At 47.2% G+C, this 72,089-nt stretch overlaps 1 pseudogene; it reads left to right on the top strand.

The window, feature by feature from the left end:
• The first annotated feature begins 37,640 nt into the window (after window positions 1-37,640).
• LOC140453859 (Ig heavy chain C region-like) lies at window positions 37,641-55,995 on the top strand (annotated as a pseudogene).
• Window positions 55,996-72,089: the final 16,094 nt, after the last annotated feature.

Genomic DNA, 72,089 nt, shown 5'->3' with positions numbered 1-72,089 from the left:
AAAAATTGAGAGATTGTCCAAAATGTGATTCAGCTTCTGAAGATATTCTACTCACACAAGCTGCGAGCAATGGGATTTCATCCTGGGACAGTTGGATTTGGCTGAATTCACTTTGCATTAGGCAGTGAGAAGATTCCAATGAATTCTGGTCAGTAATCACCGAAAGGGTAGCACAGTGGCTCAGTGGTTAGCACTGCTACCTCACAGCACTAGGAACAGAGGTTCTATTCCAGCCTCGGGCGACTATCTGTGTGGGGTTTGTACATTCTCCCTTTGACTGCGTGAGCTTCTAATAGGTGCTCCAGTTCCCTCCCACAGCTCAAACTGTGTACATTAGGTGGATTGGTCATGCTAAGTTGTCTGTCGTATTCAAGGATTTCTAGGTTAGGTGCATTAGTCAGAATTAAATCTCAGGGAACGGGACTGGCAAGGTTACTGTTTGGAAGTTTGGTATGGACATGTTTGGCCGAAGGGCCTGTTTCCACACTGCACGAATTCTTTAAAAATGAGAATGGTAATGACTGTGTAGGTGTTTTTTTTTTAGCTCACAAACATTGCTGTGATGAGGAATAATGAGGGAGAGAGAGCGTGTGATAGGCCATTCCTTCTCAGGAAGATTACATTGTCTCCCTCTCTGAGTTGAATCACACAATAATGTCATCCTCTCCCAAACTGGATCATGTGAGGTCTCCTTGTATAATGTCCAAACTATGTTTCCATCACATTCCCTTTTCCATGTCGATGCATCATTGTTGCCATCTCGTACATACCCTGAGCAGAAGATGGTCTTGGTCAATTTGAAAATATGTTTATATGCCCCTGCGTCATTACAAAAATAAAATATTTAATTTATTTGGAATACCTGTGTTTAAAAAATGCATTCATTTTAAGAAATACAGAAATTGCTGGAAAACCTCGGCAGGCCTGTCAGTACCCAGATGCCTTTTACATGCTGTAGTTGTACCAGCCTCCACCACTTCCTCTGGCAGCTTATTCCATATGCACACCACCCTCTGCGTGAAAAGGTTCCTCTTAGGCCTCTTCAAAACCTTTCCCCTCTCACTTTCATCCAATGCCCTCTAGTTTTGGACGCCCCTAACCTGGGGGAAAACCCTAGCTACTCACTCTATCCATGACCATTCTGATTTTATAAACCTCTACTGCTGCAAGATGTGACTCCAATCAACACGAATAGCTGTGATTTCAGTCATTCTGAGCCTAAATTCTGAAATTCAATTCTGACACTTCTTTCTCCATCAGATCACAATTCTACAACCAGTTTAATCAGTTTGTTCAGATATATCATGAAACACTTCTGTGGGATTTACACCGAGACCTTTGCGCTCGGAGGTAGGGACACTAGCATCACTGGGCAATACCCATAAAGCTGTAACAGTATTCTCCTGTGTGTTTGTTCATCAGCCTGTTCTGACATGCTGTGACATACCTCTGCAACAGGCAGGACTTGAATGCAGTCCTACTAGTCCAGAGCTAGGAACACTACCACACAAGTTCAGGAATTAAGATCAAATCCAGAGTTCTGGTTCAGAGCCAGGGACACTACCAACTACACTACCATACCCAGACTTGAGTCATATTTTAAGTGCCAGCTTTCTGCTCGGTGTGGATTTATTATAGAGGCAAAAACAATGACTGCAGATGCTGAAAATCAAACACTGGATTAGTGGTGCTGGAAGAGCACAGCAGTTCAGGCAGCATCCTGAACGTTGGATGCTGCCTGAACTGCTGTGCTCTTCCAGCACCACTAATCCAGTGGATTTATTATAATCAGTTTACCATTACTGAACTACACAAAACACTTTGTATTGTTAAATAAATGCAAGATATTTGTCTCAAATGTAGGATATTGAGTGTACGTGTTGTGCTACTGAAATTAACTATGAACGTCTTCAATCGCTATTATCTGTAATCTACAATATTAAGGAAAGAAATCCTGCAGTCACAGTCTGCCCAATGAAGGGTTTCGAATAGATGTTATCACTGAACACCACAGACAACGAAAAAGCATAATTTCTGGTGCCAAACATCGATCACTATTACCCACCTCTAACGTGCAACTGCCCTCTTCCTAAAACAATGAAATGACACGAGGCCGCTGATTACTGTCCAGCCTATCCTCCCCACTGACTGTGTCTGCAATCTGTCCCTCCTCCCCCAAACCACACAAGGCAACCCAAGCTCAGGGTCTTTGTGAAACTCAAGGCCGGAGTGTGCAGGTATCCTGGAGATGGGGAGGATATTTTAAAGGGGGAGAGTGAGGAGGTGGTATTATCACACACTGGGCTGTGGGCTGGCAGATGGAGTTTAGTTTGGATTAGTGTGAGGCATTAGATTTGGTAAATCAAACCAGAGCAGGACCTATACAATTTAAAGCAGGGCCTTTGTCAGTGTTGTAGTACAGAGACCAAAGCCATCAGGTATAATTCTTTAAAATGTGCATCTCAGATAGATAGAATGGTTAAGGAGATGTTTAACACACTTGTCTGCATTGGTCAGACCTTTGAGTATTGGAATTGCGACGTAATGTTGAGGTTGTACAGGACATTGGTCAGGCCTCTTCTGGAATACTGTGTCCAGTCTGGTCATCCTGCCGGCTCATTCCACAGGCACACCACCCTCTGGGTAAAAAAGCTGCCCCTTAGGTCACTTTTAAATGTTCCCCTATCACCTTAAACCTGTACCGTCTAGTTTTGATCTCCCCACCCATAGAAAATACCTTGATTATTCACTTTGATATTACTGACCTTGATATTATTAAGTTGGAGAGGATTGAGCAGACATTAACTTGGATGTTGTTGGAAATAGAGGGAGTGAGCGATAAGAAGAGGCTGGGTAGACTGGGACTCTGTTCAATGGAGAGTATGAGATTAAGGGGTAACTTTACAGAGGTTTTTAAAATAAAGATGGGTGCAGATAAGCTGAAGGGCTGGTGTCCTTTCCCGTGAGTTGGGGATTCAAAACTGAGGGATATTTTACGGTGTGAGGAAAAAGATTTACAGAAGTCCTGAGAGGTAATTATTTTGGTCAGAAACTGCCTTATGTGTGGAATGAACTCCCAGAGCAAGTGGTGAAAGCAGGGACAGTTACAATGTTTGAATGACATTTAGATCAGTCCATGGATAAGACATCAGTTTGGATGGTGCTGTGAGCAGCTGCCCTCTCCCGCCCCCTCTCTGAATGAATCTCTGTTCGTTTTCACACTCTACCAATGCCGGTGCAGTGGGGTGAGGAGGCCAGCAGAGGGTGGCATTGCATTACTTTAAGCACCACAGAGATTGCCACATCTGCCCCACACAGAGACACACAGATACACACACACACAGGAATTGTCAGAGCGCGGCGTGAAGCTCATCTGGTAAATTAAACTAAACATAAAGGAATGCTCAATTTGCCTCGTAAACTGTTAAAATACGAGTGACAGAGAACTCTCAAATTCCACTGTTTACATAATAACATCAATTTATTTTTTAACTCTGATAGTGAACATTTTACATCAAGCATTCTGAAATCTGAGATCCCCTTTCTCTTAACTGTTTATTACCCGACTCCAACTCTAAAATGATATACTGTTTCAATATGACACTTATTATAATTGCACTCATTTAATTTCAAAATCACACAGCAGCTGTTGTTTGTGTGCCTTCTTGTGGCCATGGATCTCCCTGGGTCACCTTCTTTCTTTTTACTGCGAATATGTTCCATGTGAAGAGGTACCTTTGATAGAGAGTGTTTCCTAATCTCTTGGATCTGTGTTGATGGCATTTACTCTGTCTGCAATTTTTTAAATGCCTGCATTTTTAATATGCACAACGTCGGATCATCTCATTGGTTCAACTTCTGAAAACCAATATATTCAAACTTAATTTGGTTTTAGTATCCTGTGGCATAATTTAAACTGATTGGTAAAATTCGAAATGTTGTCCAAGGTGCAACCACCTCAGGGATCTATTTCACAGCCAAATGTGACATATTTTCAGTTGTAATTCACACTATGGGTCTGCCATCCTCTCATATCACAGGTGCTTGGAAGCTCTCAGTTCAGAACAGCTTTCCCTCTCTCTTAAAAGTACATACACACTTTCGATTTCATGACATTAATATCCTGATGTCAATACAGAAATTTGGAGCCAATCTGGAATTCTCTTCTCTATGGTTTGTCAATATTTCATTTACTCCATCTGGTTTGTATCAGGAATTTTGTTGCTCCATTGACAGCATGTCATTATTCGACTCTGTCGGTGGGAATATAGCGGTATTACACTTGCTCATACTAGTGAGAGTCGCAGAATTTCAGTTGTTGCATGGGAACTGTGACGCTATAACAATCTCAATGTTTGTAGATGGCACCAAACCTGCAAGAACTCTGAAGTCTATGGAGGAGAGTGTGGAACTCTAACAGTACAATCACACGTTGATGTAGTGTTCAGGTGTATGGCATCTGGGGATCAATGCAGAGCAGTGTGAGGTGATGCACTTTGGTTGGAAAGACAACAAAAGACCATATAAAACAGGCCATTCCGTTAAATAGGGGGTGCAGGAGCAGAGGGCGCTGCGTGTATATGAGCACAGATAGTTGAAGATGTCAGGACAAGTGGGGAGAGCAGTTACTATCACAGATTAGTTTCAGTATCTCAGCTGTTTACAGGGGGAGGCGTAGGAGGGAAATTCGGTGCTCCCTTCCTGGGAGGTGGTGATGACGATGTGTTGTGAGCCCACCCTCCTGCCCACCGAGACTGTGGGGATTCCATTTGTACCAGCTCGACACAAAAGGAAGATGGCATCAGGGCCATGGCTTCTAAGTTGTGCCGGGGGGAGACGGAGCTGCCAGTGGGTTTAAAGTGAGAATTGCCCTTCACTGAACATGGCTCATTACTCGGTCGGTGGGACGTGGATGTTTCAGAATCTCCACACGAGGCGTCCCTGTCCTCTCCGGCTCCTACCAGGGTCCTCCCCACATGGCTGGGGGGGGAGGGGAGCGTGGTGAGGGAACGGATATTGGGCACCCCACAACCCGGCTTGGCCCTTTCTGTCCTATTCCAGGCTGTTTCTCCTGGAATGGGAGAAAGGGAGGAGGGAGGGTGGGATTGGGTGGCCCTGCTGTTAGTGCTGGTGTAGGTGTGGGACGGTGTCATGGTGAGGTGTCCGGAATGAGTCAGTCAACAGTGTTGTATACATGCAGCATTATTAGTGTCGCGGAATGGGGTAAAGTAGAGGGAAGGTGGGGGGGGGGGGCGAAGGTGCTGCATGCAGCAGTGAGAGCGGTGGAGCATTAGTCTTGTTCGGGGGTCGGTGTTATGATAGATATACAGTGAGTGTGAGGGAGCAGAGAGAATACGGTGACACTTATCTTGAAAGAAGGGGAAGGATACTGAAGCTTGTCCTGTATTGCTGGGCATTTCTTCAGACCGCAGATACTGCACTGAGCTGGGTGGTGAGCACAGACCATGCTTGGTGGGTCTGGTGGTGTGGCCTCCTCTGGAAAGAGAATGGTCTCATTCTGTACTGGCTCATCCACCAGGACCTCCGTGCCCCTGTCGACAAACCGCTGTGTAATTGCCCATGATCTGCCATGCTCGGGGTAAACTGTGCAGGGCAGCTCCGAACTGAGAAAGCTCAATCGTGTGCCCATTGGCCTTTTAATGGTGGCACCAGTGCCACGGATCACGGAATATCCCGGGGCATCCGGGCGATGGTGAGTACCACCCGTCATGATGGGTGGGAGAATCGGGCTGGTATTGAATGAGAGGAACAACTTGGGGTGGGCTGGGTAGTTAATGAGATGAGTCCGATCCGATAGCACCAGGAAATTAGCTCAGCCTCGTGCGGACGTACCCTCTGTCAAACTCAAGAAAAATGAATCAAAGATAAATTATTGTTAGAATCTGCCCAATGAGTCATAGATTCGGTTCAAAGCAATTGCACTAACAAAGATGGAGAACAAATGCTCATCTGGCCTCACACCTCTTTTCCCATCATTCCGGTCAAGACAGGTTCATGTTACAGGATGCGATCGAAGTGTCTACATTTCAGCATTCTGAAACCTGGGAACACATCCTTCCATGACACTGTCTCACAGTCTACCCCTCTCTGTCTATACCCCAAACCCCTCCCATGTGGCGGTATTTAAACTGACTCCCCTGCCATCTCTCTCTGGCAGTGATGTTCACACCCACAGCACCCCCTTGTCAGGGTAACAATGGAGAGATGGAGCTGTAAATTGGTGGGAGCTGTACATCCTATCATTTCCAGCATGGGCTGCAAGTTTCCCCATACTGCGCAGGGATCTAACACAGTGTTACTGAGGAATGCAATGGGTTGGTGTACAGAGCTCTACATGCCGGGAGGGTAACTGCTCCTGGTTTACAGATCAATGCACTGGGGTGTGGTGTACACAGTCCTACGTACTGGGAAGGTAACTGCTCCTGGTTTACAGATTAGTTCAGGTCGCTGTGCTGAACAGACTATCTGGTTGACGTTTATCGATTATGCAATGATGTGGTCAGTGTAGCTCCCAGTGCTGGACAGATATGCAGCCTGTGCACAGTACATCATGTTGGTGGAGTGGGTAGAGGGGAAAGGTGATGGACAGTTGAAAGAGATCCTGGAACGTTCTGCCCCCGATATTCTATAACTGACATTCCCCGGAACGATCTGCCCCCAACATTCCAAAACTGACATTTTTGTCAGTAATTCCGACCTTCCCATTTGTTATTCCAGCTCCAATTATTTTAATAAATCCCTGAATACAGGGACACATTTGAAAATCTCACTGGGTCCCCGATCAAACGGGTCCCTTTGCCTCCAGGCTGATGGATAATGGGTTTGTTTTCCTTCCTCACAGTTAACGTAGTGACCATCTACGTCCTGCTTTATAAAAATTGTGGATTGTCTCCATGTGTCAGACGTTACCTGGGGGCCATGGCAGCGGCGGATCTCCTGGTCATTATCCTCGACCTGATCCTGAGACACATTCCCATTGTTTATGAGGAACAGTTTTATTTCCTGATGTACTCCGTCCCCGTGTGTAATATCCACGCCGTCCTGCTTTATGCAGCCACTGACTGCTCTGTCTGGTTCACCGTCACTTTCACCTTTGATCGGTTTGTGGCCATTTGTTGCCAGAAGCTGAAAAGTAAATATTGCAGTGAGAAAACGGCGGCTGTGGTTCTGGGAGCAGTGACTGTGCTGAGCTGTTTAAAGAACATTTCCTGGTATTTTATGCTTACGGCTCGGTATCGGCTGTGGAACCAGCCCTGGTTTTGTTCTGTAACAGACGCTGCTTTATCCTCCAGTGTCTGGGTCACAATCGAGTTTCTCCACAACCTTCTAACCCCGTGTGTCCCTTTTCTCCTGATTCTGCTGCTCAATGTTCTCAACGTCAGACACATTTTAGTGACCAGCAGAGCCCGCAGGAGACTCCGCGCTCACACCAATGGGGACGTTCAGTCTGACACTGAAATGAGAAACCGAAAAAAATCCATCATTTTACTGTTTGTGATCTCGGCCAATTTCATCCTGTTATGGTCAACGTTAATGCTGTTTTCTATATGGAGACGGATGTGGTATTTTGGGTATCGGTCTGTGTATCTCGATGCCTTTGTGCAGGAATTGGGCTTCATGCTGCAGCTCCTCAGTTGCTGCACAAACACCGCGATTTATGCCGTGACCCAGACTAAGTTCAGGCAGCAGCTGAAGAATGTGCTGAAATATCCCTTCACCCGAATCCATCCATCCATCAAATTCCCTCATTAATCACACCATCCGGGATTTTCTCATTTCAGTTCAGTTTTTCAGCGATGGAGCAGCCTGTCGCTATGGTAACAGACTGAGGGTAGAGCTGGTTTGTCCATCCTTATCCCACAGTGGGGTTACAGGGAAACATTTCAATGTTTCTCACAACTCAGGGGCCAGTGACAAAAGGTACCATCCCACTGACTGTATCCATCACTTCCATTTGTAAACAATAAAAATATTGATTAAAGCGTGCCGAGCAGCAGAGTGACTGATGTTGTTGTATGTCTTTGTGTTGGAGAAGCTGAGCTGGAGAGAGACAGACCCAGCCTCAAGTCCTGGTCCTCAGGAAAGGGGAGGGCACCGCGCCCTTAGCTCAGGAGCTGGATTTAACTCCATCTGTCCCCCCACTCCAATCTGACCTCCACATTTCCTCTCCCCTACTCTTTCTCCTCATTTCTCTCACTGCACACTCTCTCTTTCTCACCACCTCTCCCTTTCACTCTCCCTCGTCCACCCTCTCTCTCACACACACCACTTACCCTGATTTCTCTACCTGCCTCCACTCTTTCCTCTCCCCCTCCCCTGCACTCACTCTCTCCTGCAATCTGCCTCCCTCCCGCAATTCCGTCTGTACTCCATTTTCCCCCTCCTCCCATCTCCCATATCTCTCTATCATATCAAAACCACCCATCCAACCACATGCAGCCAAAGCACCAACCTTCCCCATCCCCCACCCCCATCTGGATTAGTGGACGAGCGAGACGTCAGAGAGACAGAGTGTGTCAGAGAGAGAGGGAGGGGCAGAACGGAGAGAGATTTAGTCTGAGAGATACAGAGCAAGGTGGGGAGAAAGAGAGACCGACATAGGGGAATCGAGAGTGAGAGAAGGTGGAGAGAGAGTGAAGGAGCAGGGCAAGAGTGAGAGAGAGAGAGACGGAGAGAAAGAGAGAGAGAGAGAGTGAGAGACAGAGGCAAGGCAGAGATATGGTGAGGGAGGGAGAGTGAGGGAAATAGGGGAGAACATAATGAGAGAGGGGTCAGAAAGAGGGGGCCAGAGAGAGAGGAACAGAGAGCGGGGGACAGAGAAATGGGGGCAGAGAGTCGGGGACAGAGAGAGGGGGACAGAGAGAGGGGAACAGAGAGAGGAGCAACAGAGATAGAGGGGGAAAGAGAGAGGGGGACAGAGAGAGAGGGCCAGAGAGTGGAAGTCAGAGATAGGGGGAGAGATAGCGGGGGAGAGAAAGAGGAGGACAGAGAGATGGGGGTCAGAGAGAGGGCGGGACAGAGAGCGGAGGACAGATAGAGAGGGACAGCGAGAGTGGGGACAGAGAGAGGAGGACAGAAAGAGGGGGACAGAGGGAGGGAGACAGGGAGAGGGGGACAGAGAGATTGGGGACAGAGAGACGGAAACAAAGAGAGGAGGCACAGACAGAGGGCAACAGAGAGCGGGGGACAGAGAGAAGGGGACAGAGAAAGGGGGAAAGAGAAAGGGTGTAAGAGAGAGGGGGAAAAGAGAGAGGGGACAGAGAGTGGTGGAGATAGAAAGTGACAGAGAGAGGTGGTCAGAGAGAGGAGGACAAAGAGGGGGTGAGAGAGTGGGGGGACAGACAGTGGGAGGATATATAGTGGGGGGAGGAGAGAAAGGCTGACAGAGGTGGGGATGGGGGAGAGAGAGAGAGAGAGAGGAGAGAGATAGGAGAGACAGAGAGGGGGGAACAGATAGAACGTGGGCACAGAGAGAGGGTGGGGAGAGAGAGGGGAACGGGGGGAGAGAGAGCGGGGGAAAGAGAGAGTGGTACAGAGAGAGGGGAAATAGAAGAGGTCAGGGAGTGGAGGGACATAGAGAGAGGGATCAGAGAGAGGGGGCACAGAGAGAGAGGGAGAAAGAGAGTGGGGGACACTGAGAGGTGGGCAGACAGAGAGTGGACAGAGAGGGCGACAGAGGGGGTGACAGAGAGGGGGTCTGAGAGCGAGGGGTCAGATAGAGGCAGGACAGAGAGTGGGGCAGAGGGAGGGGGACGGGGGACAGAGAAGGAAGGGACAGAGAGGGGGTGACAGAGGTAGAGGGGGAAAAAGGGGGACAGAGAGTGGAGGACAGAGATAGGGGACAGAGAGAGGGAGACAGAGTGAGGTGGGACAGAGATTGGGGACAGAGAGAAGGGGCGAGGGGGAGAGAGAGAGGCGGGACAGAGAGGGGGACAGAGAGGTGTGGACAGAGACGGGGGCACAGAGAGAGGATGGGCAGAGAGAGAAGAACGGGGGAGAGAGAGTGGGGAAAAGAGAGAGTGGAACAGAGAGAGGGGGAGATAGAAGAGTTCAGGGAGTGGGGGGACAGAGAGAGGGGGATCAGAGAGAGGGGCAACATAGAGACGGGCGACAGAGAGAGGGGGACACAGTCAGAAGGGCGACAGAGACAGGTTAAAAGAGAGAGAGAGGAGAACAGAGAGAGGGGAGAGAGAGGCGGGAAAGAGAGATGGGGACAGAAAGGGGGGAGAGAGGGGACGACGGAGAGGAGGGCGGGCGCAGAGAGAGAGGGGCGACAGAAAGAGGCAGGGGACAGAGAGAGGGGGACAGAGAAAGGAATGACAGAGAAAGGGGTGGACAGAGAGAGTTAGGGAAACAAAGAGAGGGGGGCAGAGGAAGGCGAGAGAGAGAGAGTGAACAGAGAGAGGGGTACAGAGCGAGGGGACGGGGGATCAGAGAGAGAGGGAGTACAGGGAGGGGGACGGAGACAGGAGGAGAGAGAAAGACGGACAGACAGAGGGGACAGAGAGAGGTGGACAGATACAGGGGGAGAGAGAGGGGAAAGAGAGTGGGGGACAGAGAGAGGGGTACAGAGTGAGAGAGGGGAGGGGGATCAGAGAGAGAGGGAGTACAGGGAGGGGGACAGAGAGAGGGGGACAGACAGAGGGGGACATAAAGGGGGACAGAGAGAGGGAGGACAGATAGAGGGGAGAGAGTTGGGAAAGAGAGTGGGGGACAGAGAGAGGGGAAAAGAGAGAGGTGGGAGATAGAAGAGGTCAGGGAGTGTGGGGACAGAGGGGGGTCAGAGAGACGGGCGACATCGAGACGAGCGACACAGAGAGGGGGAAACAGCGAGAAGGGCGACAGAGAGAGGGGAACAGAGAGAGAGGGGAACCGGGAAAGGGGAGAGGGAGGGGGACAGAGAGATGGGGACAGAGAGGGGGGCAGAGGGGGCGACAGAGAGGGGGCGGGGGTACAGAGAGAGAGGGACGACAGAGAGACAGGGGACAGAGAGGGGGGACGGAGACGGGGGCAGAGAAAGGGATAGACAGAGAGAGGTGGAACAGAGGGAGGGGAACAGAGTGAGGGGAACAGAGAGAGAGTGAGCAGAGAGAGGGGTACAGAGAGAAAGGGGACGCTGGAGAACAGAGAGAGCGGGACAGAGAGGGGGACAGAGAAAGGCGGAGAGAGATAGGGGGACATTGAGATGGGGATGAGAACAGTGAGGGGAGAGAGAGAGTGGGCCAACGAGACGGGGAGAGAGAGGGGAGACAGAGAAGGGGGACAGAGATTGGGGACAGAGAGAACAGGAGAGAGAGGCGGGACAGAGAGGTGGACAGAGAGGTGTGGACAGAGAGGGTGGCACAGAGAGAAGGGGACAGAGAGAGGGAACAGAGGAGGAGGAAAGAGAGCGGGGACAGAGAGATGGGAACAGAGAGAGGGGAGTTAGAAGAGGTCAGGAAGTGGGGAAACTAAGAGAAGGGGCAAAGAGAGGGGCGACATAGAGATGGGCAACAGATAGGGGAACAGAGAGAGAGGGGATCAGAGAGATGGGGACAGAGAGGGGAGATAGAGGGCGCGATGGGGGAGTGGGGACATAAAGACGAGTGACAGAGAGAGACGGGGACAGAGAGCGGGGGGACAGAGAAAGGGATGGACAGAGGGGGGAACAGAAAGAGGGGGGACGGCGAGAGGGGACAGAGAGCGAGTGAACAGAGAGAGGGGTACAGAGGGGGGGGACGAGGGGAACACAGAGAGGGGAGGTACGGGGGGCAGAGAGAGTGGGACAGAGAGAGGGGCACAGAGACAGGCGGACAGAAAGGGAGGACGGGGGAAGAGAGAGGGGAAGAGAGGTGGGACAGAGAGGGGTCAGAATGGGTGGACAGTGAGGGGGGTAACAGGGAGAGGGGTGAGTGAGAGAGGGGAACAGACGGGGGAGAGAGCTCAGGACAGAGAGAGGGTAACAGAGAGCGGGGGGAGATAGAAGAGGTCATGGATTGGGGGGACAGATAGAGAGGCGTCAGAGAGAGGGGCGACATAGAGACAGGCGACAGAGAGAGGGGGTCACAGCGAGAAATGCGACAGAGAAAGGGGAACTGAGAGAGAGGGGAACAGAGAGAGCGGGGTAGAGAGATGGAGACAGAGAGTGGGGAACAGAGGGGGCGACAGAGAGGGGGCTTGTGGGGCAGAGAGAGAGGGGCGACAGAGAGAGACAGGGGACAGAGAGAAAGGGGACAGAGAAAGGAGGGACAGAGAAAGCGGGAGCAGAGAGAGGAGGTCAGAAAGACAGTGAACAGAGAGATGGGCACAGAGAGAGAGGGGGGATGGAGGGACAGAGAGAGGGGAGGACAGAGATGGGGACGGGGGCAGAGAGGGTAGACAGAGAGAGGGAGGCAGAGAGAGGGAGAGAGAGAGGGGGGACGGAGAGGGATACACAGAAGGGGACAGAGTGGGGATCAGAGAGAGGGGGCAGAGATCGAAGTGCAGAGGGGCGCGAACAAGAGTGGGGACAGAGAATGTGAGACAGAGAGGGGATAAAGAGTGTGGGGGGCAGAGAGAGGGGATGACAGAGCGAGCGGCGGACAGAAAGAGTGGTACAGAGAGAGGGGGACAGTTTTGAATGTCATCGGGGGAGCGTGTGGTGTTGGATGGAAATTGGGGAGGGGGGCGGTGTTGTAAGGGGTTGGGGAGGGGGTGGTGTTGGACGGGGATAGGGAGGGGGCGGTTGTTGGATGGGGTTGGGGAGGGGGTGGAGTTGGATGGGGTTGGGAGGGGCGGTGAAGGACTGGGTTGGGAAGGGGGCGGTGTTGAAGGGGGTTGGGGAGGCGGCGGTGTTGGGAGGGGTTGGGAAGTGGCGGTGTTGGACGGGGTTGGGGAAGGGGGCGGTGTTGGATGGGAATGGGGAAAGGGCGGTGTTGGATGGGGTTGGGGAGGGGATGTGTTGGATGAGGTTGGGGAGGGGGCGGTGTTCGCCGGGGTTGGGGAGGGGGCGATGTCGGATGGGTTTGGTGCAGGGGCGGTGTTGGACGGAGTTGGGAGGGGGCGGTGTTGGACGGGGTGAGGAGAGGGGGCGGTGTTGGACGGGGTTGGGAGGGGATGGTGGTGGACGGTGTTGGGGGAGGGGGTGATGTTGGAGGGAGTTGAGTTTGGGGGCGGTGTTGGACGGGGTTGGGGAGGGGGCGGTGTTTAACGGGGTTTGGGGGAGGGTGCCGTGTTGGACGGGGATGGGAGGGGCGGTGTTGGACGGGGTTGGGGGAGTAGATGGTGCTGGACAGGGATGGGGAGGGGGTGGTGTTGGACAGGATTGAGGGGAGGGGCGGTATTTGACGGAGTTGGTGGGGTGGAGGTGTTGGACGGGGATCGGGAAGGGGGCGGTGTTGGACGGGGTTGAGGGAGGTGGCGGTGTTGGACGGGGTTGGGGGAGGTGGCGGTGTTGGACGGGATTGGGGGGGCGGTGTTGGATGGTTTTGGGAGGGCGATGTTGGACGGGGTTGTGGTTGGGGGCAGTGTTGGATGGGGTTGGGGATACGGGCGGTATTGGGCTGGGTTGGGGAGGGGCCGGTGTTTAACGGGGTTTGGGGAGGGGGCAGTGTTGGACGGGGTTGTGAGGGGGCGGTGTTGGACGGGGTTGGGGAGCGGGCGGTATTGGATGGATTGGGGAGGGAGGCGTTGGACAGGGTTGAGGAGGGGGCGGGGTTGGACGGGGTTCGAGAAGGGGGCGGTGTTGGATGAGCATGGCGGAGGGGCGGTGTTGGGAGTGGTTGTGTGGGTGGCGGTGTTGGACAGTGTTGGGGAGGGGGCAGTATTGGACGGAGATGGGGAGGGGATGGTGTTGGACGGGGTTGTGGGAGTTGGCGGTGTTGGACGTAGTTGTCGAGGGGGTGGTGTTGTTTGGGTTTGGGGGAGGGGGAAGTGTTGGATGCTGTTGGGAAGGGGGCGGTGTTGGACAGTGTTGGGGAGGGGATGGTATTGGACAGGGATGGAGAAGGGGGCGGTGTTAGATGGGGTTGGCGGAGGTGCGGTGTTGGACGGGGTTAGGGGAGGTTGTGGTTTTGGACGGGTATGGGGGAGGGGGCGGTGTTGGACGGGTTGGGGAGGGGACGGTGTTGGCCGGGGAATGGGGAATGGGCGCTGTTGAATGGGGTTGGGGGAGGGACAGTGTTGGACGGGTTGAGGGAAGGGGATGTGTTGGACGGGGTTGGAGGGAGGGTGCAGTGAAGAAGGGCGTGAAGGGATGGGGCGGTGTTGAACGGGGTTGGGAGCAGGGGCAGTGTTGGATGGGGTTGGGGGAAGAGGCGGTGTCGGACGTGGTTGGGGAAGGGGCAGTATTGGACGGGGATGGAGGAGAGGGGCAGTGTTGGACGGGGTTGGGGAAGGAGCGGTGTTGGACAGGGTTGAGGGAGGGGCAGTGTTGTACAGAGTTGTGGAGGCTGCGGTGTTGCACGGGGTTGGGGAGGGGGCGGTGTTGGCCGGGGAATGGGGAATGGGCGTAGTTGAATGGGGTTGGGGGAGGGACAGTGTTGGACGGGTTTGGGGACGGAGTGGTGCTGGACGAGGTTGGGGGGGTGGTGTTGGATGGGGTTGGGGAGGGATCGGTGTTGAATGGGGTTGCGGAGGGGGCGATGTTGGACAATGTTGGGGTGGGGGCGGTATTGGACAGGGATGGGGAGGGGGCGGTGTTGGCCGGGGAATGGGGAGCGGGCGCTACTGGACGGGCTTGGTGGAGGGCAAGAGTTGGACAGGGTTGGGGAAGGTGGCGGTGTTTGACAGGGTTGGGGAGGGGGCGTTGCTGGACGAGTTTGGGTGAGGGGGCGGTGTTGGATGGGTTTGGGGAGGGGGCAGTGTTGGACAGGGTTGTGAGAGGGGTGGTTTTGGACAGGTTTGGGGAGGTGGTGGTATTGGACGGGGATGGGCGAGGGGGCGCTGTTAGACGGGATTGGGGAGGGGGCGGTGTTAGACGAGCTTGGGAGAGGTGGCAGTTTTGGATGTGGATGGGAGGGGGTGGTGTTGGACGAGTTTGGTAGAAGGGGCGGTGTTGGACGGGGTTGGGGAGGGGTGGTATTCGACAGTGTTGGGAATGGGGTGGTATTGGACAGGGATGGGGAGGGGGCGGTGTTAGACGGGATTGGGGGAGGGCGGTGCTGGACGGGATTGGGGGAGCTGGCGGTGTTGCATGGGGTTGGGTAGGGCGCGGTGTTTGATGCGGTTAGGGAGGAGGCGGAGATGGACAGGTTTGGGGCGGGGGCAGTGTTGGAAGGGGTTGGGGAAGGGGTGGTGTTGGACGGGGTCTTGGGGAAGGGGATGTGTTGGACGGGGTTGGAGGGAGGGTGCAGTGAAGAAGGGCGTGAAGGGAGGGGGCGGTGTTGGACGGGGTTGGGAGCAGGGGCAGTGTTGGATGGGGTTGGGGGAAGAGGCGGTGTCGGACGTGGTTGGGGAAGGGGCAGTATTGGACGGGGATGGAGGAGAGGGGCAGTGTTGGACGGGGTTGGGGAAGGAGCGGTGTTGGACAGGGTTGAGGGAGGGGCAGTGTTGGACAGGGTTGGGGAGGCTGCGGTGTTGGACGGGGTTGGGGAGGGGGCGGAGTTGGATGGGTTTGGGGAGGGAGCAGTTTTGGACGGGGTTGGGGATGGGGCGGTGTTGGACGGGGTTGGTGAGGGGGTGGTATTGGACGGTTTTGGGGAGTGGTCGGTGATGGATGGGGATGGGGAGGGAGTGATGTTGGGCAGGGTTGGTGATGGGGCGGTGTTGGATGGGGTTGGGCAGGGGGCGGTCCTGGATCAGGTGTGGAGGGACGGTTTTGGACAGGGCTGTGGAAAGGGGTGGTGCTGCACGAGTGGGGGGATGGGGTGGTGTTGGACGGGGTTGTTTGAAGGGGGCGGAGTTGCACAGATTTGGGGACGGGAGGTGTTGGACGGGTTTGGGGAAGGTAGCGGTGTTGGACGGGGTTGGGGAGAGGGTGGTGTTGGACGGGGTTGGGGTTAGGGGCAGTGATGGAGGGCGTTGCGGATAGATGGGCAGTGATGGAGGATATGGTGGTAGGGGCGTTCTTAGATGGGGTTGGGAGGGGGCAGTGTTGGATGGGGCTGGAGGGAGGGGGCGGTGATGGATGGAGCTGGGGGAGGCAGCATGTTGGACGGGGTTGTGTATTGGTCGGTGTTTGGCGGGGTTAGGGAAGGGTCGGTGTTTGACAGGGTTGTGGAGGGACCGTTGTTGGACAGGGTTGGCGAAGGGGTCGGTGTCAGACAGGGTTGGGGAGTGGGATGTGTTGGACGGGGCTGGGGAGGGGGCAGTGTTGGACGGGGGTGGGGGAGGGGCCCGTGTTTGACATGTTTGGTGAGGGGCCCGTGTTGGATGGGTTTGGGGAGGGGGCGGTGTTGGACGGGCTTGGGTGGGCGGTGTAGGACGGTGTTGGGCAGGGGGCGGTGTTGGACGGGGTTGTGGAGGGGCGTTGTTGGACGGGATTGGCGAGGGGGCGGTGTTGGACAGGGTTGGGGAGGAGGAGGTGTTTGACGGGGCTGGGGAGGGGGCAGTGTTGGTCGGGGCTGGAGGGAGGGGGCGGTGATGGATGCATCTAGGGGAGGGCGCATGTTGGACGGGGTTGGGTATTGATTGGTGTTTGACGGGGTTCGGGAGGGTTCGGTGTTTGATGGTGTTGGGGGAGGGGGCAGCGTTGGACGGGGTTGGGGGAGAGGGCGTGTTGGACGGGTTAGGGGAGGTGGCGTTGTTGGACGGGGTTGGCGAGGGGGCGGTGTTGGACAGGGTTGGGAAGGGGGAGGTGTTGGACGGGGCTGGGAAGGGGGCAGTGTTTGTCGGAGTTGGGGAGGGGTCGTTGTTGGACAGGTTTGGGGCATGGTGGGGTGTTGGACGGGTTTGGGGAGCGGCGGTGTTGGACAGGGTTAGGGGAAGGTGTGCTGTTAAATGGGGTTTGGGAGGGGTGGTGTTGGACAGGGTTAGGGGAAGGTGCACTGTTAAACGGGGTTTGGGAGGGGCGGTGTTGGACGGTGTTGGGGAGGGGGAGGTGTTGGACAGTGTTGGGAGAGTGTGTGGTGTCGGACGGTGGTGGGGAGGGGCCAGTGTTTGGTGGGGTTGGGGAGGCGTCGGTATTGGACGGTGTTGGGAGGGGGGCAGTGTTAGACGGGTTTGGTGAGGATGCGATGTTGGATGGAGTTGGCTGAGGGTGCCGTGTAGAACGGGGATGGGGAGGGGCGGTGTTGGACGGGGTTGGGGGAGTGGATGGTGTTGGACGGGTTTGGGGAGGGGGAGATTTTGGATGGGGTAGGGGGAAGGTGCGGTGTTGAACGGTATTACGGGAGGGGTTGGTGTGGAATGGGTTTGGGGAATGGGTGGTGTAGGACGGTGTTGGGGAGAGGGTGTTGTTGGACAGGGTTGGGGAAGGTCCGGTGTTGGACAGGGATGGGGAGTCGGCTGTGTGGTACCTGGTTTGGGGAGGGTGCCATGTTGGACGGGGTTGGGGAGTGGGCGGTGTTTGACAGTGTTGGGGAGGGCATAGTGTTGGACGGGGTTGGGGAGGGGAAGATGTTGGATGGGGTTGGCGGAGGTTGCGGTGTTGGATGGTGTTGGGGAGGGGCTGGTGTTTGACGCAGTTGCGGAGAGGGAGTGATGGACGGTGTTGGGGTGAGGGGGCGGTGTTGAACGTGGTTGAGCAAGGGTGCAGTGTTCGACGGGGTTGGGGAGGGTGTGGTGTTGGACGGGGTTGGAGGAGGCAGCAGTGTTGGAAGGAGTTGGGGGAGGGTGCGATGTTGGACGGGGTTGGGGAGGATGCAGTGTTGGACGGGTTTGGGGAGGGGATGGTTTTGGACGGGGGTGGGGAGGGGATGTTTTGGACGGGTTTGGGGGAGGGTGCGGTGTTGGACAGGGTTTGGGAGGGGGTGGTATTGGGGGAGGAGTTGGTGTGGGACGGTTTTGGCGGAGGGGGTGGTGTGGGACGGGTTTGGGGAGGGGGTGTTGTGTGACAGGGTGGGGGAGGGGGTAGTTTTGGACGGGGTTAGGGGTGGGGTGGTGTTGGACGGGGTTGAGGGAGGGGGCGGTGTTGGACGAAGTTGGGGAGGGGGCAGTGTTATATGGGTTTGGGGAGGGGGCAGTTTTGAACGGGGCTGGGGGAATGGGCGGTGTTGGATGGGGTTGGTGGAGGGTGCGATGTTGGAAGGAGTTGGGGGAGTGGGCGATGTTGGACGGGGTTGTGGGAGGGGGAGGTGTTGGACCGGGTTAGCGGAGGAGGCCGTGTTTGACGGGTTTGGGGGGCAGTGTTGGACGGGGTTGGGGAGGGCTCGGATTTGAACAGGACTGGGGGAGTGGGCAGTGTTGGATGGGGTTGGGGCAGGGGGGGTTGAGGGAGGGGGTGGTGTTGGACGGGGTCATGTTTGAAGGGGTGCGCGTGATGGGGCAATGTTGTACGGGATTGGGGCTGGAGCAGTGTTGGACGGGGTTGGGGAGGGGGCAGTGTTGAATGGGGTTGTGGAGGGGGCGGTGTTTGACGGGGTTGGGGAGGGGCGGTGTTGGACGGGGTTGGGGAGGGGGCAGTGTTGGACAGGTTTGGGGGAGGGGGAGGTGTGGGGCGGGTTTGGGGGGAGGGACGGTGTTGGACGGGGTTGGGGGAGGGGGCGATGTTGGGGGAGGATTTGGTGTGGGTCGGGTTTGGTGAGGGGGTGGTGTGGGACGGCTTTGGGGGCTGTTGTGGGACAGGGTGGGGGATGGGGCTGTTTTGGACGGGGTCCGGTGTGGGGCAGTGTTGGACGGGGTTGGGGAGGGGGTGGTGTTGAACGAGGTTGGGGAGGGGTCGTGTTTGAAGGGGTGTGCGTGATAGGGCATTGTTGGAAAGTGTTGGGGAGGGAGCAGTGTTGGACGTGGATGGGGAGGCGCCGTTGTTGGATGGGATTGGGGAGGGGGCGGTGTTGGACGGTGTTAAGAATGGGGGTGGTGTTTGATGGGGTTGGGGATTGGGTGGTGTTGGACGGTATTGGGGTGGGGTGCTGTTGGACAGGGTTGGGGTGAGGGAGCAGTGTTTGACAGGGTTGGGGTGGGGGCGGGTTGGACCGTGTTGGGGAGAGGTCCGCTTTGAACGGGGCTGGGTGAGTGTGCAGTGTTGGAAGGTGTTGGTGGAGGGGGCGGTTTTGAATGGGGTGGCGGAGTGGGAGGTGTTGGATGGTTTTGGTGGAGGGGGCAGAGTTGGCTGGTGTTGGGGAGGGGGCGGTTGTGAACGTGGCTGGGGGAGTGGGCGGTGTTGGATGATGTTGGTGGAGGGGGTGGTGTTGCACAGGGGTTGGGGATGGGGCAGTGTTTGATGGTGTTGGGGGGAGGGTGCAGTGTTGGACAGGGTTGGGGAAGGGGCAGTTTTGAACGGGGCTTGGGGAGTGGGCAGTGTTGGATGGTGTTGATGGAGTGAATGGAAATGTTTGCATTTCCGGTGGGGGCGTTTGTGAACGCGGCAGGGGGAATGGGCCGTGTTGGAAGTGGTTTGTTGAGGTGGCAGTGTTGGATGGGTTTGGGGAGGGGCGGTCTTGGACGGTGTTTTGGATGGGGCGGTGGTTGATCGGGTTGGGGGGAAGGGGCAGTGTTAGACGGGTTTGGGAGGGGGCGGTGTTGGACGGGGTTGGGGGGGCGGTGTTGGATGGGGTTGGGGAGGAGGAGGTGTTGGATGGGTTTGAGGGAGGGAGCAGTGTAGGACGGGGTTGGGGAGTGGGCGGTGTTGGATGGGCTTGGGGGAGGGGTCGATGTTGGACGGGGTTGGGGAGCGGGCAGTGTTGGACAAGGTTGGGGGAGGGGGCAGTGTTGGACAGGGTTCGGGAGGGGGCAGTGTTGTATGGGGCTGTAGAGGGACGGTGATGGACGGTGTTGGGATGGCGGTTTTGGACGAGATTGGTGAGCGGGCGGTATCGGACGAGGTTGGGGAGTGGGCAATGTTGGACCGTGTTGGGGAAGGGGCGGTGTTGGACAGTGTTGGGGGAGGGGGCTGTATTGGACAGCTTTAGGGGAGGGAGCGGTGTTGGACGGAATTGGAGAGACGGCGGTATCGGACGGGGTTGGCGGGGGGGCGGTGTTGGAACGTGTTGGGGGAGTGGGAGGTGTTGGACAAGGTTGAGAGAAGTGGCGGCTTTGGACGGTTTTAGGGAGGGGGTGGTGTTTGATGGGATTTCGGGGAGGGGGCAGTGATGGTGGGGATTGGGGAAGGGGGAGGTGTTGCACGGGGTTAGGAGACAGGGCTGTGTTTGACGGGTTTGGGGAGAGGGCAGTGATGGACGGGGTTTGGAAGATTCGGTTTTGAACGGGGCCAGGGGAGTGGGTGGTGTTGCATGGTGTTAAGGGAGGGGGCGGTGTTGGACGGAGTTGGGGCAAAGGGCGGTGTTGGATGGGATTGGTGTAGGGGGCGGGGTTGGACGGGGTTGGGGCAAAGGGCGGTGTTGGATCGGATTGGTGTAGGGGGCGGTGTTGGACCGAGTTGGGGCAAAGGGCGGTGTTGGATGGGATTGGTGTAGGGGGCGGGGTTGGACGGGGTTGGGGCAAAGGGCGGTGTTGGATCGGATTGGTGTAGGGGGCGGGGTTGGACGGAGTTGGGGCAAAGGGCGGTGTTGGATGGGATTGGTGTAGGGGGCGGGGTTGGACGGGGTTGGGGCAAAGGGCGGTGTTGGATCGGATTGGTGTAGGGGGCGGTGTTGGACCGAGTTGGGGCAAAGGGCGGTGTTGGATGGGATTGGTGTAGGGGGCGGGGTTGGACGGGGTTGGGGCAAAGGGCGGTGTTGGATCGGATTGGTGTAGGGGGCGGTGTTGGACCGAGTTGGGGCAAAGGGCGGTGTTGGATGGGATTGGTGTAGGGGGCGGGGTTGGACGGAGTTGGGGCAAAGGGCGGTGTTGGATCGGATTGGTGTAGGGGGCGGTGTTGGACCGAGTTGGGGCAAAGGGCGGTGTTGGATGGGATTGGTGTAGGGGGCGGGGTTGGACGGGGTTGGGGCAAAGGGCGGTGTTGGATCGGATTGGTGTAGGGGGCGGGGTTGGACGGAGTTGGGGCAAAGGGCGGTGTTGGATGGGATTGGTGTAGGGGGCGGGGTTGGACGGGGTTGGGGCAAAGGGCGGTGTTGGATCGGATTGGTGTAGGGGGCGGGGTTGGACCGAGTTGGGGCAAAGGGCGGTGTTGGATGGGATTGGTGTAGGGGGCGGGGTTGGACGGGGTTGGGGTGCGGGCGTTGTTGAACCGTGTTGGGGAGGGGGCCGTTTTAAAACAGGCTGGGGGAGTGGGCTGTGATGGATGGGGTTGGCGGAGGGGGAGGTGTTGGACGGGTTTGTGGGTTGGGAAGGGGTGGTGTTGGACGTGGTTTGAGAGGGGGCACGGTCGGACGCTGTTGGGCGAGGCGGCTGTGTTGGACGGGGTTGGGGGGTGTGGGGATTTGTTAGATCGGGTTTCGGAGGGTGCGGTGTTGGACGGGTTTGAGGGAGCGGGCAGTGTTGGACGGGGTTGGGGGAAAGGGCAGCTTTGGATGGGGTTGGGGTGGCAGCGGAGGTCGATGGGGTTGGAGAGGGGGTGTTGTTGGACATGGTTGGGAAGGGATGGTGTTTGAAGGGGCTTATGGGAGGGGGCAATTTTGGACGGGGTTGGGGAGGGGGCAGTGTTGGACGGGGATGGGGAGGGGCAGTGTTGGACTGGGTTGTGGGAGAGTGCTGTGTTGGACGGATTTGAGGAGGGGGTGGTTTTGGACCGGATTTGGGAGGGGCTGGTGTTGGACGTGGTTGGTCAAGCAGCGGTGCTGGACGGTGTTGGTGGCGGGGTCGGTGTTGGACATGGTAGGGCGAGGGTGCAGTGTGAGACGTCATTGTGGGAGGGGGCGGTGTCAGACGGGATTGGGGAGGCGGCGGTGTTGGGCGGTGTTGGAGAAGGGAGTGATGGGGGATGGGCTTTTGGAGGGGGTGATGTGGGATAGGGTTGGGGATGGTTTGGTGTCGGATGGGGTTGGGGAGGCAGCGGTGTTGGATGGTGTTGGGGAGGTGGAGGTGTGGGACGGGTTTTGGGGAGGGAGTGGTGTCTGATGGGGTTGGTGAGGGGGCGGTGTTGGATGGTGATTGGTATGTCACGGTGTTGGACGGGGTTAGGAGAGGGGGTCGTTTTGGATGGGGTTGGGGGGGTCAGTGTTGGATGGGGTTGGGGTAGAGATTGGTCTGGGACGGGGTTGCGGAAGGGTCGATGTTTGAAGGGGTTCGCGGGAGGGGGCAATGTTGTACGGGGTTGGGGAGCGGGCAAGGTTGGACGGGATTGGGGAGGGGGCAGTGTTGGTTGGGTTTGGGGAAGGAGCAGTGTTGTATGGGGTTGGAGAGGGGGTGGTTTGGGAGTGGTTTGTGGAGGGGATGGTATTAGACATGGTGGGTGAGGCGGCGGTGTTGGACGGTGTTGGGGAGGGGGCGGTGTTGGACATAGTTGGGGAGGGGCGGTGATGGACGGATTTGGGAGGGCGGTGTTGGACGGGATTGAGGAGGGGGCGGTGTCCGATGGGGTTGGGGAGGGGACAGTGTTGGACGGTTTTGGGAGAGGGGTGGTGTTTGATGGGGTTTGGGGAAGGGGGCGGTGAGGGAGGGATTTGGGGGGAGGGGGCAGTGTTCGACGCGGTTTGGGAGGGGTCAGTGTTGGACGGGGTTGGGGAGGGGGCGGTGTTGGACAGGGTGGGGAGGGTTTGGTTTTGAACGGGGCTGGGGGAGTGGACGGTGTTGGATGGGGTTGGTGGAGGGGGCGGTGTTGGAGGGAGTTGGGGGAGTGGGCGGTGTTGGACGGGGTTGGGAGAGGGGGCCGTGTTTGACGGATTTGGGGAGGGGCATTGTTGGACGCGGTTGGGGAGAGTTCCGTTTTGAACGGGGCTGTGGCAGTGGGCGGTGTTGGATTGGGTTGGTGGAGGGGGCGGTGATGGATGGAGTTGTATCAGGAGGCGGTGTTGGATACGGTTGGGGAGGAGGGTGTCGGACGGGGTTGGGGGACGGGGCGGTGTCGGACGGTGTTGCGGTGGGAGCTGTGTTGGACAGGGTTGGGGTGAGGGAGCAGTGTTTGACAGGGTTGGCGTGGGGGCGGTGTTGGACCGTGTTGGGGAGGGGGCGGTTTTGAACGGGGCTGGGGAAGTGGGCGGTTTTGGGCAGGGTTGTGGGAGGGGGCGGTTTTGGACAACTTTGGGGGAGGGAGCGGTGTTGGACGGTATTGGGGAAGGGGTGCTATCGGACTTGGTTGGGGAGGCGGCGGTGTTGGACGGTTTTGGAGGGGGTTGCATTTTGACATGGTTGGGGGAGGGGGAAGGTGTTGGACGGGATTGGGGAGGGGGCGGTGTCAGACAAGTTTGGGGAGGGGGCGTTTTTGTACCATGTTGAGAGAAGGGGCGGTGTTGGACAGAGTTGGTGAGGGGGTGGTTTTGGACAGCTTTGGGTGAGGGATCAGTGTTGAACGGGATTGGGGAGGGAGCGGTGTTGGACAGGATTGTGGAGGGGGCGGTGTCAGACGGGTTTGGGGAGGGGACGGTGTTGGACTGTGTTGAGGGAGGATACGGTGTTGGACAGGGTTCGGGAGGGGGCAGTTTTGGACAGCTTTGGGTGAGGGAGCGGTGTTGGACGGGATTTGGGAGGGGGCGGTATCAGACGGGGTTGGATGGCGGAGGTGTTGGACGGTTTTGGGGGAGGAGTGGTGTTTGATGGGGTTGGGGAAGGGGGCGGTGATGGAGGGGGTTGGGGGAGGGGCAGTGTTAGACGGGGATTGGGAGGGGGCAGTGATGGACTGGGTTGGGGGAGGGAGTGGTGTTGGATGGAGCTGGGGAGGGGGCAGTTTTGGACGGGGTTGGGGGAGGTTTCGGATTTGAACGGGGCCGGGGGAGTGGGCGGAGTTGGATGGGGTTGGTGGAGGGGGGTGTTGGACGGAGTTAGGGGAGAGGGCTGTGTTGGACGGGGTTAGGGTGGTGGCCGTGTTGGACGGAGTTGGGGCAGTGGGCAGTGTTGGATGGGGTTGGAGGACAGAGCGGTGTTGGACGGTGTTGGGGTGGTGGCCGTGTTGGACAGGGTTGGGGTGAGGGAGCAGTGTTTGACAGGGTTGGGGTAGGGGCGGTGTTAGACCGTGTTGGGGAGGGGGCTGTTTTGAACGGGACTGGAGGAGTGGGAAATGTTGGATGGTGTTGGGGGAGGGGTCGGTGTTGGACAGGGTTGGTGGAGCGGGCGGTTTTAGACAGGGTTGTGGGAGAGGGCAGTTTTGGACAGCTTTGGGGGAGGGAGCGGTGTTGGACGGGTTTGGGGAGGGGACTGTATCGGACGGGGTTGGGGAGGCGGCGGTGTTGGACGGTTTTGGGGGGCGGGGTGCTGTTTGATCTGGATGGGGGAGGGAGCGGTGTTGGGCAGGGTTTGGGGAGGGAGCAGTGTCGGACTGTGTTGGGGGAGGGTGCGGTTTTGGAAGGGGTTCGGGGAGCAGGCTGTTTTGGACAGCTTTGGGTGAGGGAGCCGTGTTGGACGGGATTGGGGAGGGGGTGGTGTTTGATGGGGTTGGGCGAAGGGGACAGTGATGGAGGGGGTTGGGGGGTGTGGCACTGTTAGACGGGGTTTTGGAGGGGGCAGTGTTGGACCGGGTTGGGGGAGGGGGTGGTATTGGATGGGGCTGGGGGGGGGGGAAAGTGTTGGACGGGTTTGGGGGAGGGTTTGCTTTTGAACGGGGCTGGTGGATTGGGCGGTGTTGGATGGGGTTGGTGGTTGGGGCGGTGTTGGACGGAGGTAGGGAAGAGGGCGGTGTTGGACGGGGTTAGGGGAGGCGGAGGATTTGGACGGGGTTGGGGGAGAAGGCCGTGTTTGACGGGTTTGGGGAGGGGGCAGTGTTGGACGGGGTTGTCGAGGGTACGGTTTTGAACGGGGCTGGGGGAGTGAGCGGTGTTGGATAGGGTTGGTGGAGGGGGCTGTGTTGGACGGTTTTGGGGGAGGGGGTGGTGTTGGATGGGGCTGGGGAGGGGGCAGTGATGGAGGAGGTTGGGGGGAGGGACAGTGTTAGACGGGGTTTGGGAGGGGGCAGTGTTGGACCTGGTTGGGGAGGGGGTGGTGTTGGATGGGGCTGGGAGGGACAGTGTTGGACGGGGTTAGGGGAGGGGGAGGTTTTGGACGGGGTTGGGGGAGTAGGCCGTGTTTGACGGGTTTGGGAAGGGGGTAGTGTTGGATGGGGTTGGCGAGGGTACGGTTTTGAACGGGGCTGGGGAATGGGCGGTGTTGGATGGGGTTGGTGGAGGGGGCAGTGTTAGACCGGGTTGGGGGAGGGGGTGGTGTTGGATGGGACTGGGGAGAGGGCGGTGTTGGACGGGTTTAGGGGAGGGGGAGGTTTTGGACGGGGTTGGGGGAGTAGGCCCTGTTTGACGGGTTTGGGAAGGGGGTAGTGTTGGACGGGGTTGGCGAGGGTGCGGTTTTGAACGGGGCTGGGGGAGTGGGCGGTGTTGGATGGGGTTGGTGGAGGGGGCTGTGTTTGACGGAGTTGGGGCACGGGCGGTGTTGGACGGGGTTGGGGAGGCGGCGGTGTTGGACCGGGTTGGGGGTGGGGGGTGTTGGATGCGGCTAGGGAGGGGGCAGTGTTGGACTGGGTTGGGGGAGGGGGTGGTTTTGGATGGGGCTGGGGAGGGGGCGGTGTTGGACGGTTTTGGGGAGGGGGTGGTGTTAGATGGTTTTGGGGTTGGGTCGGCATTTGATGAGGTTGGGGGAGGGGACAGTGTTTGACCGGTTTGGGGGGATGGGGCAGTGTTAGACGTTGGTGTGAAGCGGTTGGTGTTGGATGGGGTTGGGGATGGGGTGATTTTCAACGGTGCTGAGGGAGAGGGCGGTGTTGGATGTTTTTGGTGGAGGGAGCGGTGTTGGACGGAGTTGGTGGAGGGGGCAGTGTTGGACGGTGTTGGGGAAGGGTGCTGTTGGGCGGGGTTGGGGAAGGTGCGGTGTTGGATGGTGTTGGGAATGGGGGCAGTGTTTGACGTGTTTGGGCGAGGGGGCAGAGTTGGACGGGATTTTGCGGAGGGGGCAGTGTTAGACCGTGTTTTGGAGGAGGCGGTGTTGGACGTGGTTGGGGCGGGGGTGGTGTTGGACGGAGTTGGGGTAGGGGCAGTGATGGACGGGGTTGGGGGAGGGGGGTGCTGGATGGGTTTGGGGAGGGGCAGTGTTGGATGGTGTTGAGAATGCGGGCAATGTTTGAGGTGGTAGGGCAAGGGGACAGTGTTGGATGGAGTTGAGGGAGGGGGCAGTGTTACGCCGGGTTTTGGAGGGGGCGGTGTTGGACGGGGTTGGTGAAGCGGCTGTGATGGATGGTGTTGGTGGTGTGGTCAGTGTTGGATATGGTTGGGGGAGGGGGCAGTGTGGGACAGCATTTTGGGATGGGGCGGTTTTGGACCGTGTTGGGGAGGTGCTGGTTTTGAACGGGGCTGGGGGAGTGGGCGGTGTTGGATGGTGTTGGTGGAGGGGCGCAGTTGGACGGTGTTGGGGAGGGGGCGGTTGTGAACGGGGCTGGTGAAGTGTGCGGTGTTGGATGGTGTTGGTGGAGGGGGTGGTGTTGGATGGGGTTGGGGAGGCGGTGGTTTTGAACAGGGCTGGGGGAGTGGGCGGTGTTAGACGGTGTTGGTGTAGGGGGCGGAGTTGGACGGTGTTGGGGAGGGGGCAGTTGTGAACGTGGCTGGGGAAGTGTGCGGTGTTGGACGGGGTTGAGGAGGGGGCGGTTTGGACGGTTTTGGGGATGGGGCCGTATTTGATGAGGTTGGGGGGAGGGGGCAGTGTTGGACCGGGTTGGGGGGAGAGGGCAGTGTTAGACGGGATTTGGGAAGGGTCAGTGTTGGATGGGGTTGGGGAGGGTGTGGTTTTCATCGTGAATGGGGGAGTGGGCTGTGTTGGATGGTGTTGGTGGAGGGGACTGTTTTGGACGGAGGAGAGGGTGGGGGCGGTGTTAGACAGGGTTGGGGGAGGGAGCGGTGTTGGTTGGTGTTGGGAATGGGGGCGGTGTTTGACGGGGTTGGGCGAGGGGGCAGTGTTGTTCGGGGTTGGGTGACGGGTCAGTGTTTGACAGGGTTTTGGAGGGGGCGGTTTTGGACGGGGTTGGGGAGGTGGCAATGTTGGTCGGGGTTGGGGGAGTGGGCGATATTTGACGAGGGTGGGGAGGGGGCGGAGTTGGACAGGGATTGGGGGGGCGGTTGTGAACGGGGCTGGGAGAGTGGGCGGTGTTGGACAGTGTTGGTGGAGGGTGCGGAGTTGGACGGTGTTGGAGAGGGTGCGGTGTTGGACGGTTTTGGGAATGGGGGTGGTGTTTGATGGGGTTGGGGGAGGGGGCAGTGTGGGACCGTCTTGGGGGGAGTGGGGCAGTGTTAGACGGGGTTTGGGAGGGGGCAGTGTTTGACAGGGTTGGGGGTGGGGGTTGTTTTAGATGGGGTTGGGGACGGGACGGTGTTGGACGGGCTTGGCTATGGGGCGGTGTTGGACGGGGTTGAAGGAGGGGGCGGTGATGGACGGGTTTGGGAGGGGGTGGTGTTTGAAGGGATTCATGGGAGGGGGCAATGTTGGACGGGGTTGGGGTGGGGGCAGTGTTGGATGGGGATGGGGAGAGGCAGTTTTGGACGGGGTTGGGGAGGGGGCAGTGTTGGACAGGGCTGTGGGAAGGTGCAGTGTTAGACGGGTTTTTGGGAGGGGGTGGTTTTGGACGGGTTTGGAGGGTTGGTGTTGGACTGTGTCGGTGAAGCAGTGATGTTGGACGGTGTTAGTGGAGAGGTTGGTGTTGGACATGGTTCGGGGAGGGGGCGGTGTGGGACAGCATTGTGGGAGGGGGCGGTGTCTGACGGGATTGGGGGGAGGAATCGGACGGGGTTTTTGAGGTGGCGGTGTTGGGCAGAGTTGGAAGAGGGTGGAACTGGGTTGGGGAGGGGGTGTTGTGATACATGATTGTGGAGGGGGCGGTGTCGGACGGGGTTAGGGAGGCCGCGGTGTTGGATGGTGTTGGGGAGGAGGAGGTGTGGGAGGGGTTTGGAGGAAGGAGTGGTGTGGTATGGGGTTGTGGAGTGGGCGGTGTTGGACGGTGTTCGGGTGGGGGTGGTGTTGGACAGGGTCGGGGTGAGGGAGCAGTGTTTGACAGGGTTGGGGTGCGGCCGGTGTTAGACCGTTTTGGGGAGGGGGCGATTTTGAACTGGGCTGCGGGAGTGGGCGGTGATGGATGGTATTGGTGGAGTGGGCAGAGTTCGATGGTGTTGGGTAGGGAGCGGTTGTGAACCGGGCTTGGGGAGTGGGCGGTGTTGGTGGAGGGGGCGGTGTTGAGCGGGGTTGGGGGAGGGGGCGCTGTTGGGCGGGGTTGGGGAGGGGCCGATGTTGGACGGTGTTGTGGATGGGGGCAGTGTTTGATGGGGTTGGTGGAGGGGGCGGTATTGGACGTAGTTGAGGGAGGGGGCGGTGTTGGAGAGGGTTGGGGGAGGGGGTTGTGTTGGACGGGGTTGGGGGAGGGGTCAGTGTTAGACAGGGTTTTTGAGGGGGCGGTTTTGGATGGGGAGGGGGGAGGTAGCGGTGTTGGTCCGGGTTGTGGGAGTGAGCGGTGTTGGAAGGGGTTGGGGAGGGGGCGGAGTTGGACAGGGATGGGGAGGGGGCCAGTGTGAATGGGGCTGGGAGAGTGTGCGGTGTTGGATGGTGTTGGTGGAGGGGCGGTGGTGGACGGGTTGGGGAATGGGCGGTGTTGGCTGGGGTTGGGGAGGGTGTGGTGTTGGACGGTTTTGGAGATAGGAGCGGTGTTTGATGGGGTTGGGGAGGGGGCAGTGTTGGACCGGGTTTGGGGGAGGGGGCAGTGTTAAACTGTGTTTGGGAGGGGGCAGTGTTGGACGGGGTTGGGGGAGGGGGTGGTTTTGGATGGAGTTGGGGTGGGGACGGTGTTGGACGGGTATGGGGGATGGGGCAGTGTTGGACGGGGTTGGGGTGGGGGCAGTGTTGGACGGGGTTGGGATGGGGGCAGTGTTGGACGGGGATGGGGGAGGGTCAGTTGTGGACGGAATTGGGGAGGGGGCAGTTTTGGACGGGGCTATGGGAGGGTGCGGTGTTGGACGGGTTTGGGGAGGGTGTGGTTTTGGACGGGGTTGGGGACTGGGTGGTGTTGGATGGAGTTGGTGAAGCGGCAATGTTGGACAGTGTTAGTGGAGGGGTTGGTGTTGGACATGGTTCGGGGAGGGGCCGGTGTGGGACGGCATTGTGGGAGGGGGCGGTGTCGGACCGGATTGGGGGGAGGTGTCGGACACGGTTTTTGAGGCGGCGGTGTTGGGGAAGGGTGTGGTGTGGGACTGGGTTGGGACAGGGGTTGTTGTGATACATGGTTGGGGAGGGGGCGGTTTTGGACGGGGTTAGGGAGGCGGCGGTGTTGGATGGTGTTGGGGAGGGGGAGTTTTGGGATGGGTTTGCGGGAAGGAGTGGTGTGTTATGGGGTTGGTGGAGTGGGCGGGAGTGCTTGGCTAGCACAAGTCATCAGTATTATTGCCAGAATTTTGTCAGCCTCCATAGCATTTGCAGTAACCAGTGCCCCTCACCCAACAGTGTCTTGACATCACGTGGAACGAAGTGAATTCCCTGCTGACAGGTATCTGTGATATTGGTGATCTATGGAAGATGCCGAGATGGATCAGACAATTGGCACTTCTGGCTGAAGATTGCTGTGAATGCTTCAGCCTTAACCTTTGTGCTGATGTTTTGTGCTCTCCAAAGCAGAGCAAGGGAATATCTGTGGAGCTTATTCCTTCAATGAGTTGTTTAATTATCAACTTTAATTCACGACTTGTTGTGGCAGCACTGTGGGATCAGACCCTAGTTTCCTGAACTAATGGTCTAGCCACAATATCTCCAGACTATAACTCCAACCCCCACTCCATGATGTGGATATTCACAACAGAAGATTGCTTATCCTTTGTATTGTGCAGATTCCAACAATGCATCGTATATTCGCTTAAATTGTTTGTTTCGAAAATACTTTACTTCACAGACTTTAGGATATAATGCTCTGTTTTCAATTCTTCTCTCCGACAGGCAAGGTCATCGATGTCACACTGGCTTTCCTCCTCACTAATTGCAAAACCAAACGTTTTTCACCTCATCTTTGAACTTACTGATCAAAATTGCTATATTCTTGACTAGATCGTTCATAAACGCTGCAAACAGCAAAGGATCCAGCACCAAGTCATATAGTGAGGCACTGGACACAAGATGTCTTCACAATGACTATCTTCAACCATTACCTTCTGCCAACAAATAAACCTTCGATACATTTGCTTTACTGCACGAGATCCCATGAACCCTTACCATATTTAAGATGCAAGATCTGGTCAAAGACCTGATTGAAGTCAAGACGCATTACATCCACTTTTTACACCCGATGTCACATCTCATTTCCTCTCCGGAAAACAGAATCAACCACTTCCGATATGATATCACTTCCACCAAAGCCATGCTGATTTTTCTTGCTTAAACCTTACAATTCCAACTTTTAATGAATGCTGTCTCTTAGATTTACTTATTAACATCCCCCAAGCTTTCTACTTTTTAACATAGCTTTATGAGTGAAACGACACATTGTCATTTAGCTCCTTTCACCCGATGATAACTCTTCTTATCTCTGACAGATAATTTACTCTAGCTGAACTAATCTTGTGTCTCTTCTGTTTCATTCTGGAAAATGGGAATGGAATTGAGTACAATGTTGTGACCTACAGCCATTTGTCCGTTTGTTCTTGACACTCTCAGTGTATATTCACCCTCAGAGGTAGGAAGACTGTTTGTGCTGATAATACGGAAAGTAGTACCTGGTGTATCATTCTCAGCTGGCACACAACTTTCTGTTTCTATGTGCCAGCAGCAAGCCACACATCTCACTTCTGATCAGAAAATAAACCCAGGGTATGCAATCTGGCAGAAACATCTGCCAATGTGGCCTATATCAGGACACAGAGTGTGAAGCGATCATATTGAAGTGACATTTGCAAACCGACCTTTCGATCTCTGTTTCATGGTCTGATTCCAGGACACCAGTGGACGAGTCTCTCGACCATCTAACAAGCTCATTCGATTCACTAACGTCTGGAGCACATCGACATGCACTTTTCATGTCTTTGATCATGTACTACTTGTTACTCTCTTTTCAGATTTAATGTTCCCAGTTTTTGATTCTGTCTTCTGTATCCATCACCTTCCCAGCGGAATACATTCTGTTTGATCTATTTCCTAAATTTTGATCAACTAAACAAATAATACAGTTTTGTACAGACAGATATGTTGGTGTGTCAGATTAACAGAATCAATATATGGAGACATCACCTTGGCTGTATCTAACTCTGACCGACATTGAATTCAAATAAAGCACAGCATTGTATGGTTTCAAACTTTGCAATTCCTCTCTCTTTGAAAGAGCTTGTTCTAACAGTTAAGTATTTCCTTGATTTTTTTTCAGAAACTATGACTAAAATCCCTATTTATAACAAAGTTTCAAATAGTATTAAAAGTTGCAGCACTGGCATTTCCTACAGTGAGCTTTGTGGTGTTTAAATGTTCTGGTCAAAATTTGCTTCAAGCAGAAGACTTAAACATTGGTTTCTCCGAGTTCCCAGCCATTGCACTTGCAGTTCCTTAACAACTGCAAGCTATTGAAAAGCCCCAGAATGAACAGAATGTCCAGGCCCTGTACACATCCAAACACCATGATGGAGGCCTCGAAGCCCTCCATTTCTTCCTGTCACGCCAAACCAAGCAGTATATGCTCAACCTCAACTACATTTCCTTTCAGTCCTCCCACTTCCTCCAAACCAAAGGGGTAGCCATGGACACCTGTATGGACCCCAGCTATGCCTGCCTCTTCGTCAGATATGTGGAACAGTCAATCTTTCACAGCTACACTGGTATCATTGCCCACCTTTAACACCGCTACATTGATGACTGTATCAACGCCACCTCATGCTACCACTAGGAGGTTGAACCGTTCATCAACTTTAATAAGACCTTCCACCCTGACCAAAACGTCAGAGGGACCATCTCGGACACCTCCCTCCCTTTCCTAGACCTCTCCACCTCTATCTCCAGTGACCGACTAAACATTTACTACAAGCCACTGATTCCCACAGCTACCTGGACTACACTTCTCCCACCCGACCTCCTGTAAAAATGCCATCCCTTATTGTGAATTCATCTACCTCCAGCACACCTACTCCCAGGAGGACAAGTTCCACCAGAAAACATCCCAGATAACATCCTTTTTCAAAGACTACAATTTTCCCTCCCACGTGATCGACAATGCCCTTGAACCCCATTCCTTTAATCGCAACAGGGAGACCTCCTGGTCCTCAACCTCCAACGCACCAACCTTGCATACATAATATCATCCTCCACTGCTTCCTCCACCTGTAAACAGACCCCATCACTAGGGTATATTTCCCTCCCTACCCCTATCTGCATTCTGGAGACACCATTCCCTCCGTGACTCCCTCGTCAAGTCTATGCCCCTCCACCAGCCCACTCCCCACCCTGTCACTTTCTCTTACGACCACAGGAAGTGCAAAAGCTGCGCCCACAACTCCCCCCTCACCTCCGACAAGGCCCCAAATGATCCTTCCACATCCCAGAGAAATTTATCTATACTTCCACAAATGTCATCCACTGTGTCTGTTCCACCTGATGTGGTCTCCTCTACATCAGGAAGACAGGACACTAACTTGCGGATCATTTCAGAGAACATCTCTGGGACACCCATGCCAACCAACCCCATGGCCCCGTGGCTGAACACTTTAACTCCCTCTCCCACTCCACCAAGAACAGGCCGGTCATATTCTGTTCATTTCCAATGAATAAATACAAAATAACTGAGCCTGAATTTGGGATGATATTAACAGGATTTATTTTGATCTAAGCAGGAACAGATTATTTTGGCATAACAGGTGGAGAGGTTCACTTCCTGAAAAAGCAGCTCAAGTGATATAAGCTGCACCAAACCGAGTTTTGTCAATACTGAGGCAAACATACAGCATACAGTCTTGAGTGAAATAAATAAAGAAACTATCTTAACACCGGAACAAGATAGAGTGTATTAAATATGAACAAAGACACAAGTATTTCAGGATGTCATAGAAAAGTAATTTATAGTATATTGAAATGCAAACAGAGATGTGAATTTGTGTCTCTACATTCTTCCTAGCTAAATTAATCATTTCAGAAATGCCTTTGTTAAATTTCATGAATCATTCGTTGATCCATTCCACGAACCTTGCGAGGTCCTTGTTAAATTCTGAACCATCGCCTTCCAGGTTCACAGTGGTTGGGAGTTTCATGTTACAGCAAATTGTGAAGTGTGCACTGTATGCCAACGTCTTAGTTAAAATTTTAAAACATTCACAGCTCCAAACATTTACAAAATATCACTATGGATCTTCCTGGAATCCAAAAAAAATGTCCCTTTGATCAATGATTTCTAAAATTTACTCCCATATCTGTTATGAAGGACGTTTTCAAATAACGTGAAGTGCAAATGGTTCCCATCCATCGGAATACAGTAACATTTCATGTATTACCCCACACAAAAAGAAATTAAGCAATATTCACGAGTTGCTCTAAGCAAGTCGATGATGGACTGTTTTATCAAACAAAATCATTTCCAATGTTGTGAGGGCTCGTCTATCTTCTGTGCAATGGTCTGAATTTTGTGTCTGACTGCAGATGAAACTGGCTGATCTGGGTAAAAGTACGGTTTATGCCATTTACATTGTTAATGTATATTGCTGACTTTAGTTGAATAAAGTGATGCTGTCCCAGGCATCGTCTGGCACCATTAATTAGACCATTAATTTCCACATCACTAGCCAGACTATCAGGTGGAGTGTATTAATCTCATTGAAAAAAATGCTTGGGATATTTCCGGTATGAAACATGTGAATTATAGCCTCTGAACGAGACAAAGTAGGAAAGATGAATTTCGAGTAGTAGAACGTGTTTACGACAGAGAGAGATCAATTCGCCCATCGCACCTATATCACGTGAAGACCGAGCCTTCCAGCCAACACCCACCTGAAAGCATGTTGTCCATAACCCTGCAGGTGATAGCACTGTAAACATTGGAACATTGTGTAGGGTCTAATCCATTATCAGCATAGATATGATCTCCAATGCTGTAAGTCCTGGCTTATGGGGAAAAAGTAGGGGTAGAACTGTATCAATATTCAAACTGTTCATACAGCACTGAGGAGCTAATAGGCCCATTTCTAAAGTTGTTTCTCAGGACATTTTGACTATTCTTGTTTTAATATCATTGTAAACTGACATGAAAAAAATGCAGACATGTTCCCAAGAAATGCTGACAGCAACATACCTTTACTCAGCCAAGATCAGCAACATGAATTAAGAAAGTTTAAAAAAACCTTTCTTTTAACTGATTATTGACAACACAGATTTCACAAAGTGGGAAGTACAGAAGGGAAGGGTGGAGGGTTGGGGGTGAGCGATGTTCACTATTCCCTGATGTCTGGTTGTGCTTGTGAGCAACAGATGAACCTGCGAACCAGATTCACAGGGTGGTACTGCAGGTATTTCAGCAGATACTGTGTACACGGCATTTTCCCATGAATCAGCAATGATATGAAAATTTAATTTTTATGGTGTTTGAAGCCAACTAAAATTGAACAATATGGTGGGACAAGTTCCTTTCATTTCTTTGAACTAGTATCAAGGGACACTATCTGTGGACCTGGGATGGCAGGCGGATCTTAAACAGCAGAATGTGAGGGAACAGAGTCACCGTTGGAAATCCAGATAGACTGGAACTTTTTTCACTGGAGGGTGAGAGTTTGGCGGGTGACCTCATATAAGTTTATAAAGCCATGAGTGGAAAGCTGAATGGCTCTAATTGACATGATTCATACTGGAAATGTACGAAGGTTTCGTTTAAAAAATATCACATATCAATAAACTCCACCTGACTCGACGGCTAGTGATGTGGAAATTAATGGTCTAATTAATGGTGCCAGACGATGCCTGGGACAACATCACTTTATTCAACTAAAGTCAGCAATATACATTAACAATGTGAAAGGCACAAACTATACTTTTACCCAGATCAGCCAGTTTCATCTGCAGTCAGACACAACTGAAAATTCAGACCATTGCACAGAAGATAGACGAGCCCTCACAACATTGGAAATGATTTTGTTTGATAAAAGAATCCATCGTAGACTTCCTAAGAGCAATTAATGTTCACAAACTTGTTTTTTTTGTGTGTGTGGGGTAGCGCACGAAATGTTACTTTAATTCGATTGATGTGAACCCTTTGCACTTAAGAAGTTGTTTGAAAACCGTAGATACACGAGTAAATTTTACAAATCATTGATCAAAGGGGACAATCTTTTTTGAACTCGAGGAAGATCCATAGTGATATTTTGTAAATGTTTGGAGCTGGGATTGTTTTCAATTTTTGACTAAGACATTGGCGTATTTTCCCTATGGTGGGGGATTTCAACAAGAGGGAACATGTTTTTACAATGAGAGGAGAATTTTTTTTAAATATCAGAGACAACATTTTACACAGAGAATGGTTTGTGTGTGAGATGATCTGGTGGTGGATACTTAAAACCTTTAGAAGACATTTGGATTAGTAAATGAATATCAAATGTTTGGAAGGATATGGGCCAAGTACACACAGGTGGGATTAGATTAGTTTGGGATTAGGACTGGCATGGACTGGTTGGACCGAAGCGTCTGTAACCATGCTGTATCATGGCTCTATGACTATTTATCAATTTTTCTCAATATTAAACAGTGCTGTAGTGATCCTTGAATGAACTGTTGATGTTTAAGTTGTGTCTGAGACTCTGCGAATATTTCCTTCAATGAGAGGAGTGACTAGTTCTCCAAGTTACACAACTGAAAAATAAACTTTTCTCCAGCAATGTTGCTGAGTCGATTTGTTTCTGTGGAGGCGGTAGTTATGGTTTGCAGTTGGTTTTCCACCAACTGGTCAACCGTGAGACAAAATATCTTTGATCCACTGCAGAAACTCCACCTGCTTCCAGTAAATGAAACTGGGAACTCAAGGACCTTTTCTGCAGTCAGTTTAATTGCTGCCAACTATTGTATCTGGCCGATTAAAGGGACAATGAATCAACTAAAGTAAAATCCTACAAAACAAATTATATTTTCCCATTTACTCACAATGGGCACATTTCACTTGACATTTCTTCTTTAAAAATGAAAGTCACTAAATACAGCATTCACTGTATGACTGTCAGAAAACAGGACATTGAATGCAATGACGTTCTGGTTAGTTCAGCCTGTTTATTGAATATCTTTAGAGCTCCTGAATATGAAGTTAATGGATGCAAAATCCAACATTGCAGTAACATTTGTTATCATCTCAAAGTAAATTAACAAACTTGAATTGATTCAAACTAACATCACTTGTTGCACCATTCTCTGATTCAGGCATCTCAATAAAACTGAGTGGTTAACACTGGTGTCGTGTAACAGCGAATTTTTGCTGATTTTTATGAGTTAACTGCCCCTGTCAGAGCTATCAGTGAGCAGAGACATGTACTGTTTATAACCTACATTCGTGGTAATGATTATTGTAATACTCTCTAATTTAACTAAATATTCCTGATATACCCAGACTGTTACATGCAATGGTTTAGACGTTGAGGATTTCTTTTAAAAAAAACGTATGGACTGTGCTGTTCTAGTTCATTAGATGCTCTTTCAAAAGTTTCCCTAGGTGTTATGTATCACTGCCAACTCACTTTTTGTTTCTCAGGCACACAGCTTTCCTTTACTATGCATTTTAGGGTCGGAGTAATTTGAGAAAAAAAAGCAGGGAGAGACATTCTGCAATGTAAGGAGGTGCTTCTAATCTCGGGGTCCAAACTGTTTAGTGACACACACTCACATTCTGAACACAAGCACTTTAGACATGCTCCATATTAGGATGCCTAAATTGAATTTAGAAACGCAGATTAGAAATGGTATGTTATTTTGTAAATTGAGAGAGACTTTGAGTGACAGCAAAAATAAAGTCACTAATTTTGTTGGTTAATAATATTATTGAAGTTCTTTTTAGCTTTATCTGCTTGTGGTGGAATGTAGAATTAAAGGGAGTTAACTTCTAATTGAATATTCTAAATATAATCACTTTGGACATGCTCTGTGTTCAGTTGTCTAAATTGAATTTTGAAATATTTAGTATGAATTACATGTTATTTTGTAGTGGGACAGAGACAGGCAGTGTCCTGAGAAAACAAGCTCAATTGTTTTACTAGCTAAAAATATGTTTGAACTTTGATTTTAGTTTTATCTGCTTGTGAATGAATGTTGAAAGAAAGGGAGCTAACATCCGAATGAATTTGTTATTTAAAAAAAAACTTGCAACTATCATGTGAAACAGCTACTCAATTTTACTTCCACCATTAAAATAGAAACACTCCCAAAGAAGCTATTCAGCAAAACCAATATCCCAATATGTGTATATGTCCATGTTTAAGCGTAACCTCGTAAATACATGATCCCATGTGTTCGGGCTGTGCAAGCTGATACCTGGATCCAGTCTGAGCCTCCAGCAGGAAACCAACGGGCGGAAGCTGTAAACCTGCCCTTTCCGATGGCCATATAATCCTGGGCACTAGACCGTAATTCAACACTCCTGGGTCGGCTCTGTTTAGAAAGATCTTGACAGAACCGCTTCCCACAAGTTATCAGAATGATTGTGTCGACAATTTTTCTCAGTTTATTACTGACTTTCTTATCATGTGAGTGTTTTTTCTTCAAGTCTGTCTTTGTCAATGTCTCAATTGTTAGTCTACCGCAGGAATGTAAAAGACTCAGCCATTATTTAATCTGCATTAATGCTCATGGTTTATTTGTTTTATTTTTTAAAGGTGTCCAGTCGGAGATTGTTTGACTCAGCCAGAGGCAGAGACTGGCCGTCCCGCAGGCAGCCTGAAACTGACCTTTAAAACCCGCGGCTTCGATCTTAGTAGCAACGACATGTACTGGGTCCGACAGGTTCACGGACAGGATCTGGAGTGGCTGCTTAACTACTATAGTTCATCCAACAGTAACTATGCACCAGCGATTAGGAATCGATTTATTGGGTTCAAAGACACTTCAAACAACATTTTCACGTTGGACATGGGGAACCTGAAGATCGAAGACACCGCCATCTATTACTGTGCAAGAGATCACAGCGAGAGGAACCAGGTCTGGACCCGTTCACAAACAGCTCGAGGGAACATTTTATCAATTCCATCATAAACTGACGGTCAGTACGAGTTTTAAATGCAATTATACCAACGGCGATCTGAAGCAGACCTCAGGCTGCCTCTTACAAAACTATCAAAGAGGAAATGTACCATTTAAACTAGCAACCTGGTGACACAATGGGACAATGTTTTAGGCATGTCATATGTACTGCTAACACTTCCATCAATTAAATGCTCGGACAAAATGTTAATTTTAATATATCTGACAGCTCAGAAAAAACACTTCTAATTGTTATTTCAACTATGGCATTCATTCTAAACATGATCAGTACTGAATGGCTCTTTCAAATGAAAATTGAGACCGAGAGTAAAGAACAGAGAATGAGTGTACTGGTCTCCATCATTGTGATACTGTAGTGGGTCACAGCGTTGTGCACAGTGACATCCTCATACAATAACCACTGACAAGTGTTTATCTCAAATTGGTGATTTCTACCATGGCAGGAGCGAGAAATAATGTGAGATGCAATTTAAACGCAGTCCAGTAGTGCTAATTTGTACAAATATATATATATTTTTCCTACCTTCTTCGTGTTGATTGTCAAGTTAAATGCAGACTAAACCTGGAAAAGTGTTCCAAGCTTTCAAAATACAATGAATAGTAAAACCTGAAATAATGCACCAAATCATTTTTAGAGGAGTCAGAATCACCGCTTTGTAGGAAGTGAAGAAATTATTTGCATTTTACAGTTTACAGTCTGTCATAGTATTTGACACAACGTGTCTCATAGTGATATAGCTGGAGTGACACTGCAATTATGATCAATACAAAACCCTATTCAGCCTCCATTGTTTGAAACTAGTCAGTGATTACTTCTACAAACCGCCTTAACTTGCAGTGTAGTATTAGTTCTGTGGGGTTTAATGCCAGTATCACTATTTAATTTGTAAAAGTGTTGGGTAATTATTGATACACCAGTTGGGGATTTTGAGAATCAGCTCATGTGTTACTCTGTGAAGGATAAAACAGTATTAAAGTTTATCAAGAATGATCAGAATTCACTAGCGCAATTATGTGATGACGATTTATCGTGATTTTTTGTTGCCTGTGGTTCTGAAAATTTAAAATGATGATAGATTTTTGATTTGTTTTATGCAGAGCTGGTTATTGTGTGACCCAGTCCCGAGAATGTAACACTGTGACTATCTAGATTACTGGGGCCAAGGGACCATGGTGACAGTGACTTCAGGTAAGAACTTTGAACTTTCTTAGTGACTTTAAAAAAAAACTTTCTATTCATGTGACTAATTTCTGAATTAAATGAAACTCAGATTCTGTGCTGAGTTTGGTTTGGTTCGGATTGATTTTTCTGCACACTGATTATAGACTTCAGTTAAGGCTCAGCAAATAGTTAAAATTGTGATGATGGAGTCAGTTGCTCAGTGTATCTCTTTTACTTTGATCAGATGGGCATTCTGTGTGGCTGGGTTACTTGAAACACCTAATGCCTCTTAATCAGTCAGCTATAAATAATGTTTAATGTCAGTGACACCCTGACTGTGAGTTTTATTATCAACAACAAACGCAAGAATTCAAAGATGTTCGAGATATTACCAAACATGATTAATATATGCTAAAATATCATTATTCATTTCTTGAATATATGTTCTTACCATGATTATATTTTCTCATTTATTTTGTTAATTAGTTGGTGACAAGCAGCTTAGAAACTGTCATAGAATTTTCTTGCGGTGCTATATTTCATTCTGTTGATTAGATTCTGAGTTTGTTTTACTTGATTCTGTTGAATTGAGTTGATTGGATTTTGATGAGAAAGTGAGGACTGCAGCTGCTGGAGATCAGAGCTGAAAATGTGTTGCTGGAAAAGCGCAGCAGGTTTTTGGATTTTGGCTTTGTTTTAGTTGATTCGTTTGAACTGTGTTGATTAGATTCCGACTTTGTATTTACTTGGTTTTTTTGAATTGTGTTGATTGGTTTTTGAAATTGTTTTATTTGATTCTGTTGAATTGAATTGGTTGGATTCTGATTATGTTTCATTCAAATCTGTTGTTTTGAGTTGATTGGATTCTGATTTTATTTTCCTTGATTCTGTTGAATTAAGTTGATTGAATTCTTATTCAGTTTGTGAAATTGATCTGCGTTTTCATGCTTTCTGTAATTGGTGTTTTCTGTCTGGTGAGGAGATTGACTCTCTGGATTACTGTTCATTACCAATATTTGTGAAGTTATTTTGTTTTTCATGAATCATTTCTGCATTTGTTAAACTTATATGACACATTGTTCTCTGCTTGATTGAAAACATTACATCCATTTGTAACGGTCTGAAAACCAACTTAAGGCAGAAACCCAGAAGTATGAGAAATGAAAAAAAAAGTTTTTAATGCATTGACTTTTTAAAAAAAAAGAACTCAGTTCTAATTTTAAACTAACTGAATTTTGTTTTGAGTAGCCTTATACAAAATAAAATTTAGGACTAAAATCTGAAACTGCAGAATTGATCAGATTATGTAATTGAAACTAACTTAAAATTATAATGTGGTAATATTTGTCCATTCAGTAATTTTGTTTTGACCATGAAGTGATTAATCAATATATGCCTTCAACTTTCTACTGTGTGCTGCACAGGATTGTCATGATCAAGAAGGGTGTGCAGGTTGGAAATAAGTTAAACTGTTGCCAGAAACGTTACAGCTTTAAGTGTTAAGTCCCCTCACAAACAAGGTTGCTGTTATGACTTGTTATTTCTATTCAATTTAATCATTAGCTTGCTTCATTCTGAGCAGCTTTGTTAGACTTCAATTTGTTTTTTTTGTGAGGTTACATCATGTTCTTGGTTCTGTTGAAAATGTTTGCAGAGCTAGTTCTGCTGCAAACACACCGTGTCGTGATCTGGTGATCGTTGATCTGTTGAGGAGGGACTGTTCTTGGGTAACATTAAACGTGTTACATTTAGGAAACCGTTTCTGGTTTCTACATTGTTTTTTCAATGTTAACACGGTTGGTGACAGTGAACCGCTCCAGGTTCCTCATTCAATGCAATCAGCATGCGAATTGAAATTTCATAAAGCCTATTATTAAGTGAAAGGCAAATTGCAAAGATTTTAGAAACGAAGGAAAACAGATACTTTGGGGCGCCATTTTTACTTAAAATAAATAATTAAGTATTAATCTAATCCATGCTTTACAATCCAAATTCAGAACTCCACTATTTAGGTCAATCACAAGGTCTGTCTTTAAACAGTTTACAAGTCATAGAGAAATATAAATAGAATTTCAAAAGTCTAATGTTCTAATAGTTCTTGCTCTTGAGCAAAGGTGCCATGACTGTGTTATAATTGATCAAGAAATACCTTTCAATTCCGCTGTGCACTACATATATATTTTTCTGGCTGGAAAAGATCATTGGCAAAGACCATTTGGAAATTCTGCTCAATTCTATGAAGAACAGATCCGTTTCACTGCTTTGATCTGTTTCACACGTAACTTGAGTTAATTCATTGTTATGTCCCCGATTAAACTAGATTTGCAGGATCAAAATGAACCATTAACTGAATTATTTAATCTGCACAGTGCTTTAGGGGTTCCCAATCTGTGCATTTTAAATAAATAGTTACATTTTACAACAAAATATCAACTAAGAATAATTTTTTCGGAAACAACTGCTATAGTGAATTATGTGACCAAGGCCAACTTTCAAATTAATTAAAATAATCTAATTAAAATAATCTAATCATGACCTCGCAGGGCAGCATGATGGCTCAGTGGTTAGCATTGCTGCCTCACAGCGCCAGGGTCCCAAATTCGATTCCGTCCTCGAGTGACTGCCTGTGTGGAGTTTGCACATTCTCCCTGTGTCTGCGGGGGTTTCCTTTGGGCGTTCTGGTTTCCTACCACAGTCCAAAAGATGTGCAGGTCAGGTGATTGGCTGTGCTAAATTGCACATAGTGCCCAGGGATGTATAGTTTAGGGCGCATTAGTCAGGGGTAAATATAAATTAGGAGGAATGGGTCTGTGTGGGCTACTTACTGTTCAGATGTTCAGTGTGGAATTGTGGAATTTTTGGGCCAAATGGCCTGTTTCCATACTGTAGGAACTCTACTCTTTAAACCATGGGAGTACTTGCTGGAAATGCAGAGAATTCATTTTACATCGATGTGTTCAGACGTATGCAGAGTTCACAAATTTGCAGAAGATGTGACCGAGACGATAACAGAGCACATTGTTTATTCAGACACTGAAAATAGAGTAATATTTATTTTAATTTTTATACTTGACCAATTTATTGCAATGTAGCGATCAGAAGGAATCTGCTCACATTAGTTTAAGTATGACAATCATTTAGATTAGATTTCCTGCAGTATGCATTTGGCCCAACAAGTCCACACCAACCCTCTGAAGAGTAACCCACCCACACCCATTCTTCTACTCTATATTTACCCCTGACTAATGCACCTAACACTATGGACAATATAGCATGACCAGTTCACCTGACATGCACATCTTTGGATTGTGGGAGGAAATCCACACAGATACAGGGGAGATTGTGTAAACTCCACATAGGCAGTCACCCAAGGCTGGAACCGAGCCTGGGTACCTGGATCTGTGAGGCAGCAGTGCCCATATTTACTTCGACATTTGTTAAAGCGGGCAACTCCAGACAGAAGGATGTTTTCAATTCATACCTTTTTAAACATTTTAGTTCATTAAAAGCAGTTAACAAGAAAATGACCTTGCCCTAATTCCTTCAACTGAAATGCTTTCCACACTGGAATGCAGTATTGACTTTATGCAGTGCATGCAAAATCTCTACAGTTCAAGGAACGTTTTAAGAATATGAAAACATAATTTAGAGAATAATCCATTTCCTCTGGATCTGTGCTTTAATTGGCGATATTTCCCACCTCAATAATTTTGTTAAATACAATGACTTATTAATTTATTAACTCAGTGGTTATTTATGTTCATTGTGAACACATTCTCGTTCACATTAATCCACTGGTTAGTTCTTCTGATGATTGTTCAATTATAGTGAATATATTTGACATGAGGAGTTGAGCAATGATTCGTCTCTAGGATTAAGTCTGTTGTACAGTTTGTTTCAGTGCTATCTCTGACTAACTTGTTAACGGAAATGACCATTTGTAAATTGTCCAGTTCGGATGCCTGAATCTCAGATAGTTCAATTTCGTCTCGCGCTTCAAAACCACTTTTATCAGACAGAAATACAATATTCGATTAGGTGCCTCAGAATTGAGAGCCCTGACTAAGTTGTTCCATTCAGAACGAACGTTTCAGGAACAAAAGGCAGATAGCAAGAGTTTTGAAATTGGTTGTTGGCAACAAAAGATATTTAATTGAGCGAGGCAGAAGGAAATATGCTGCATATTTTCTTTGTGCCTCAGTTATGCAGGAACATGTTTCGTGGCACAATGTAGAATCAGAAATTTTTTGCATCTTCCTCTGTCGTTCCCATAGAGTTTCAGCAATTCAGAGCTGCTGTCAAAGAATTCTTGGATAAATGTTGAAATGATACTTTCATTGTACAAACATTCTGGAACAATCCCTGGTTGTTGGAAAGTGTTAATGACTAACATGGTTTATGTACTGTCAAAACAGGTGGGCTGTGTTCTCCGTGATAGTGTCGAGCTCATTGTGTTCAGGTCTGTTGTGATGTTGTCGTAAGGTCCCTGATTCTGTGCCATGTGGCCTGTGTTCACTTACAACCTGTTAGAGAGGTATGTAACACAATCTCTTATCAGGTTACTTCAGTGCAAGAAAGTAGATTGAGATGTTTGGGTGTTTGTTGGAATTCCAGTCACAGAGGGCAGTGAAATCTATTCAATTGCTGTCCTGACTTGTGTCTCTTAGATATTAAACAGAAATTTGGTGTTTTGCAGCTTTTTCCAGATCAATATTTGTTCACAAGCTTTTGGTCATCACTAGATGGGGTTAATGGAGTAAGTGCTCAAAGAAATCCCAGCTTTTGACTTGCTGTTCTAACAATATCATTTATAACTAAACCAGAATGAATCATTTTCGAAGCATATTTGATGAGATTATGCCTAGGCTGTTTTACTTTATATTAAACCAGTACTGTCGCTGAATTTGATTATTCAGTACGGTGGGGGTTCCGCTGAATCCAACACTTGCAGCAGATGGACATAGTTTTTCAGTTGATCTTCAATTGCTATCTCAGACCATCCAGTACCTCTGGTAAGAATTCTTTTTCCAACAGGAGTCAAGCCAACGTAAATCACTGTTTATCTTAACAGGTTGAGCTCTTGTGTCAAAAACATGAAAGCAATTTGGCAAAGTGGTGGCGTGGGGGGGTTCTCTGGCTGGGAAAGGTTAACCTTGCCTTCTCTCCACAGGAGCTGCTAGACATTCTGTGTTTCTTCAGAAATTTCTGTCTTTTGTTTTGGTTTTCTCGCATTTAAAGTTTGTTGTTTCATTGAGACAAGTTCTGTTCGATGAAACACGTTCTTCAGAGAAAAGATGCATTTGAACAAATTGCGAATGTTCAGAGATATTAAATATCAGAGAATCATTGAATTTGAGCGCCCTGATCTCGAGCTGTAGTTTCACAAGAAACTATTATGAAGTGACAACACACTCGAGAGTGCAGTGGCTGCTGTAATTGGGTTGAAGTTATTTTGATCACTCAAATAGAGAATGTCAATGATCCCGTTCCAAATAATCAACAGAATTTTTTTTAAAGCATGTGTGAAACAATTAATTTGTTGAAATATTTTAATAAAAAGTGTTCACCGCCAGTGCTAGCTTAATGAACGACACAATGATAGGAGCAAGAGGAGGGCACTAATCCCCTCGAGCTGTTCCAACACTTACTTAGATCATGGAGGATTTGTGAGCTAAATCCACAGGTCTACCTTTGGCTAAAACTCTTTAACACCTTTGATTAACAAGCAAAAACTATCCCAGATTTACTGATTTGACTGCCCATAACAAAGGGAGACACAATTTCTGAAAGATATTCTTGTGAGTACTGTGACACAATGAGGCTGGAATTAATTGTTCATGAAAGTAAACTTTAAATCTCTGACAATTTCCAATTGAAACATCCCAATCATCATATTTCATTAATTTAACACTATACTTCCCTGGAATAAAGAAATATAATGTGTGATAGCCTTGCTAAAAATGAGGGATGCTTGATTCCTATTATATGATTAAGAAATAGCTCTGTTCATTCAGACAAAACACAGTCAACTCACACAAAAGGAAACCATGTCATCTTGTGTAGACACGCAAGTACCTCAAATAATTAACAATTCTTCCAGTGGTTGTTTGAATCTCCAGACACGTGTGGAATTGTCAGACTTTTTACATTGCCTTGAGAAACCAGTTATCATCAGTTTATTTGAATTGCTGAAGTTTTTGTGGTATTAGCACATTCACAGCGCTGTTAGGAAGTGAGTCCCATGGCTGTGATTGAGGAAGAGGAAACGGGCAGAGAAATAGTTGAGAGTCAAGTTGAAGTCTAATTTGGAGGAAAGATTTCAGGAGAAGCATTTACATGCATGTGCGCCCTTATCCTCAAGGATCACATTTTTGGAACATGCTGCCGAAGGGACATGTCAGCATGCAAAATGGAAGCTGAAAAAGGCACCTCGGCCCCTCTAGAAGGCTATTCCATTCATGGGATCATCATTAATCTTGCTGCTCACCAATCTTCCCAACACAGCGATAACATTGAACCTGATTATTTACTTTACAGCAAAAGACTGATGAACCTTTGGAATTCTCCACCACAGAAATTGATTGAGGACAAAACATTAAATGATTTCAATAAGGAGATAGATTCCTTCAATCCTTAAAAAAATGCTCCAGATATGTGGGAGAAAGGGAAACAGGCTTGGTTGAAATTGGTTGAAAGCCATGAAAACATTGAAAGGGACATGGTTTGTAGGTTTGTAAGTTTTCATGTAATGCCAAAATTGGTGGTATAATTGGCAGTGAAAGTTATCTAAACGTATAATGAGATCTTGATCAGCTGGGCCAATGGACTGAAAAGTGGCCGATGGAGTTTAATTTAAATGAATACGACATGTTGCTTTTTGAGAAGATAAATCAAGTCACAACTTACAGAGTTAATGGTAGGGCACTGGGTAGTGAGGTTGAACACAGGGCCCTGAGGGTTCAGACTCATAGATTCTTGAAAGCGTTGTCTCAAGTACCTAGTGTGTTGAAGGTGTTTGGAACATGGACCTTCATTGGTCAGAGCACTGAGTGCAGGAGTTAGGGCTTCACGTTATAACTGTCCAAAACATTGGAATGAACTGCCAGAGGTAGTGGTAAATGCAGAGATAGTTCCAATATTTAGAAGACATTTGAACTGCTACAGGAACTGGATAGGTCTGGATGGATATGGACCAAAGGCAGGCAAGTGGAATTAGTTTAATTTGGGAACTCTGGTCAGCATGGATGAACTGGACCAATGGAACTGTTTCTGTGCTGTACGACTTTATGACTCTCTGACTTTATGTTGGAGTAGGCTCAAAGTTGGAAGGTGGTGAGCAAATGAGGGGCTAGATTGGGCAGGTGGGAGAATTTAGTCTGGTAGGCTGTGAGGTGCTGGCTGGCTGCTGGGTAAGCTTGCATGCACTCTGTCTGGCAAGGTGGCATCAAGGTAAATGGTAATGGTCACAGGATAATTTGTTCGAATTGCGCTTGGTAGGTGAGGGGTAGTTTGAGCTGAAATGCAGGAGGTCTGTCTTTGCCAGGCCGGTTTATGGAGAGGTGGGCAGAATGCCAGGCTGGTTAGTGTAGAGGTGGGCAGAGTGCCAGGATGTTTCGGGGGTGGAAGGTCACTGCCATGAAGTGACAGGTGGACTTGTTGTCAAAATGCAAAGCTCGGAGTCTGGCAAAATGGTAGTTTGTAAAGCATAGATGTGAAAGGAGCTAGGATACAATGTGCACAGGTTGTCTTGGGTAAGATGAGAGGTCAGTGATCAAGGGCTGAGGTCATGTCTTGGGTAGTGGGCTTTTGTCAGAGGTTGTGAAAATGATGGTGCCAGGTCCAGTCAGGGCCAGATTCACCATGGGCCAGGTGCAGGGCGGCAGGAGTGTAAATGAGTGAAAGGAATTGAGATCATATGTCCATCTGGAAGATAGAATAGAGAACATTACAGTGCAGTACAGGCCCTTCAGTCCTCAATGTTGCGCTGACGTGTGGAACCAATCTGAAGCCTATCTATACTACACTATTCCATTTTCATCCATATGTTTATCCAGTGACCTTTTAAATGCCTTTAAAGTTGGCGAGTGTACTATTGTTGCAGGCAGTGGGTTCCATGGGCCTACTACTCTCTGAGTAAAGAAACAACCTCTGACATCGGTCATCTATGTCCTCTCCTGCCAGCCATCACTATTCTAGGAAAAATACTTTCACTGTCCACCCTCTGTTTATCTTTTATGTCTCAATTAAGTCACCTCTCAACCTTCTTCTCTCAAACAAAAACAGCCTCAAGACCCTCATCCTTTCCTCATTAAACCTTCCCTCCATATCAAACAACATCCTGGTAAACCTCCTTTGAACTCTTCCAAAGCTTCCACATTCTTTCTATAATGTGGTGACCAGAACAGTACAAAATACTCCCAAGTGCGGCCACACCAGAGTTTTGTACAGCTGCAGCCTAACCTTGTGGTTCTGAAACTCAGTCCCTCTATCGATGAAAGCCAACACAAAGTATGCCTTCTAAACAACTCTATCAAACTGGCTGGCAATTTTTAGGGATCTATGTACATGGACACCGAGATCTCTCTGCTCAGCTACACTGTCAATATGGATTGCCTTGGATTTGTTGGGTGTGATAGGTGTTGTGTGTTCTGGGCATGAATGGGTGTATAGCAGGGTAGGGTTTGTCAATGTGAGTGGAAATTTAGGTCTAGACAGAGTAAGTGCAGTGATTAGTCTGAAAGATGAGGTTTGGTGGTGAACTGCGTGTCAATTTGATAGTTATTAAAGTTAAAGATTACCAGTTCATTTCTCAAATCATATTTACGTCAATACTCAGCTGCAACACTCCAAAGTCTCTGAACCTTAATGGTCCTCCATTTTTCAGAGGCCTCCAGAATTCAGATAATTGTAAATTAGATGTTTCAACTTCCAGACAATTGGCATGAGTTCAGCCGTGACAGCCCTCCTCCCAGTCCCAGTGCTCAGCTCCTGCCTGTGCTGCTGCTGCAGTGACCTTCCTCCCAGAGAGAACATTCTGCCTTGCATTGATAAGTGAGGAAGGCTCACTGGACCTGATTTCCAAGTATGGGGACGGCAAACACGAGGGGACACAACTTTAAAGTGAGTGGAGATAGGTGTAAGACAGGTATCATAGGTTGTTTCTTTACTCATTGAGTAGTAAGGGTATGGAATGCTTTGCTGCCACGGTAGTAGATTCGCCAAGTTTAAGTCATCATTGGACAGGCTTGAATGCTGCCTGAACTTCTATTCTCTTCCAGCACCACTAATCCAGAATCTAGTTTCCAGCATCTGTAGTCATTGATTTCACCGAGGCATATCGACGTACATGGAATAGTGTAGTGGGATGGGCTTCAGATTAGAATGACAGGGCAGCGCAACATCGAGGGCCGAAGGGCCTGTACTGCGCTGTAATGTTCTATGTTCTATGATTCACTCTGATTTCTCTCCGGGGGTACTGCCAGCTGTTGGGTATTTCCAACAGCATGGTACATGTTGGGGCAGCACGCTGGTTCCGTGGTTAGCGCTGCTGCCTCACAGTGCGAGGGACTCGGGTTCCATTCCAGCCTCGGGTGACTGTCTGTGTGGAGTTGGCAATTTCTCCCCATGTCTGTGTGCGTTTCCTTCCACAGTCCAAAGTTGCGCAAGCTGGAGGAATTGCAAATGTTGTGTTCAGTGATTTGGGAGGTAAGGTGCATTAGTCAGGGTTAACTGTAGCATAATAGGATAGGGGAATAGGTCTGGATGGGTTACTTTTCAGAGGGTGGGTGTAGACTTGTTGGGCCAAATGGCCTGTTTGCCCACACTGTAGAATTTCGATGAACCTGCATTTTCTTGGTTTGTATTTTGTGACACCTCTCTGCTCTTCACAGCAATCCAGTGAGAGTATCAGTTGGTGAGATCTTCAAACAGTTGCTGGGGTGGGATCTGGAAGTTTTTCTTCCTAAATTATATCGTAATTGTCAAGAAGAGGAAACCAATGATCATAATCAGCAACTGGTAGGAATCAAAAATAAACTCCAGTTATGCTGTAGACTTCAGCGGGAGCATACTGGCAAACGTTTACAGCTGAGGATACATTTGAGTAACTGATAAAGTCAAATGAACAGAAACTAACTTGCTCAATTGGTCATTCTATTGTAGAGACACCGTCTTCCCCCCCCCCCCCCCCCCCCATACCATGCTTTATGGCCTGGTCTGCTCCTGTCAGGAGCATGACACAGGTTCTGCGACCTTTGGTTGTTTGGTGATGGACTATTCCCCTGACGTCACCAAGGTAACCAGGAAGAACGGTGGGGAGATAATCACGACTGGATTTAAGACTTACCCATCAGTGAGAAACAAGAAAGGAACCTACACCCTGAGCAACCAGTTAACCCTGCCCGGGTCAGCGTCAGATTGCCCCAGCAAAATCTACTGTGAGGTTCAACATAGCGGGTCACACAAGAACAAAGAAATGCCATGTCCAGGTACGTGTTGTGGGAACTGAGATAAACAGAGCAACTGGATTAATATGAAGAAGGCATTATTTATAACCGTTTTCACAGAATCACCTGAAAGAGCACAGGAAAAAGGCCCTTTGATCCATCCAGTCCACGCCTATCAATAACAGCCATCTAACTATTCCAGTCTCATGTGCCAGCACATGATCCATTGCTTTGTGTGACTTGCCTTTGCAAGGATGCATCTCAATACCTCATCTTTATTTAGAGGGGCTCAGTCTCTACATGACTTATAGGTGCTGAGCTCCAGGCTAACTCCACCCTCGGTTTGATTTTGTTTTCCCCTGAGATCCACTTGGAACCTCCTGGCCTTACCTTCATCCTGTGCCCCTGAGGCATTGATCAATCCATCAAGGGGAAAGGTTTCATCCAGTTTACCCTGTCTATGCCTAAAATAATTCTAGACATCATGATAATCTTCTCCCTAATTCTCCTCTGCTCCAAGGTAAACTCCTGTCTATCTAGTCTAGTTTCATAACTAAAACCCTCCAACCCAGGCAAGATCCTGGCAAATCTCATCAATACTGCCTTCAGTGTAATCTCATTCCTTCGATAACATGCACACAACGCTTCAGTATGGCCGAACCAGTGTTCTATTAAGTTCCAGTATCATCTCCCTACTCTTCATTGTCAATGTCTCGGCTCAGAAAAGAAAATATCCTCTGACCTTCTTAGCCTCTTTGTTAAGACGACACAGAACTACAGGGGATCGGTGGGTACATGCACCAAAGATCCTCAGGCCTTTCCAGGGTTCCACCATTCAAAACGTCATACCTCACAGATTCTTCTGCCGAATTACATCACCTTACATATATCCGGAATAATTTGCATTTGCAACTTCTCTTTACATACAACCAACCCTTTTAAATCCTCCTGCAATCTAAAGCTATGATGCTCATGACTTACCAACATGACAGTTTTCATTTTATCTGTGATTTCACTGGTTAATCCTCCTAAATTTGAGTCTTAATCGTTGGTATGTAAGAGAAAATCCAAGGAAACCTTTTCATCTGCCCTGGAAATATAACCACTTTTCATTCAGCAAGACAACACAGAACATCACGTCATGTGTCCTAATTTCTGAAAGTACATCCCAACACCCCTCCATGTTTTCTGTCCCCACATTGTCCCTCATACCAGTGAACACTGACACAACACATTCGTTTTGACAACACCCTAATACTCCAGCTCCACTCCAATAATAACACTTAATGAGCTTTACTGTTCCCGAATAATTCTTTTATTATGAATGAGACTGTAACTTTTAAAAATATTTTCCTTTGTTTTGACTGCTATTATTTTCTCATGGTCCCTTTTGCTCTTCTAATTCCTTTGTCTTTCAAACTCCCCCTTGCACGTTCTGTACTCGATAATAATTTCAATTGTTTTGAGATTTCAGTATAGACCGGAAGCCTCCTTTTTTTCTCTTTATCTCACCCTCCATGCCCTTTGGTGTCCAGAGCCCGCTGCATTCTTGGTCCCACGCAGTGGCTTCCTGGGAAATGTCCTCCCTGTGATTTTCCTATCTCTTTCTTAAATGTGTCACACTGCTCTGACTCAGATTTACCAATAAATGTCAGCTTCCAGTCCACTCTGGTCAAGTCATTACCTGATCTTACTAAAATTGTCCTTCCCCTTTTCAGAACTTTGGGCCAATTTCTATTCCTTTGCAGTACAATCTGAAATCCAACTGATTTACGATCACTGTCTCAAAGTGCTCCACCATTGAGGTTTTACCCACTGGGTCGACTTCATTCCCTAAAGTTAAGTTCAGATTCACCCCTTTCTTGCAAGGTCTGGATTGAAATTCTCTGTATTAAACACACACTTTGCGAAAATATTCTCCTGGGGGCATTTTCAGAATTGTGCTCCCTCTAAATTTTTGACTAAATGAATATCCAACCCTGTGCTGAGGAAGTTCAAAACCTCTTTTCTCATTCCCCTATTTAATTTACATTTCTCTGAAATTTGCCCATGTATGTGCACTTGGTCTTTTGGACCTATAGTAGGGTCTATCGTGCTCTCCCTGTAGTTATGTTTGCCGTATTTTGGTTTAGAAGTACTATCCATTTGCCTTGGTTCGAGGAGGTATCCATGATTTCATTTCTCTTTACAGCTTAAAATACTTTTGTCAGAATTGGGACAGAAGCAACATTCTGTACCCCACACCCCCGCCCCCATCCTTTTCCATCTTTCCCTGTCTCGCCTGAAGGCACTAAATCCTAGAATATTGAATAGTCACTCCTGCCCGGCTCTCAGTATGTCTCCGTGATAGCAACCGCATCATTTCCTCATTTATGCCGGCAATTCATCTGCCTTGTTCATCAGACTCTGTCATTAAAATGAATACCATCGAACGTTGCTCTCTCCCTTCTGGTGTTACTGGCCTATAGTTTCTATGCCTCCTTGACTCCCTTGCTGTGTCCTATAATATTAGCCTTTCACATTGTCCTGCTGATCTTTCTGTGTGGATCCCAGCTTCTCCAGCACTCTGCACAATTATGATTCTTGTATCCATTAACCACAAGAAACCTTGATATATGAGAACTGATTGTATTTGTTCTGAAATTCGTCAGATAATTTATGCGATGTGTTTCTTAATGATCTAGGTATTCTCCCACCAACCCTTCTAACTGTCAGCTCCAGTGAAGAAATCGCAAGCAGCAAGTTTGCAACCGTCGTCTGTTCAATCATCGATTTCCATCCGAAGTCAATCTCCCTGAGTTGGTTGAAGAATGGCCAACCCTTGGATTCTGGCTTCTTCACGTCTCCCGTGTTTGAGGCGAACGGGAACTTCTCGGTGACGAGTCGGCTAATGGTCCCTTATGGTGAATGGTTCAACAGCGCAGTTTATACCTGCCAAGTCTCTCATGGAGGGAACATTCAAAGTAAAAACATCACCCGCACTCCAGGGTAAGAGACACACACTGAGAGAGCTACAAATCACTCTGAACTCTGATGTGAATCAAACACACTAATTTATCAGGCATAATAAACAGCATGGTACAGCTTCTTATTTCCCAACATGCCACGTATCTCATTTCAGTTTGAGTGTTACATTAGCATTGCTCATAATTCAACATTTTGGCAAGTCAGAAAAGCATGTTTCCTCTCTGTTGAAGATAGATATATAGACAGTGAGCTTTGTTAAATAGTTTGTTGCCTGACCATGCTGGGACAGGCATTCAGAGTGCTGAATCCTTGCCTGATAGCCGCTTCAAGGATAAGTTTGGGGGTGGAGTGGGGATATTGGAGAGATATCTGATTGAAACATAGAAAATACTAAGAGACTGAGGTCGAGTGAATGTGGAATAATTGTTTTGACTGGTAGGCAAGACTCGGACCCAAGGGCACAGTCTCAGGGTCAAAGGGGCACCTTTTCGAACTGAGATGGGGAGGAATCTCTTCAGCCACAGGGTGATGAGGCTGTGGAACTTGTTGCTGCAGAGGGCTGTGGAGGCCATGCCATTGTGTGTATTCGAGCCAGAGATAGATCGGCTCTTGTTTAGAATGGGGAGAAGACAGTAGAATGGCTTTAGCCCGAAACCTCGATTTTCCTGCTCGTCGGATGCTGCCTGACCTGCTGTGCTTTTCCAGCATCATTCTGATCTCAACTCTGGATTGGTCGAACAGCCTTATTCTGATCCTCCATCTTATGATGTTGTGGTCTTAAAATGATGTGGTTAAAATATGCAGTGACCCTTACTTGAAAATAAATCAAAATGCGTTCAACGCTTTATTCCCTGCTCAGGAATGACCTGTTGGCCTTAGACACTGTACGACATTGATTTTTATCTGGTACTGAGCTCTTTAACTTCATTTATGGGATCAGGCCACAGAACAAGTGGGGATCACATTTGATGAACTGGGATAAACGTGATCTCACTGAGCTTCTTTCAGGTGCTCTCTGTAATTATTGGATGAGGCAGGAGAGTAAATTCTGGTAAGATCGCTACAATAGGGATGAATGAGCTAAGAACTCGAGACAGGCTCCATGCTTCAGGCTCACTGCCTTTATTCCTGATGAAGGGCTTTTGCCCGAAACGTCGATTTGGCTGCTCGTTGGATGCTGCCTGAACTGCTGTGCTCTTCCAGCACCACTAATCCAGTACAGGCTGATTTAGCCTGGTTTGGGGTGGCAATGTTTACATCGTGAGTAGTGGATGTCTATAAAACTAGTGTACATTTCCATCGCGTTTGTAGATTAATTTAATACGCTTTTGTTTGTTTTTTTCTCCCCTGCTCTATGAAGAAATTAAAAAATGCAGCTTGGTAAATAAAGTGAAAGTACAGACCAGTCATGAACTAACTGAATGGAGGGAAAGACTTAAGGAGATGGGTGTCCTTCTCGATATCCAATGCTGTACTCAATGTCTTGTTTTCAGATCTACTCCAAACACAGCCCACGAGGAACAATGACATAAATTAGAGAATGACATCACACCAATATTGCAAAGTAATTTTGATCATTAAATATAATGAACAGAATTTCCATGGCTGTTCACCGCTCCTGTATCACTTTAGAACTCTGCAAAGAGAATAATTATTATTTATTATAATTTGTCCAAAATTTAGGATGTGATTTGGCAGTCAGCGTGACCAGCAGCATTTGCACATAAGGGTTATGAACATGGAAATGAACTGATTGTATTCAGATTACTCTTGTCACAAGTATCAATAGATGGTGTTAAGTGAGAGACAAACTCTGAAAGAAAGGTCATTCCATGGGTCACATGATGGTATCTTCGATGATTTTACATTTTATCGTTCCAGCAATAGTTGGAGTTGCCATTTTGAAGGTGGTGTATTCACCCTGTGAAGAAGTAATCTGAAGATTGGCTGTTTGTATCAGAAAGGGGCATTTTTCATTGACTTTGATATTTGTTTCATAGAAGATACCTAGTGCCAGCCGAACACCATTAATATCCTCCCACCGCCAGTAGAACAAGTCTTACTGGAGGCGACGGTAACGTTAACCTGCGTTGTGTCCAATCTTCCTTCTGGAGTCAACGTGACCTGGAAACAAGAAAAGAAGCCTCTGAGATCAGAGATTGCTGACCAGCCTGGACAGAATCCCGACAGCGTGATCAGCAAATTCGACATTTGTACTGAAGCCTGGCTGAGTGGCTTTACTTTTGAATGTGTGGTGTACCATCAGAATCTACCGACTCCACTGAGAGACTCCATCCACAAGGAGAAAGGAGAGCGGTGAAATTAATGCACAAAGGATCCCATGTGTAATCCAGATCCAGTTACATCAATGGCAGGCTTTGATTGGTAATGAAAAAAACACTGTTGGGAGTATTAATGATGCATCTGAAGGCAGGATAGCTCGGTAGCTGATGAAGAAAAAGATGGACAAAAGGATATTGTATTCTGATTAAGTCAGATAAGGTGGGAAGAAGCCAGGGTTTTGATGTCACCATCAGCAATGACAGTTGGACAGAATGTCCTTGTTGTGGGCTGGAAACATGGAGGCAACTTTCACATTAAACTTTACTTTTTTAACTGGACAGAATGTGTACCATTCTGCTCCTTTAGTAAACGGAAGTGACCAAATCCCAAATTAAACATGGCGTATTTTAATATTTAGTGAAATTGTGATATTGGTTCAGGATTTTTTGGTTGATTTATATTTGTCTCAAATATTCTGCCGTGATTAATCCGCTGGAGCCATCAGTGTCAGTCCTCCTGCCACCAACAGAAGAAATCTCCGCTAAGAGGTTTCTCTCCCTCACCTGTTTAGTGAGAGGTTTCTCCCCCCGAGAGATCTTCGTCACGTGGACAAACAATGACAAGCCGGTGAATCCCAGTAACGACAAGAACACTGAGGTGATGGCCGAGAGCGACAACACCTCCTTCTTCATGTACAGCCTGTTATCCATTACAACGGAGGAGTGGGCCAGCGGTGCTTCTTACTCCTTTGTGGTGGGACATGAAGCGATTCCATTGAAGATCATCAACAGAACAGTCGATAAATCCAGCGGTAAACCAAGTTTTGTAAACATTTCACTTGCACTGATGGACACTGTTAATTGATGTCAATAAAAATCTCAAAGTTGCATTTAATAATTCAACAAAAGTAATAAAGCTTTTTTTCCCTCCAGTTGTGAGTTAAATACTGAGTTAGTTGTTTCTCACTCTGACTTACATTGCATCTGTGTAGTTAAAGTGGATTATGAACAGGTCTAGGATGAGTGTCTTGTGCAGTTAATGTTCTCTGCTCAGATACACCCTGGGTCAGAGACAGAGTAAAGCTCACTCATTGCAGGATTCCGCCAAGTACCTTATCCATCCTAAATCCCTCTGTGACAAAATCTGACAAAGACCATTTTATGTCAAGGGTATAGCACGGGTTTTGAACTTGGTGTTCTTGATTCCCCCGATTGGACATTCTTATAAAATTCAGGTCAGTTTTCAACTGCCACATTGCAGCAATTGGAAATGTAAATTTAAGACACATTAAAACTAAATTTGATTGGAACATACCAATCGTAAACAGTGCAGAACAGTTTGAATGTAACCTTTGTTTCTGGGGAACTTCCAGGGATCTTGCACCAGCGCATGAGTTGACAGAATGTATCTTCACTTCCATACTAAAGAGAATCGACAGATAAGTTGTCGTGGAGCAGAGGGGAGGGGAACGTTGAATGATCTGTCCTCTTGCTCCCTGTGCAGAGATTTCATGGTAGATGTCCTCTGTAATGTTACCCAGTTACTAACAGGAACAGTCAGCTTCTTGCTTACTGTCCAAAGATTTAACATTTCCTTGCAAAATAATACCTTGGAAGCATGTTGGACACGCTTGGCTCTGTTAACAAATGATTAACATTGATTCCCATAATCCAAAACTGGTGTTTGCATCGTCCGGGTTAGAATTCCATAGTTTTGTCTCAGTTTTCTGGAGCACATGGGATCAATTCTGGTATTCGAATACCTGATATCATTTTGTTTCACATGCAGAACACAAGTAGACATTTTCTAATAAACATATTCAGAAATGTTATCAGTTGGGATTTGAACTCACGCCTTTTCTCTCAGAGACAGAAATTCTATCACTGCAACAGAAGAGTTGCTCATAAAATGCTTTTCTCGCCACGACGATGGGAAATGTTTCCTACAACAGCAAGGTCAAGTCTAATTATGGACAATCCATTAAAATAAGAACAATAAATTAGAATAACAAAAATTGCAGTCTGGCATAAGAACAGATACAGAGAGATGATCGCAAATACACACGTAATGACACATATACGGGCTCTCACCTAAAGACAAATATTTATGTGCACACTCAAATGTGCATATAGATACTAAGTCACACACGCATACTCGCACAGAGCCACACATGGCAAGTGGTACTTAAACACTCATGCTCATACAAAAACTTACATACACCAAATGAAAATCATTTGCACAAATGAACAGGGGTACTCACACATAACCATGAGAAACATAGACATACGGTAACACACAAATGGGCATGAATACAGATACATTCATACAGCGTACAGACATAGACGCGTGAACACACAGATACAAATTTTGAAATATGTCCTCCCACATAGCCAAGTAAGTGCACAGAGATAATTATTAATATCATTATTTTCCCATTTTCAGAATCACAAATAAACGATGACAGGGTCAGCTGAATTAGTTATTTTTACACCACATTGATTAGCATACATACAATATCACACGTACACACAAATTCAGAGTCTCACATGCAGACACACAAGTGCATAAAGAGAGGGGCGTTTATTAAATAAGGATAATGGGCACAAGCATCCACAAACAATAACACAAACAAGCTTATCAGGAGATGGTTTGGGAAAGATTGCCACACAAGCAAACATAATCATATAAATATAAACATCCATCAAAACATTACATTGCATGCTAACATTTATTAAGCATAAACATGAAAATAACCTAGTTGTTGGTAGGATCTGAAACAGACACATAAACACACATTTTAGATAGCACTAATGAAAAGTGAACACTCACAAAGACATTACAAGATAAGCATAGGCAGCAACGAAGTGACTTATTAGCATGATGATGCTTACACAATGTGAAAAGACCAAAATTTAGGTGCACAAACACATGAGCACACCAGCAGCAAAGGAACAGGAATATGTTTATTCATGCACGGACTCCAACATGGGCAAGAGTGAAGTAAGAGACTCTCATAACGACATACACAAACATTAAAGGAAAACCAAACACACCAAGCAGTAGATCAAATAAATCAAGGGACACACGTACAAAAACTTATTCCTAAATATACAGATCCTACAAACAAAAATATGAACCAATTACCTGACTGTGATGTCACTTATATTCATGATTTGCCAAGCCATTGGTCACCAATACATAAGGATGAGAATCACATGTGAACTTTTATTCAGTGATGTCCACAATTTTCAACTAATTTGCTGTCACAGCCTATATTTAATATATAATGATTTAATTCATAATGAGCATTCCACAAATAATAATATCCTTAAATAATAAATGAAAAGAAAAATAATTTAAAACGTTCTGACGTGAACAATGAAGAAAGAACATGTGCAGTTAGTATTTGTAATGTCCTGCAAAGAGTCAATAATGCACTAAAAGATACAGATAACAGTCACATTTGAGAAATACCTGACTGCTTTATGAAGATGTAATGGTGTCTAATTACATGACTTGGATGCAGATAGATCGATCTGGATCGATAAACAATCTAAATGCGTTCTCTCGGCTTTATATTCATAGATTCAATAGATCGCACTTGGATTGAAGACTATGAGGATGATAACAGCAACATCTGGGCAACTGCTTCCACGTTCATCACCTTGTTCTTCCTGAGTATTTTCTCCAGCGCTGCCGTCACTCTGGTGAAGGTGAGAATAATCACATCTTTCTCACGCCAAGCAGCCCAATAGGTTGTGTGAAATCTCTAAGTGTGCCATTGAATAAACATTAAGTCTGAAATTCCCTGATCATAAATATCTGCATTATTGCTTTATTTCTCTTTTCCAGGTTAAGTGAATGAGTTGTGGACCTCTTTGATTTTCCTGATCTGCTTATCAAGGTCTCTGAATTCCCAATCTACAATCTGTCCTGTTGCTGACTCTAACTGTGAGACTACTTCAGTTTATCAGCGTGTAACTGAGACAATTATTGATGGATTTTCCTTTTTACTTTGATATCTTTGAGATGGTTGTGGTTGGAAGAATTTGTTGCTTCCCAGTTGTTTGAAGTCTCATTTGTTTTGTTTTTATTTGTTCCTTCCTCAGAATGGTTGCCTACCCTTTCTGGTGAGCCTTTGTATTCCCTTTCTTGTGACTGTTACTGATGTACAGAAAATTCCCAGCTCACAGCGCATGTGTTCTCGTCTCAATGTGGCATTCACCCATTATATTCACTTCTGCAAACTTTTACATCAACCTTTTGGATAAAAATGCTTTGTGAAATGGTTAATAAATCTCGAATGGATATGCACTAACCTTGAGTTTGTTTAATTCTTTCTTCATGGCCAGTCAGTAATAATACATTTTCCCACATCCAACTCCTTTCCCATCCAAATACTTTCACTTGTTCTGTTCGGTTGTGTTTCATCCAGTCATTTAGTTTAATGCTGCGCTACCATGCAGCCCACTAATGTAAATACATCTTTCACACGATATGCCTGATGGAACACTCCAGAGGCAGAATGATGAGAGAACATTTCCTCTTATGCACAAAGTGTCACGGCCTCGGGTCACGTAATGATAATTTTATAGGCTCCACCAGAAGCCAATAAAAGGCAGGCAACGGAGTTTGAAAGTTTACTCTATATTGTCTAAACTAAAAGTACTCCCAATGTCGGGACAGCCTAGGTTAGTAATGCAGAAATCGCCATCTAAAGTGCCCAACGAAATATTCATCAGCCAAAAATGTCAACGTTAAGTCAGGTATTCAGACACAACACGTGCACAATCCAAGGGTGGATTCTCAGAATTGGAGTTTTTCTCACACCTAAATCTCATGGAGCACAATTCCTGGGATCTATTTGACACACCACACCTGTCAAATCCCAGGAAATGAGACTGAAATCTATCTGAGACAGGGATATTACTGAACAGCAACCCTCAAAAATAATAAATCAGAGTTCGATGTTGATCAGGCACGGCAGAGCTCATGAGTGCTTGAAATTTTCAGCCTTTGGGATCTATATGACGCAAGACAGAATTGAGAACCAATCATAGCAACTGTTCACAGAGTCTGGAAACTGTCAGCAGAGGAGAACATTCTCAATTTCTTAGAGTCGGTGAGGTGTATCAACCCGGGAATAGTGTTGTGAATCAGTCACGCACCCAATCTCATAACTTTGCATTTTTTCAAAAATGTGGCACCTGAAATTGGATGAAATATTCCAAGTGAGGCAAGCGACTCTTTTATATCAGCTTAATATTATTGCTATGCTTTTGTTCTCTACAACTTGAAGTCGGGATTATTTGCTCTTCTCTCCACATGTCATGGTACATTCCTTGATTTGTGCACGTACACACTGAGGATCCTCTGCTCCTTCACCCCTTTGGGTTTACTCCCTTACTATTGTATGTTCGCCTGAGTTCATCACTAAATAAAGAAGCACGTCACACCTCCCTGAGTCTGAGATCTATCTGACACACCATGCATTCACAACTCTCTGCGTAAAGAACCTTCTCTATACCTTTCTCCTAATATCTTAAAACTATGACCCCCTCGTACCAGTCAATTCTGCCCTGCAGAAAATTCTCTCGCTATTGACTTTATCTATTCCTCTCATTATTTTGTATACCTCAATCAGGTCTCCTCTTTTCCTCCTTCTCTCCAGAGAGAAAAGTCTGAGCTTATTCAAACTTTTTTTCATAAAGCAAACCTCCAGTCCAGGCAGAATCCTGGTAAACCTTCTTTGCACCGTCTCCAAAGCCTCGAAAAATATTTTTATAGCAGGGCGAACAGAACTGGACACAATATTTCAATTGTGGTCTCACCAGGGACGTGAAGAGCTGTAGCAAAACCTCGCTGCTCTCAAACTCGATTCCCCTGTAAATGAAAGTCTAAACACTATATGCTTTGTTAACAACCCTATCCACTTGGGTGGCAACTTTGAGGGATCTATGTACTTGCACACCCAGATCTCTCTGTTCCTCCACACTGCCAAGAATCCTGCCTTTAACCCTATATTCAGCATTCGAGATCGACCTTCCAAACTGGAAAAGGATGGACCGAATGCCAAACAGGAGAAGGTTGTTGGCATGTATCAGAAGAGTTTGGACCAATGACCAGAAACATGAAACCGGCTTTTAAGCAAGCTTTCAAAGTTAGAATGAGTACCAGAGGGCAGCTAAGGGAGTTTATCAATAAAGTGCATCTAATTCAGAGGACTTCACCAAACTCTTGGACAAAAAGATATAAAGCAATCAGATAACCAAAGAACAGAGTGTGTATATAAAGGGTACAAGAGACAGCGTGGACCAAGGCCTTGAAGAATTTAGAGATAGACATAAGTTTACACTCAATATATTAGATGATAATGAGCCAGTTAAGATAGAACATAGCACATAGCACAATACAGCACAGAACAGGCCCTTCGGCCCACGATGTTGTGCCGATCATTTGTCCTAGTTTAAGCACCTATCCATGTACCTATCCAATTGCCGCTTAAAGGTCACCAATGATTCTGACTGATCTCAGTCCTTTCTCGAGAAGCACAAGTTTAAGGTTACCAGTCTTGTCCAGGCCAGCATTAAATTGGATTTTTATTTGCACTGTGCACACCTCCTGATTTCACAAGATATCTTAGTTTGTAAATGCAATAGAATGTATTTTCCACCGTTTCAGGAATTCATTAAATAGAAGTTAACAGAAATAAACAACTTTCCAAAGCTGACTTTCAACAGCCAGACTGATACAATCTTCAAAGAGGAGCTGCATGTACAAAGTGGGCTTGTCAGGGAGTTAAATCATTACAAACTCGAAACCTAGATTCCATTTTAATCATATTAGCTGGATGCCTGATACTCCATTAACAAAAGGTACCCATATTCAAACGGTTGTTTGCAAATATAGAAATTGGATATTGCCATAAAATAGGACATTTTTTTTGTCTTGCATACAGCAGGATAGCTGCAAAGATTTTGATATTACGGGAAACAACATTTTACACTGGACAAGAAAAGAGTTCTGATGCTTTGGAAAGTGCACAATGATTGATCGAGATGTCCCCAATGGAAATTGACTGGTCAGATGGTAATGGACAGTTAACAGCTAAACGTTGTTCAGTTTTCATTTGGCAGGTTGCCTGAGTGGTCAAGGTATTGCCTTGCCAAATGAATCAGAGAATGACCATCACCAATTTAGTCGAATCACAACAAGCATTGGCAGTTAACTGCCAACCATCCCCTGGTCCATTCTCCATGCCTTTACCAATCAGCACTCATTACCCAGACAGATTAAATGCTTTCTCCCTTCCCATTGGTATTCTTGAGAGTATCATGATAAGTACAATACTAAAGACTTAAATTTTAAGAAAACCTTTATTTTCATCAATACTCCAATTTTCATGTTGTACCAGCTGGCAGAGGTGAAACTTCACTATAATGTATCAGGCCTACAATGAACTGGTAAAGTTCTGCACTGGTCTCAGAGGAAACCCAGCAACAATGTCCTAACGGAGACATTACTTTGCCTTTGATCCTATACTGCAGCAATTTCAAAGCCATTGAGGAACAGAAATAAATAGAAACAAACCACATGCACATACGCACAGCACACTATTATTTAAAGTAACAGAGAGAAATTCTGCACGAGCAGAAAAACTAATTGTTATTCTGAATAGTGAATGTGGCACTAAAAACACCCTTGTGATAATGACAGTTGGAAAATCTAGCCCACATTGGTTTGCAGCAGTGGAAGAGGTGCTCATTCTATTATGAGCCCCGCTCAGTTCCTACACCAGAATGTGACCACAGATTCAGATTGTTTTTAAAGGCAGTTGTCAATATGAAGTTGCACAGTGGCAGGAGCACGGCTCTCCTATGGACATCACTAAAGAGATCTCACACACATTGGCTCTTTAATAAAGAAATTGGGCAAACCTCAGAGATAGGGAAATGTAAATAAATGAAACACTAACATGATTTCATCCAATTCGATAGTAACTGATACCTGATAACCAAATTCAGCTGCCACGTGAAAGGATTCAAGAAGCCCCAAAAGGAGATACTCCAAATTTCACTTGATTCTGTGTCACATTATCGCAAGAGAGCTTTGTAGTTGCCTCCTAGCAGACATTATTTTTATCCACAAACCACATAGGCTTGACAGAGAAGTATTGGTTCTGATCAGAGATCAGAACCGAATAGTGCAGAACTACATCATAATTCATCTCGAGAAGCTGTGTCAATGGGTGTTTGGGTTTACAGTGCCTCTATGTTCTCAGCTTCGGCCCCAATCTCTCGCTGCTCCCTAGTTTTTCTGATAAGTTGTGGTTTCAGTCAGTGTGTATTTCATCATTGTCCCAGATTATAGAGGTTTCAGTAACAGTGAGTTCACCAGTATAGCGCATTGGGTAAATCAGCAGTGGCCCCATTGAAAAGGCTTTTAAATCCTGAGGGACATCGAACAGCACATAGCTATCCCTGTTAAATGACCTAATAACAGTTAACAACATCATATTTGATCTGCTATATTTTCCATTACTGATTGCAATGAATCTGCCTCATGGGATACAGAAACTCACCAATATGAGTAAAACCTCTTAAACTTTGGGCAAAACCCAGGCTCTTGACTTAAGAGAATAAACTCCACACAATAATGCAAAAGAGTAAAGCAGATTGAAGTCAAATGATGCACAGGTTTGATGAAGAGCAAAACCCTCTCTACCCTCGCAGGAATACAAGTAGAAAAGTTGTGTATTTATATAACATCTTAATGCAATCTCAGAGTATCCTATACATCTATTTCCAGATCTCTGAAACAAATACAGAACCCCTGGGGCCACTGTCAACTACATGCTATCAAACCCAGGGAGTCATAGATGGAAATATCTGCATGTACCCATGTAACAGTTTAAAATGTGTTTCGAGGTATGAACAATGAACGAGGATAGGTCACTTGGCCCTTCGAGCCTGCTCCGCCATTCAATAAGATCCTGACTGACCCGATTTGAACACGCTTATCAAACATTCAGCTGACAATATCCCACTTCAGCTTCTCTCATTCTATCATTTTAGTATATTCCACTGCACATCTATTCTAACCTGGAGAGTACTTTTCTTGCTGTTAATCACTGATCCACGCTGTACTCCTTTCCTCATTCTCAAATTGAAGGAGCCCATAATGCACTGCTCTTTTCCTCAGCCTATTCTTGAGACAAGATAAAATAGATTGGAACAGACTCCACTGTTTGCTGGTACTTGACACAATGAGAACTACTGAAATATTTCAATACACTCCTTTGGTGAAATATATAATTTGTTTTAAACGTTTAAAACTGGTTCAATTCGTTTTATATTTGCATTGAATGGTATTTTACTTTCATCCACTTTTAGTACAAAGTGAAATATTGCAGCACTGAGCTTTGTCTCATTCTCCTTTGGTGGAAATTGGAAAGGAGTTTTTTCTTACAGCATAGAGTGAAGAGAATAAAAAATGAAGAGCAAAGTTGAGTAACAATACATCCAGGTTCTGACAAATCAATTTTCAATCAGAGATATTCTATGCAACAACCGAAGTACTCTTGATCATGGAGTCACATGTCAGAAAAGTAATATTTAATTTGTGTGCCATGAGAAAACCAGGAAGGAGATGATGACTGGATCATCTGCTCACTGGGATTGAGCAATAAATATTGGCTGGGACACCAAGTATAATCTCCTCACGTTAGTTCAAAATAATAAGGGTCCCTTTAGCGGGCAGAGTGGCTTTGGTTTAATGCCTCATATATGTCTGATGTGTAGGATTATCTCAGGACAGAACTGCTGTGGCAGTATCAATTAGTCTATTTTAACCCCGAGGGTAGATCTTGAACACTGAACGTTCCGCCTTAAAGATCAGCACACTGCTCAGTGACACCTGAGCAAAACACAACACTCTGACAAGTGCCTTATTACTTACATCCCAAGGGATTAATGAAGCAATTAAGGGCAATTGCATCGATTCGGTGTGAGATGCCAAACAGGCCTCTTATCGTCGAATGGTAATCTCCCTACCCTCGATCAGTAGCTTAAGGACCCAGGTTAGACTGAGTAGGCTTATCTACCTGTCCCACCTACTCCAGAAGTGTATCATACATCGATGGGCATTTTAATTTTAAATAAAATAAAACTTCTTTAACCAATGGACTGTTGTCATTTGGAAAGTGCAACATGTGTAATTAGGAATCAGCACTTTGGGTCACGTTTGCTGATTCCCTGTGTGTTATACAGGAGTCAGTAATTTCTATCACTGCCCACCGTTACAGCTGCAAAAAGTCCTCTCATATCTCTCCTCAATAGGTAATTCTTCCCATTTGAATATGGGCAGTGAACACTCAGTCCTATCTCTTCCTTAGCAACAAATGGCTACCTTGCTTCCAGCCTGCTATCAGCAAGAGGTTAACTTGCACTGTCAAAGTGTCGCAATACTGAGAACAACCCTCCCCATATTGACCCAGGCTAAGATCACAAGATGCAGCACAAGTCAGCGTTTTTTTCCAGAATTAGATAACCAGGAAGGATGTTCTCCACGGCTGGGGAGTCCAGAACCAGAGCTCACGGTCTAAGGATACTGGCTCGGGCAATTTGGACTGAGATGAGGAAACCTTTCTTCACCCTGATAGTGGTGACTCTTTGGAAATCACTGTCATAGAAATTGATTGAGTCCAAAACGTAATAGTTTTTTTCGGGTTAAAGGGATCAAAGCTTACAGAAAGAATGATGGAACAGGGTACTGAGTTAGATAATCAGCCATCGTCATTTTAAACAGCAGTGCATGCTATAGGGGCTGAATGGCTTACTGGTCCACTTATTTCTGTGACCATTATGTGGCTTGAAGAGATGTGTTTTGTTCAAAAGCTATTTTGATAGGAAAACAAAAGAGACTGTGTTCCTGGTTACAACACAGAGTGATGAAACAATTTCAGACTATTGTGAATTGGTCTCCTCAACTTAAATTGAACAATGAGGAAGTTACGGGAAACTGGGATAACGTGCTGAGTTCCCTTCCAGATGAAAATCGAAATTACCCAAAATAAATAGTATAATCACATGGGGAGATATGTGGGAATAACCCGGGAATTACATTCCCACTACACATAATATTGATTGAGGAAATGCTGTTCCAATCAAATAACATCCTACAGATTTAACCTTTGAAGGTTGGCACAGGTTCAGAAAGAGACTGAATACATGCTGAAAGACAATATAATCAAAATCTGTCGTAGTGAATAGAGCTCACCGACATCAGTGGTACCAAAGCCAGATAATATCCAATGATTATGTGTGGACCTATGCATAATCCATGCAGTTACTAAATCTGATACATGTCCTAAATCAAGTTTGGAAGACCATATTGAGAAGATGGGACTAGCAATTTATATTTCTCTGTACGACTTACTCAAAGGATCCCTTCAGCTATTTCTATTCAAAAAGGTGAAGACAATTTCGGCTTTTGTGACACCAAAATGCACTGTACAGTTTACAGCCATGTCATGTGGTACGAAGAATGTGCCAGCTACATTTTAAAGACTAACCAATGACGCAATTTCTTCGTTCCCCAATTGCGTGGTACACATTGATGACCTGGTTTTTAGTCACACATGGATGGCAAATTTGCAGAATTTCTATAATTTATTGCCAGGCATTTAAAAAATGCAGAAGTTTCACAATGCTGCATTTAAAGCCTTGATCAACTAATTTAATGAAGCAAGATCATACTCCAATCAGCATGATCGTGATGAATGGCAGAGCAGGCTCGAAGGATTGCATGGCCTGATCCTGCCCTATTTTCTACGTTTCTAAACTGGATTAAATACCCAAGAAAACTGAAGATTCAGAATTATCAGCCTTCATCAGTTCATTAAGGTAAATAGGTGACACATTAGATTTTTAGTCAGCATATAACGTTAGTCCATATGATCTCCCAATATTGTTGCTTGAGGCTAAGATTACAGTTCATTAGAAACTTTCCCACCACTAGGATGAATCTGTTTGCTGGATTTATCCAGACAATTTTGAATAAAATTATTTTAAATGTTATGATTCTCCTGTCTCTGATTCCATGCGTCTATTTGAACAGGATTACGTTGTTGAGGATATTCCCACTGCAGCTTCAATGTTACTTTTCTGTGTATCCTCAGGTGTCTCCAATTTAGTTGTTATCAGTTACAACATTCAATGACGATCAGCCTTTCTAATTGAAAAAGAAAGAGCTGGATATGCTCAATGCGTCACAGGACTCGAAAACTAAAACTCTGCTTTCCCGGCACAGATGCTGCCAGACCTGCTGGGATTCTCCAGCAGTTTCATTTTTGTTTCAGATTACCAGCATCTACAATTTTGTTTTATTTTAGCCTTTTTAAATTCTGTCAAACTTCATCTCATCCAAGTCTCAACTACATTTTGTTTCACCATGAACTGGACATCAACATCCTCTTCATAATATCTCAGCCAGGCCCCTGCCCCTATGAGGTTTAAACAGGGGATTTATGATAATTGGCCCCACTCATTCCTTTGCTACCCTTTCACTGTTTGTGACTAATGACGACTTTTGGATTCCCTTTTAAAGTTAGCTGCTAGTCTCCCTTTCTCTTTATTTCCCCTGTGAACTATCTATATTTAGCACTGTTCTCACTGGGGTTAACAATAATCCATGTCCTTTGCAACATCATGCAGGGAATTAGAGTACTGTTTTAACCACCAGTTCCTGCTTGTGGAAATGTTAAGCTGTACTGTACAACTGAAGCTGAACATTGCCCAGATTTGTGCTCAAATGACCTTGCACAAATGCCCTCTTGCCCCATTGAACTCAGCCCTCCTCCAACTCAGAATTATTCTTGATTGTTCCTTGCTCATTTTATACACAAGCTAAAATCTTTCGATACAATCATCAATGCTTCCTTAAATGATCCCAGTCTAATATTTAATGCGTTTTATACATATTGTGTGTATGCAGACAAATTATGAAGTTGGCAGTGGAGATTGAAGATATCATTAGGATTCTGAACATTATAAATAGGACCGTAGCGTGCAAAATAAGGAAATTATGACAAATAGTTATAAACATTCCTGCTTTTCCCTCATGTCTAATATTTATACAGCACGCTTCAAGAAGAGATTAGAGAAGGTGCACAAATGGTACACAAAATGGTACCAGAGATGAGCAACTGGACAACTATGTGGATAGTTTGAAGAAGCTCGGGCTGCTCTTTATGGAGAACAGAAGATGCAGAAGACATTTTAAAAGTGTTTAAAATCATGAGGGATTTGGATAGAGTAGAGTAAAAGGGTAGGAGAATGCATCTGGATTGGTTACTCTGTGAAGGGTTGGTGTGGACTTGGGCCAAGTGGCCGGTTTCCATTCTGTACGGATTATATTTTAAAAAGACTTAAGAAGAAAAGGACACTGATTTAAGACGATCAGCAAAAAAAAAACAACGGTTACAAGGAATCCTTTTTTTAAAAAAAGAAGCAGCATAGTTCGGAAACTGGAATGTTTTGCCTAATAGTGTAGTGGTGGAGACAGCTTCAACTGAGGTATTCAAAAGGAATCTACAATTTTCATAAGGAGATGTTTTGCAGTATCACATAGTAAAAGGACTTGGGAGTGAACATAGGCAATTTTCTTTTTGAGAGCTGATCAAATCATTGCCTCCGAGATGTTACCATCGATCGTTCTATAACATTGCACAAACTAGCAGCTCACCAGTCATTTCCTAATGGTTTGTCATATTCTGAAATAATGACTAACTTCGTCATGCCTGCAAATAAACTTACTTTGCAATTACTTCACTTGATCCATGAGAACCTGCATTCCCATTTTCCGCACTGTTTGCAGTGACAATGTTTCCAGAACTGCAATTCATCAAAGAACACTAATTAAGTCATTTAACATCAGTAAACCTATCCAGAATTAAGTCCAAAGTAATTTAACAAAAAAAATCGCAGACTTGATATTCAATATTCCAAGCCTGGTCGACTAGTTTTCTTAAGTTAGTCAATGACTACAATTTTAATAAATCGCATTATTTTGCCATATTGATAAGAAAAGAACAGCGATATCCATGCAAAGTCAGAATCAGGTGTAACAGACATTTTGCTGATCGTTGTTCTCTTCAGAAATTGTATTTATAGGCAGGAAAGGTCCTTTCAGTGTAAGTCTAATGAGTTGTTGTAGTTCATTCCGTAGAGTGTAAGTGCTAGGTAGCCCAACATCTTAGCTCAGTGATGGTGAAGGGAGTGGAAATTAGGTACGTTAGTTCTTTTGCCAGTGAATCAAACTGCGCTCTCCTTGATCATATTGAGCTTCTTGACTATTGTTGCAATTACCAGGTGAGCAGTGAAGATTCCAATGCTCCCGAATATAGCCTTGTAATGATGAAGTTAATGAGGGGGTAATGACAAAACAGTATACCTTGTATCCCAGTCTTGTAATCTTGCTAATGTAACTAGTTATTGCTGCCTTCACCACCCGTCCCCCTGGAGTATATTGACAATGCTGTCCTATGATCTAAAAAATGTTGCTGGGACGTTATTTGTTTTCAAGATGCATCAGAACCATCGTGGTCGTGTTAGTATGGGGTTCTTTAGACTTCCACAGGATGTCTACAGTACACCACAATGAGGGAATGCTGGCGTTGGAGTGTGGAAGAGACAGTACAGGGTGAAAAGAAGAGAAAACCATTTCTTTAGTGTGTCACCATTGTTTATAGCCATTTCTAGGCTATGCAAACCTTCATGTTCAAAGATAAGCAAAATTCAACTGACCACTGAAAAACTTTGGATGTTTTATTCTGATTCAAGATTGGTCTTTTTAAAAAAGCCAAGCATTTCTGAATCAGTCAGGCAGTTGTTCTCTGTGATTGTCCTCATCGCTGTTAGTGTTCACTACACTGCCATGGGATGTCTTCGTGAGGCAACCCTGACATAATCTTGCAACAGCAGCCAGCACTTCCCTTTCATATTATTGGATCCATAACATAGCAGATTTAAGTCTGACATTAGACCAAACTTACTTGCCAATTTGTTTCCTTTAGTTTCTGACAAACTTTGGTTTCCAGCTTATTCACAGTGTGAGGTGACAACATTTTCACAGCTGAAACTCATCATAAAGTGCCAGTTAGATCATTTTAAATATGTGCATGATCACCAAGTTAATAGTTGGCACTTCTTATCAACATTGAGACTTTTGGCTGTGAGGGCAGGAGCTGGTGGTTGGGGAGGAAAGAGGTCAAATAAAGACTTTCTGCACTGAGACAGAGGGAAAACATCCCAAATGCAAGGATTTCAGTTTAACTTCCTGATCTTAGAAAAAGAAACTCAAGCTCTTCACATACTAATGCTAATTTAACCCTTACAGGCACAATTTGTAAATCAATGTTTGATTCAGAATCCGAATATAGTAATTTCTCATTTTTCAAATTCACTGAAGATTCATGTCATATTAGTCAGTATTGACTGTATCGTTGAAAAGAGAATTTTATTCCTTTTCCTTTCCTGCTCCTTCATTCATTTGGAGTTAACTGAAAGATCTGACCATAATAAACGCAGGAGTAATTACAGGTCTCTGACCCAGAGCAGTGTAATGACCTCAGCATTTAGGATTCTATTAATTGATGACATCAGTGAAATGGCGTGGATGTGATGCTGTCTGTATTGCATTCGCCATGAAAGCACTTTATAAGCTTTATTCAAACAAATAACTATTACTAGGGAAAGTGCCTGACTCCGTGGATACACATGGCCTCTGGTCAACTTAAATTATAAAAAGAGCGAAGCATTCAATAGCGACATTGTATGGGAGATAGACAAGGCGAGGAGACCAGGAGCTGGTCCCAATCCGTAGCCATATTTCATCAAGTGTCACCAAAGTCTGGAGACCATAGCAATGATTTTGGAGGGAGTGTGGAATGGTGGGTGGGGAAGTGAGGATGAGCAGGAAAGAGAAACAAAGAGAAATGATGCGGTGGGGTGTAGGAGAGGAACCCAATTCTTCAGCATTTTCACTATAGCTCCAATGGCCAGAAACAGAACCTCAATATTGATCAGCAAGTAATTTCCCGTCTCAGCATTTAGGGTGGTGGTACTACTAATTAAGACAAGCCTGTCACTTATGTTAAATTCCTTGGGAGGCAGTCTATCAGTCTCCTTAATGTAGCTGCTGTTGTCTGAACTGGCATTCGTCGCATTGCACAAAACATTTTGAAGGAATCAAAGGTTCTTCAACATGCCCTTTTCACATTGTTGCATTCCAAATGAAGCATAATTAAACCACATCAAAGTCAGATCAAATCAAACTTCCTTCCTCATGTCTGGTAAACTTTGATTCCCATCCTTCCTGGCAATCTGGTCTGACAAAACGTCCCCAGCCACACGTCATCATGAAGCACAAATTAAACAAAAGGTCTCCACCGAAAAACAACTTGCAAACATTTGGAAAGAAACCCTGAAGATCAAAAGGCTCTATTGAGCTGATACATTTTTTTTAAAAAAAGAGGAATCACTTTACTCACCAGGGGAAATGCAAATATTGGGAGGGGCTGGAGTCTGGAATGGTGGTGTTTGCTGTAGCACTGGGTGATTTTGTCAATAGGAAGTTCCTGCAAAAATCTTACAGAAATTCCTGCTGTCCAGAAATTCCTGTTCACATTACATTCTGTTAAAAAGGCCACTTTCAAAAGCTATGACTGCAATATATGTTGACTTTTTTTTCAACTTTCACAGTGGTTTGCAGGACACCATGGTCTGTTCCATTGAAGGGATGGGATGAGGGGACGTCGCCGATGTAGTAGTATTGGGAAGCAGAGAGTCGGGTAGTTAAAGTGTTGTCAATACGTTTAGCCTCATTGCACAGTCCAGTGCTTTGAAGTGAACAACTGAAGGCCTGAACATTTAACGGTTGGAAATGATTATTGAACGACTTTGTGTTAA

This window comes from Chiloscyllium punctatum, chromosome 28 (genome assembly GCF_047496795.1).
Source record: "Chiloscyllium punctatum isolate Juve2018m chromosome 28, sChiPun1.3, whole genome shotgun sequence".
NCBI classification, from domain to species: domain Eukaryota; kingdom Metazoa; phylum Chordata; class Chondrichthyes; order Orectolobiformes; family Hemiscylliidae; genus Chiloscyllium; species Chiloscyllium punctatum.
Note: the sequence above shows the minus strand (reverse complement) of the source record. Positions and strands in the feature narration are given on the sequence as shown.